General features: G+C 37.4%; 1 protein-coding gene and 1 pseudogene across 1 annotated transcript; one reads left to right on the forward strand and one right to left on the reverse strand.

Annotated features, from left to right (window-relative positions):
* Positions 1 to 2,528: 2,528 nt before the first annotated feature.
* On the reverse strand, positions 2,529 to 11,165 carry LOC140516911 (heat shock cognate 71 kDa protein pseudogene; annotated as a pseudogene).
* Positions 11,166 to 19,631: 8,466 nt separating this feature from the next.
* On the forward strand, positions 19,632 to 20,591 carry LOC140516900 (olfactory receptor class A-like protein 1). Its single transcript, XM_072627751.1, has one exon. The coding sequence runs from the start codon at positions 19,632 to 19,634 to the stop codon at positions 20,589 to 20,591; it is 960 nt and encodes a 319-aa protein (XP_072483852.1).
* The last annotated feature ends 51,498 nt before the right edge of the window (positions 20,592 to 72,089 follow it).

Here is a 72,089-nt window from a genome sequence, read left to right on the forward strand (position 1 = left end):
ATCTGGTAGATAGACTTTTCCTTTGTCCCCTAATTTCTTTATAATATCAGCCTTTATACTCATTCAGACTTTATTTTGGTACACGGTGTCAGATGTTGGTCTATGCACAATTTCCACCACACAATTTTCCAGTTTTCCTAGCAGTTTTTTGTCAAATAGCGAGTGTTTATCCCAGAAGCTGGGGTCTTTGGATTTTTCAAATAGTGTATTGCTATAATCATTGACGGCTGTGTCTTAGGTACCTAACCTATTCCACTGATCTACCTATCTTTTCCTTAGCGAGTTCCAAGTGTGTGTGTGTGTGTGTGTGTGTGTGTGTGTGTGTGTGTGTGTGTGTGTGTGTCTGTGTGTGTGTGTGTTTTATGTTTGCTGCTTAATAATACAATTTAAGATCTGTTATAGCTAGGCTACCTTCCTTAGCATTTCTTTTCATCAATCCCCTTGACATTCTGGAACTTTTATTCCTCCTGATGAATTTTGGTATTATTTTTACTAGCTTTATAAAATATTTTTGGTAGTTTGAATTTGGCCCTGAATAAATCAATTAATTTAGGTAGAATTTTCATTTTTATTATATTAATTTGATCTACCCATAAACAATTGATGTTTTTCCAATTATTTAGATCTGACTTTATTTGTGTGAAAAATATGTTTTAATTTTGTTCAAGTAGTTCCTGGGTTTGTTTTGGCAGGTAGACTCCCAAATATGTTACAATGTCTACAGTATGTTTAAATGCAATTTCTCTTTCTATCTCTTCCTACTGGGGATTGTGAGCAATACATAGAAATACAGACAATTTATATGGGTTTATTTTATATACTGTAACTTTCCTAAAGTTGTTTATTATTTCAAGCACTGTTTTACTTCATTCTCTAGAATTCTCTAAGCATATCATCATATCATCTGCAAAGAGTAATAGCAATGTCTTCTCTCCTTATTCTGATTCCTTCAATTTCTTTTTCTTCTCATTGCTAACACCAATATTTCAATAGTACCATACCGAATAGCAGTGGTGACAATGTTATCCTTATTTCACGTTCTATCTTATTAGAAATGCATCTAGCTAATGCCCATTATATGTAAGGCAAGCTGAAGGTTTTAGGTAGATGCTACTTATCATTTTAAGGCAGATTCCATATAACCCCATGTTCTTTAGTGTTTTTAAGGAGAATGGGTATTGTTTTTTTTCAAAAGATTATCCTGCATCTATTGACATAATCATATGGTTTCTGTTAGGTTTGTGGCTGATATGATAAATTATGCTGATGGTTTTCCTAATACTGAACGAGCCCTGCATTCCTGGTATAAATCCTACCTGATCAGAGTGTATTATTATCATGATAAGCTGCAGTAATCTTTTTACTAATATCTTATTTAAAATATTTGCATTTACATTCTTTAGGTAATTTGGTCTATAATTATCCTTCTCTGTTTTGGCTCTTTCTGGTTTAGGTATCAGCACCATATTTGTTTCATAAAAAGAATTTGGAAGGACTCCTCCAATTTTCCCAAATAGCTTATGTAGCATTGAAATTAATTGTTCTTTAAATATTTGATAGAATTTGCTTGTAAATCCATCTGACCCTGGAGATTGCTTTAGAGAGACCTCATTGATGTCTTGTTCAATTTCTTTTTCTGAGATGGGGTCACTTAGATATTTTTTCTTCCACTTCTGTTAATATGGGCAATTTATGTTTTTGTAAATATTCATCCTTTTCACTAACATTTTCAAATTTATGGGCATACAATTGGGTAAAAAAAGTTCCTAATTATTGTTTTAATTTCTTCTTCATTGGTGGTGAATTTATGCTTTTCATTTTTGATATTAGTAATTTGGTTTTCTTCTTTTTTTAACTCAAATTAAGCAAAGGTTTATTAATTTTATGAAAAAATGAATATGAAAAAATATGAAAAAATAAAACTATAAGTTTTATTTATTTGTTCAGTAGTTTTCTTAATTTCGACTTTATTAATCTCTCTTTTATTTTTCAGTATTTCTAATTTGATATTTAATTGGCAATTTTCAAATTTTTTCTAGATTTTTCAGTTGCATGCCCAATTTCTTGATCTCCTCTTTTTCAATTTTATTCATGGAAAAATTCAGATATATAAACCTTCTTCAAAGTACTGCTTTCGCTGTGTCCTATATATTTTGGTGTATTGTCTCATAATTGTAATTCTCTTGAATGAAGTTATTGATGGTTTATATGATTTGTTGTTTGACCCGCTCATTCTTTTGGATTAGTTTCTTTAGTTTCCAATTAAGCTTTGGTTTATTTTTCTTTTTTGTGGTGGCAATTTTAAATAGTTTTTATTCTCCAGGACAAGAATTGCATTTCCTCTTGTTTACAGTACTGATAATGTGCAATGTTGTTCACTTCTCTCCTTCTGCACACATGCAAGTATTCAGAATGGCCAGATTTACACAGTAGCTTAAATGTTACTTTTAAACTGCTACTGCCTTGTCTAAAAATTTTGAGTCCTTAAATTTTTGAAAAACTGTGTGGAATGCTCTTTCTTCTGTTGCTTAGTCTACCTCTTCAATTGTGCATCCAAAAGAAGCATCTCCAGATGGGGATGTTCCATCCCCTGGGAACTCACCAGGCATACCTCCTGGCATGCCCCCTGCACTCTGGTACAGCATAGTAATGATGGGGTTGCAGACCTTTTCCAATTCTTTCTGCTGATGCTCAAATTCTTTTTTCTCAGTAGTCTGGTTCTTATCCAGTCGGTTGATTATTTCGTTACATTTGTCAAGGATCTTCTGTTTGTTTTCGCCACCAATTTTGCCTTGCAGTTTTTCATCCTCCACGATAGCCTTCATGTTGAAAGCATAGTATTCAAGAGAATTCTTGGAAGACACTTTGTTTCTCTGCTTCCCATCCTAAGCCTTGTATTTCTCAGTCTTCTGGACCATATGCTCAATCTCTTCCTTGTTCAGACGTCCTTTATCATTAGTAATGGTGACCTTATTCTCCTACTCTGTGCTCTCATCCACAGCAGAAACATAGAAAATGCCATTTGCATCAATGTCAAATGTTACTTCAATCTGAGGAACATCTCTGGGTGCTGAGGGAATTATTGTGAGCTCAAATTTGCCAAGCAGGTTGTTATCCTTTGTCATTGCTCTCTTACCTTCATAAATCTGAATAAGAACAGGCTGGTTGCCCAAATACGTGGTAAAGGTCTGTGTCTGCTGGGTAGGGATGGTGGTATTACGTTTCATCAAAACAGTCATAACTACACCAACAATTTCAATTCCAAGGGAAAGAGGAATGACATCCAACAGCAACAAGTCCTGCAGATTCTCTGATTTAGCTCCATAAAAAATGACAGTCTGGACAGCTGCAACATAAACAACAGCCTCATCAAGATTGATAAGCTTGTTGGGCTCCTTGCCAGTGAAGAAGTCTTGCAGAAGCTACTGGTTTTTGAGGATTCAAGTGGAACCACCCACCAGGATGATGTCATGAATCTGTGATTTATCTAGCTTGGCATCTCTGAAGGTCTTTTCCACAGGGTCCAGTGTGCCATGGAAGAGATCAGCATTCAGCTCGTCAAAATGGACTAGGGTGACTGATGTATAGAAGTAGATACCTTCATAAGGGAGTCAATCTCAATACTGGCCTGCGTCCTAGAAGGGAAGGTGCATTTTCTATGTTCACAAGTGGTCTGAAGACAGAAAACTGCCCTCTTATTCTCACTGATGTCCTTTTTGTGCTTTTGCTTGACCTCAGCATGAAAAGGTTGACCATTCCATTGTCAAGGTCCTCCTCACTCAAGTGGGTATCTCTAGCAGTGGACTTAACCTCAAAGATGCCATCTTCATTGGTAAGAATGGAGACATTAATCAAAGTATAGGATCTTACTTTGATTACAAGGAAGACCAAAGTATAAAAACAGGAAAAGATATCAAAGTCAAAGGTCCTTAATCCAAAGCCTCCAAGAAAAATATGAATTGTTCTCAGGCCATGGAAGACCTAAAAAATGATTTTCAAAACCAAGTAAGAGAAGTGAAACAAAACTTGGGTAGACAAATGAGAGTGATGCAAGAACATCATGGAAAATGAGTCAACTACTTGCTAAAGAGGACCCACAAAAATGCTGAAGAAAATAACACCTTAAAAAGAGTAACCCAAATGGCAAAAGAGATCCAAAAAACCAATGAAGAGAAGAATTCCTTAAAAATCAGAAGTGATCAGATGAAAAAGGAGGTCCAAAAGATCACTGAAGAAAGTAATCCTTAGAGATTACAATGGACCAGATGGAAGCTAACTTTATGACTTTATGAAAAAAATCAAGAAATTTTAAAATTTTAAAATTTTCTCCAGAGGTCTACCATATCTACCTTTTTAAAAATTATATTCACTTCCTTATCTTACTTCTTGTTTGTTGTGAGGTTAGATTTATCAAGCTGTGAGAATGAGGAGATTGGGGTTTCCCACTACTATAGTTTTGCTATTTATTTCTTCCTGCAACATACATTATCTTGTATTTATTCATTCTTTTGCTTTTGTTTTGTAATTTCTTGGTTTCTCATAAAGTTATTAGCTTCCATCTCCTCCATTCTCATTTTTTTAAGAACTATTTCTTCAGTAAATTTTTGGACCTCCTTTTCCATTTCACCAGTGCTGTTTTTTAAGACATTCTTCTCCTCATTGGCTCTTTGAACCTCTTTTGCCATTGCAGAGAGTGTATTTTTAAGGCTGTTATTTTTCAGTGCTTTTTGGATTCTCCTCTAGCAAGCTGCTGACTTGTTTTTCATAGTTTTCTTGCATCACTCTTATTTCTCTTCCCAATTTTTGCTCCACCTCTCTCACTTGACTTTCTAAGTCCTTTTTGAGGTCTTCCATGGCCTGAGACTATTTTATACTTTTGGAGGAAGTCTTTGGATGTAGGATCCTTAACCATTCTATTTTCATCCAGTTGTATGCTTTGGTTTTTCTCACCTGAAAGGATGGAAGAAAATACTTTTTCACCAAGAAAGTAACCTTCTGTAGTCTCACTTTCCCCCTTTTGAGCATTTTCCCAACCAGTTACTTGAGTTTTGAGTCCTTTGTGAAGTAGAGGCTTTGCTATCTCAGGCTTCAGATGTTTTGTGCAACTGTTCTCTGAGATATCTGTAGAGACATGTAAGTTCTTAGTTCCTCCAAAGTGGTAGGTTCAAGGGAGAGATTTCCTCCTCTCTTGGTCTTTACTCTAGTCTGTGAGCAATCACAAGCATGCTTTCTGCCCTAGAACTCTAAGTAGGAATCTCTCGCAGCATTCACCACCAGGTCCACCATGCCAGGGTTCCTCCTCACCCCAGGACTGCCACTAAGGACTGAGATCCAGATCAACTACTTACTTCCCCCAGGGACTATAGGCAGAGAGCTCTAGCAGTGCCTGCTGAAAAAGAAGTGGCTGCAGTCACTCTGGGTCTGGGATTGGGGCTAGAATTGGGGCCAAACTTCATTCCCCTTTAAACTAGGTAAAAGAGCTTTCTCACGGACCTTTGAAGCTCTCTTTGGTGTTTGTGGGTTGAGAAATATGGGAACTCACAGCAGCTGCTCATGATTCAGTGCCCTGAATAATAAACTTTCTTATAGGCCTTTAAGAGTGTTTTGGGCTGAAAATCTGTTTCATTCTGTCATTTTGTGGCTTCTGCTGCTCTAGAATTTGTTATTTGTTTAGAGTCACTTTCACAAGTAATTTAAGGAGTTGAGGAGAATAGCTCGAGCAGGTCAAGATTATGGTTTTTAAACCATTCTCCTTTCTTTTTAAATGGGAAAATTCATCTCATTCATATTCACAGTTATAATTGCTCTCTTTGTCTTTCTCTCCATCTTATTTCCCTACACTCCTATGTATGCTTTATTTCTCCCTTATCCTCCTCAAAACAATTTTTCTTTTGACCATTGCTTCCCTCAGTCTTCCCTTCCTTCTCACCACCCCTCTCTTTTCTTTCCCCTTTGCCTTTCTGCTGCCTGTAGGGAAAGTTACATTTCTATACTAATTGAGTATGTTATTGCCTCATTGAATCAAATCCTACGAGAGTAAAGTCCAAGGAGTGCTAGTCTCTCTCCCCTCTTTCCCTCTACTATAATATGGTTTTGTGCCTGTTCATGTGATGTAATTTACCCTTTGACGTCTCCTGATTTTCTCTTCTCCCAGTATAATTCCTGTGCACCCTATAATTAGATTTTTTTATCATCACATCAGTTTATTTATACCTACATCCTCTGTACACACACACACACACACGCACACACACACACACACACACACACACACACACCAATGCAGACACATATATTCCTTTTAAATGTCATAATAAAAATGAAATTCTCAAGACTAACAAGTATCATTCTCCCATATAAGGGTGTAAACAGTTTGCCCTTATTGAACAACAAGTTTTTTTTTTTCCTTTTACCGTTTTATGCCTCTCTTGACTCATATTTGAAGATCAAATTTTCCATTGAACTCTGGCCTTTTCATCAGAAAGTTCTGGAACTCCCTTACTTCATTGAATGTCCATCTCCTTGCCTGAAAGATTGTGTTTAGTTTTGCTGGGTAATTGATCCTTGATTGTAGTCCAAGCTCCTTTGACTCATTCAATATCATATTCTAATCTCTTTGATCTTTAATGTAGAAGTTGCAATGTCCTATGTGATCCTTACTGTACTTTGATATTTGATTTGTTTCTTTCTGGTTGCTTTCAGTATTTTCTCCCTTGACCTGATAATTCTGGAATTTGGTTACAATATTCCTTGGCGTTTTCAATTTGGGATGTCTTTCAGGAAGTGATGGATGAATTCTTTAGATAAATATTTTATCTTCTCCTTCTAGGACCATGGCACAATTTTCCCTGTTGCTTTCTTGTAAGCTTCTGTCCAGCTCTTTTTTCTCATTATGGCTTTCTGGCAGAACAAGAATTCTTAGAATATCTCTCTTGGATCTATTTTCCAGGTCAGTTCTTTCTCCAATGACATATTTTGTTTACTTCTATTTATCATTTTTTAATATTTTGTTTGCCTGATTCTTGATGCCTCATAGTGTTATTAGCTTCTATTTGCTCATTTCTAATTTTCTTTTTTTATTTTTTATTTCATTTATTTATTTATTTATTTGTTTATTTATTTTTTAATTTTTTTATAATTAAATTAATTTATTTAACTTTTAACATTCATTTTCACAAAATTTTGGGTTACAAATTTTCTCCCCTTTTCTCCCCTCCCCCCCAAACACCAAGCATTCTAATTGCCGCTATGACCAATCTGCTCTCTCTTCTGACATCCCTCTCTGCCCTTGTCTCCGTCTTCTCTTTTGTCCTGTAGGGCCAGATAGCTTTCTATACACCTTTACCTGTATTTCTTATTTCTGTCTTCTCTTTTGTCCTGTAGGGCCAGATAGCTTTCTATACCCGTTTACCTGTATTTCTTATTTCCTAGTGGCAAGAACATTACTCGACAGTGTTCCTAACACTTTGAGTTCCAACTTCTTTGCCTCCCTCCCTCTCCACCCCTTCCCTTTGGAAGGCAAGCAATTCAATATAGGCCAAATCTGTGTAGTTTTGCAAACGACTTCCATAATAGTTGTGTTGTATAGGACTAACTATATTTCCTTCCATCCTATCCTGTCCCCCATTACTTCTATTCTCTTTTCATCCTATCCCTCCCCATGTGTGTTGACCTCAAATTGCACTCTCCTCCCCATGCCCTCCCTTCTATCATCCCCCCCACCCTGCTTGTCCCCTTATTCCCCACTTTCCTGTATTGTGAGATAGGTTTTCCTACCAAAATGAGTGTGCATTTTATTCTTTCCTTTAGTGGAATGTGATGAGAGTAGACTTCATGTTTTTCTCTCACCTCCCCTCTTTATCCCTCCACTAATGAGTCTTTTGCTTGCCTCTTTTATGAGAGATAATTTGCCCCATTCAATTTTTCCCTTTCTCCTCCCAATATATTTCTCTCTCACTGCTTGATTTCATTTTTCTTAAAGATATGATCCCATCCTCTTCAATTCACTCTGTGCACTCTGTCTCTATGTATGTGTGCGTCTGTGCATGTGTGTGTGTGTGTGTGTGTGTGTGTGTGTGTACTCACACCCAGTGCCCAGATACTGAAATGTTTCAAGAGTTACAAATATTGTCTTTCCATGTAGGAATGTAAACAGTTCAACTTTAGTAAGTCCCTTATGACTTCTCTTTGCTGTTCACCTTTTCATGGTTCTCTTCATTCTTGTGTTTGAAAGTCAAATTTTCTTTTCAGCTCTGGTCTTTTCATCAAGAATGCTTGAAAATCCTCTATTTCATTGAAAGACCAATTTTTCCCTTGAAGTATTATACTCAGTTTTGCTGGGTAGGTGATTCTTGGTTTTAGTCCTAGTTCCTTTGACTTCTGGAATATCCTATTCCATGCCCTTCGATCCCTTAATGTAGAGGCTGCAAGATCTTGTGTTATCCTGATTGTATTTCCACAATACTTGAATTGTTTCTTTCTAGCTGCTTGCAATATTTACTCCTTGACCTGGGAACTCTGGAATTTGGCCACAATGTTCCTAGGAGTTTCTCTTTTTGGATCTCTTTCAGGTGGTGTTCTGTGGATTCCTTGAATATTTATTTTGCCCTTTGGTTCTAGAGTCTCAGGGCAGTTTTCCTTGATAATTTCATAAAAGATGATGTCTAGGCTCTTCTTTTGATCATGGTTTTCAGGTAGTCCCATAATTTTTAAATTGTCTCTCCTGGATCTATTTTCCAGGTCAGTTGTTTTTCCAATGAGATATTTCACATTATCTTCCATTTTTCCATTCTTTTCGTTTTGTTCTGTGATTTCTTGCTTTCTCATAAAGTCCTTAGCCTCCATCTGTTCCATTCTAATTTTGAAAGAACTATTTCCTTCAGTGAGCTTTTGAATCTCCTTTTCCATTTCGGTAATTCTGCTTTTGAAAGCATTCTTCTCCTCATTGGCTTTTTGAACCTCTTTTGCCAATTGAGTTAGGCTAGTTTTCAAGGTGCTAATTTCTTCAACATTTTTTTGGGTCTCCTTTAGCAGGGAGCTGATCTGCTGTTCATGCTTTGACTTCATGTCTCTCATGTCTCTTCCCAGATTTTCCTCTACCTCTCTAACTTGATTTTCAAAATTCTTTTTGAGCTCTTCCATGGCCTGAGCCCATTGGGTGGGCTGGGACACAGAAGCCTTGATTTCTGTGTCTTTGCCTGATGGTAAGCATTGTTCTTCCTCATCAGAAAGGAAGGGAGGAAATGCCTGTTCACCAAGAAAGTAGCCTTCTATAGTCTTATTTCTTTTCCCTTTTCTGGGCATTTTCCCAGCCAGTGACTTGACCTCTGAATATTCTCCTCACACCCACCTCGCCTTCTGATCCTCCTAGCCAGCGTTTGGGGTCTGAGATTTAAATGTTTCTTCCAGCCTCAGCGCTTTTGGCGGGGGCAGGGCTGCTATTCAGTGTAAGATTAAGTTCAGGTGGTCAGGTCGGGGCAGGGCAGCCTCTCAGGCTCAGTTCCCTCAGGGGGATTATGCACAGACCTTCCACAATGGATTCAGGCTCCCGCCCACTTGGGGAGCCCCGGTCTGCAGCCGCCTCTCAGCTTCTACCTCCCGGGGGGGGGCTGAGTTATGGGGGCACCCCACTGCCCTCTCGACCCGCCAACGAGACTCTCTCACCAACCCCCGTCACCTGTGGGTGGAGGGACTTGTGCAGCCGCTGGAGATCCCGTCCCTGAAGCCTGCTCGGATCTGTTTCTCTCGGTGCCGTGGCTGCTGTGGCGGCAGGTCTGGGCTGGGCTCCGTGTCTGCAGCGCGACGGACCTTTTGCAAGAGGTTTGCAGGTCCCTCTGTGGGTGGAGGGATCCGCGTGGCCGCTGGAGATCCCATCCCTGAAACCAGCTCGGATCTTTTCCTCTTGGTGCCGTGGCCGCGGCAGGGCTGCACTCAGCTCCCAGTCCCTGCGCCCAGTCTGCAGTGTGAAGGACCCCCCGCGAGAGGTTTGCAGGTCTCTCTGGAACAGAAATCTCCCTCACTCCAATGTTCCGTGGCCTCTGGGTGCAGAATTCGCCGTGAGTTACTTCCCTGTAGCCCTTCTATGGGTTGTGGGTTAGGAGCTATGTGTATGTGAGTCTTTCTACTCCACTGTCTTGGCTCCGCCCCATTTCTAATTTTCAATCAATTGTGTTCTTCAGTTCGCTTTTGTAACTCCTTTCTCATTTTGCCAGTTTTACTTTTTAAGGAATTATTTTGTCCAGTTAATTTTTGTACCTCCTTTGCCATTTGGCCAATTATAGCTGCTTTCTTCCATTAATTTATTTTCATTTAGTCAATTAAAAAAAATTTAACAAATTTTTCTTCTACCTCTCTAATTTGACTTTCAAATTCCTACTTGAGTTCTTTCAAGAATACTTTTTGGGCTTGGGATCAGTTCATATTCCCTTTTGAGGTTTCAGATATGGGAATAATTTCAATGCTGCCCTCTTCTGAATTCATATTTTGCTCTTCCCTGTTTCCATAGTAAGAATCTATGGTCTCGATTTTTCTAATTTGTTTCTTGCTAATTGTGATTGCCTTTTTTCCTGGATTTTCAAGTGGACCTCTGCTTTCAAGGCACAGGGGCTTACTCCCACTCTTCCTGTGCTTGGAAGCTAGGGGCTGATGTCCTGACTTTGTGTTGTGAGGCCTCTGATTCTGGCAGCTGGAAGCTATATAAGGCTGTAGTTTACCTGGTGCTGAGCTGTAGCTGTCTGGTGCGTGTTAAAGTCAGGTGCAGTCTCTTTGTGTTTCCCTGGGGTTACATTGAAGCTCTCAATGTGAGATGTGAGGGAGGGGTGGTCTGGCTGCTGGAATTCCACTCCTCGCCTATTACTGTGCTAGAGCACAGATCGGCTTAGCCACTCTATACTGCTGTCTATTGATTCCCCTGGCTCTGCAAAGGCATGCCTGGCGTCCTGGTGTTGACTCTTGCCAGTTCCACCTCCCTGGGGCTCAGGCTCTCCCCTTGATCCACTGAGGTGGGGCTTTCGGCTGGCTTGTTGGAATGCCTGCCCTCCTATACTACTCCACTTCAGCCACAGGAACTGGACCTTTCCCACTATTATGCCTGGCCTCCCAAGCTTAAAAACTTCCTTACCCTTTCTGATGTCTCCACTATTCCAGGATTTTTCCTGAGGCAACATTCTCTAGGGTTTTAAAGGTCAAGAAGGGATGATGGGGGCATTTATGGTTTATTCCACCATCTTGGCTCCCAGAAATTTAAATAGGTGACTTTCAAACATTTAGTCTGTGGCTGATACCCCTAGTAGTTACTGTTGCCATTGCTGCAGACCCTGTGTAGGACTGTGCCTCTTTCTCATCCAGTTCTGGAGGACCTTCATCCTGGGCAGAGATATTGGAGAATTGTCACTGCCACTGGCAATTCAGTCTGCTGAGGTCTTCTCCTCCTCTGCTATGGCTGACTCACTCTATCTCCTTTACTAATTGGTTGACTTTCAGAGTCTTCTTGTCTTTCTTGGATTATTTTTTATTATTTCCCCTCCATTTCTGTTATTTGATTTTTAAAGTCTTTTTAGAGATCTTCCATGAATTCTTTTTGGGCAGATGACCATTTGATGCTACTCTGGGAATTTCTTTACTTCAATATCCTCCTCTGAAGATGAGCTGAGGTCTTCTCTATTCCTATAATAGAGAATAATAATTTCTATGTTTGGATTCTTTCTCCTTTGCCTGTACATTTTAATGGTTAGAGCTTAATTTTTGTTCTCACTTTTAGCCCTGAGGGATGGGGGATGGTGTCTCTTGTCCCATATCTTCAGTTCTCCCTTCTACCCTGGAACTTTCAAAGACAGACCTTCAACATCCTACAAGTGTCCACATCAAGAGGTTTTCTGTGCCACTACTTCTCACCAGGCATGTGCTGGTTCCACATTGTCCCTTTCTTCCCAGCATAGCTGGCTCTGGAGTTTGATTTCAGCAGTGGTTCCCTCAATATTCCTGGGCTCAGAGACCCAACTTGTCTCACTATCACTGGGGTAAAAGTTCCTGTGGTGGTGCCAAGGCAGCCTCTCAAATAACTAGCCCCAGGGCTTGCCACTTATTGTTTAAGTGGCTTGTGCCCTGTTAAAGCAGATCGTAGCCTGGAGATACTTACCGTTCACTGGGACCAAACCTCATTCTGAGATTTTTCTCCTGATCTCAAATTGTTCCAGGAAGACCCCTCATGTGCCCTTATTCTTATTTATTTCAACAATCAATTTGTTCACTCTTTGGTGCTATTTTATCTCTTTTCTTGGGTAAATCTTATGAGTTTGGAATTTTCTGGCCTACTTTTTATCTACTTGCAATATTTCAGTCTTCTCTATGCATGTTACTGTAGGTAGAACCAACTAGATAACATTTGAGGTACCCAAACGCCATGCAGAAAACACCAAACAGTATTGTCTGCATAAATTGTGTGAAATATATCTTTTCTAAGGATGAAGATGAAGGAAAAAAGTAGTAATTTGTTATACCAGGTACCCTTATTTAAACCCAAGTATTTTGTGTAAAAAGGTCAACGACACTTGATAATTTATGGTGACCTACTGGGAACTAAAATTCATCATCATCTTTATCAACATCATCAACAATAAGCATTTATACAGGGTTTATTATTTTTACTTATTTTATTGCAACTGCCCAGCTGATTTTTTTCATCATGAGAAAAGAGTCTGTGTGCGTTAAGTATCTAAGGAGTCTTCAAGAAGGAAAGAACCAAGGAAGGGAAAAGAAAAGAAAGTAGAAAGGAAAGAACAAGAATTATTAAGTATCTATTATGTTACAAGCACTGTACTAAGTGCTTTAAAATATTTTCTCATTTGATTATCTCAATCATCTTGGAAGGCAAGTGATATTATTATTTCTCTTTTATAACTGAGGAAATTGAGGTTAAAATGACTTCCTTAACGACACATATCTGGTGTCTAACACCAGATTGCAACTCAGGTCTTCTTGCCTCTAAGCCCAGTGCATTAGTCCCTGAACCACCTAGGTATGCTTAGGCCTGTATCTGTAACTATTCCTGACCTCATCAGTGTGGTAAAGTATCTAGCCCAGATTAAGGATAAGACTATAGTGGCAGAGGTCCTTTATCATAAGGTAGTACATATTAGTGACAAAAGATGGGGAATCACTCCTAAAATAATCCATGGTAAAGTTGGCTTAATCAAGTTTGTGAGAACAGACTGGGTTGACCAGGCACAGATCAGAAATAACTGTTGATACTCCACAAGTGTCTCAGGAGTATGAGAAGGTAGGCTCAAATATTGTCTCTGATACTTCTTACCAGTGTGATCACTTAACCTCATTCATACTCAGTTACTTGATCAAATGAAGTGATTTGATTTTCATAGTTTTGAGATATTTTTCAGTTTTATTTGTTTGGGATCTTAGGGATGATATTGTAGAAATGATAAAGGATATATGTTTAGCAGGAAGACCACAGTTAGAGATGTAGATTTGTTGAGTCATTCCAATTAGAAATAATGTTTTCTTTTTTGTTCTATTCAGTATTTCTCAAGAATAACAAACCTGACAGTTGATTGTGTTCCCTGCTTCATATGAACTCCATTTCCCCTAGTTAAAATCAAACTCCTTAGCAATAGTAATTAAGTTCCAAATAGCTTACCTCCCAGAGAGCCACTTTTCATTTGTAATTAGCTATTTCAGTGACTTGATGGTGTAGATTTTGTGCACATATTGCATGATGCTTACTATTAGAAACAGGCTGGAGAATCCCACCCCAGATAATGTCAAAGCCCTTGCAGGTGACATGATAATCACTGCCTTATCAAGAGATGAGCTCATATAGTTTGCTTCTTTATAATTTGGCTCCAGTCATTGTGCTCCAGAGGCAGGCTGTCAGGTACCTCATTATGACAGCACCTAGGTTCTTATAACTTATATAACTTAGTTCCTCTAAGCCCCATTGGATATTAGTCTTCACCACTACGGCAAGGAGACCTGGAGGATTCAGTAAGTCACTCTTAATTCTTCAGGTTTTGAGATAGGGAAAGGTGAGAGTAGAGATCTGTAAGAAGCTCTTTTTTGCCTCATATTTTATTGTTACACATATATATCAATATATAATATACATATTCTTTTTCTTTTATTCTGCTTTTTTGTCTTTTCTTCATATTTTCCCATGTAATATCCATGTGGGAGTGATTATTAACAATGGAAATATATTATCTAAACTCCATTTATTTATTTTTTATATGTAGCCTCCATTTCTCTATAATATACACACAGGTATATATGAATATATTCATGTTTCTCTGCGTGTCCTCTCACATACTATATATTTTTCTCCCTTTTTTGCTACATTGTTTTTCTTTCTTTTATCTTTCTCTGTGTATTTGGCTATACCTTATTTTTTTTCAGTTTTTTCTACCCAGTGACGTTTTTTTCAGTCTTTATTTCTCTTACAGGGAAACAAGAGTATTATTTTTTGTCCATTTTAACTGTTTCCTTTTACTATTTGTCATGGAGTACTTTATTTCCTTTTTCTTTCTGTTCATTTTTTGCTGCATTTTTGCTTTAGTTTCTTTGACTCTTCTCTTTCTTTTCTCTCATTTGCCTGATGTCTCCACTCCTCTTACTTATAGAGCCCCCAAATATTACCTCGACCATACCAAGCTTCCTCAACTAATTTTTCTCCTTTCCTATTTGTAGTTTCTGTTTAATATTTTTTTTCTTATCTCTATATTCAGGGATTGACTACTTGATAACCTTTCTTTCCCTCCCCCCATCTGTGAAAAACAGTGTCTTCACATTGATCATTTCCAGTATGAGTTCTGTTCCATTTAACATGCCTCTTAAGACCCTTCCTAGAAAAAAAGAGACATTATTTGTCTTTTGAAAAAAACTGTAATTGCCTTTTCTTTAGCACAGGTCAGACTTTGCTTTCTCTTTAGGCAGAATGTGTGAAGATAAAATGAAATGATTACTGCTTTTTCCCGTTTAGGTCAGGATCACAGAGCAAGTTTTCAGTAGTTATGAAAAGAATCCAAGTTCTTTTACTCTTAGTATAGTTGTTTTATTCTAACCCTTATTTATAGAAGTTTAGATTATTTTAAAACTAACTATACAGTTTATAATATCTAAGATATTCAGAAATGTCTTCTTCCATCTCTTCATGCTTCACACAAAGAAAATTGGATATAAATCAGAAATACAGTGTGCTCTGAATTTTCATTATGTTTCTTTCCCAATTTACTCCACCACTTTTCAGGCTGAATTAATGATTGCTTGAAACGGAATTTGGGAATCACATATTAACTTGTACAGCATCTCTTGTGGAATTTTAGCTGTCAAATGTTCTGCTTCTGATGAAATTTTCGTCTCCCTAATATTGCTCTTTTCTTCTCTGAAAGATAGTAGTTGTTCTTATAATTTTTCCTTACTATGGAAACCTGTTACAGGCTCCATATATTTTCGTTGTTCATCTTTGTTTTATTAATCCATCTAGTTTATTACTACACATTTTTTTTCCTTTTCCTTTCTCCCATGATTCTTTTTTCTTCCCAGATAGTGCTCTCAATATAGTAGATACTTTAATCAATTCAATTTATTAATCAATTTTTCTAATGTTACTGTCGTTCCTGTACTAATCTTAGATACTGTTAAAAATCTCATGAAACAATAATTAGCTGAATGATTAAAAGGTCATGTTTTAGCATTTCTCTACCTCATTTTCCTACTGTTTCCTTTACTTATTCTTCTCTCCATGATTATTTTGTGTATTTCCTTTCCCTCTTGACCAATTTGTCTTATATTTTCTTGAATGATTTCCCTCTTTTCATCATTAATCCCTCTTCACAACAATCCTCCATCATTCTCTTCCTTCCTTTTATTCCTGAATTGTGAGTTTCTCCTTTTATTTTCCCCTTCTTCCTGTTCTCTTTGTTTTATCCACTTCTCTCACAGAAGATGCTCTATCCATCTGTTTGTTTTCAAATTAACAATTTATTTTTCATTAAATAGTCTAAATCTTGTTTCATGCCTTGAAAAGGGTTTCATTTTCAGATTAAAGGATAAGGAGCTTAATTTGGAGACAAAGTTTTGGGAACAAGTCTTGCTACTGTCATATCCTAGTTATGTAACCTTCAACAAATCACTCAGCCTCCAAATGTGCTAAGCAATCCCTTTCAGTACATTAGATATTCTAATTTACAAGTATAGAAGCGGTGGCCTTCTCCATGAAATTGGCAGTTTATACCTATCCTTATTATAATGTACTTTGTAGGAAAGATATAGTTGCTCATCCACACCATGACTTCCATGCCCTTGACTTCTCAATTCTCTCCCAAGAAATCATTCCTCCTCTAGCAACACCATCATCTCTTTACCATCTTAACCCCTTGAAGAACCAACTTAACTCTCTTCTGTTCTTTTCTCTTGAGTGCCTTGTCCCTTAGGTGGTCTCTGATATTGCTATCCCATGCCTTTACTGTACATTGCTCCTGAAGTCTGCTGCCTTCCTTCCTACCTACACACTCCTGAAGAAAACTGTGAAAAACGAAAGAAAATATGAGGAAACTGTGTTGATTAGGTCCATCATAAATTTGTTCAATAGTCTTAATTGGTCAATAGCCTCAAGTAGGCTTTCAATGCTGCATGGAAATACTTTAATCCTCCCTAATTAATTAATTCACTACCTCACTCACAATAGCAGCTTTTCTAAATATTTTTGTTCCTTTTTAATCTCCTTGTGATGCACCTTTCCCCTCCCCTCTCAGCTGAGATTTTTTTATATTTTACTGAAAAATTTGAAGTGATCCCTTCATACATCCCTCTACTATCTTTCTAATTTGATATTGCTTATATTTCTGCTAGTTCTTCACCTTTACCTCTGTTAATGAGGTTGCTCTTTCCATTTTATTTGCTTCAGAGGATTTCTCTTAATCGTTATAGTTTCTCACTTAAGTCTCTCCCTATCCACTGGCTATTTCTCTACTGTCTATAAATATATTTATGTCTACCCAATGAAGAAAAAAATTTACTCAGTGCACCCAAAAACTCTCTCTATCGTTCCCTTTTGTGGGTAAATGTATATCTTTTCCTTTCCTTTACATCTCTTTTTAGTCACTACAATATGACTTCTTACTTCAGCATACAATGAAATGTGCTTTACCCAAATTTATTAACAATTTCTTATTTGCCAAAATGAGGAGTATTTTCTTAATTCTTATCTTTCTTGACCTCTCTGCGGCCTTTGAAACTGTCAGTCATTTTCTTGATACATTCTTCAGTCCAAGTTTTCCAGAACCTAGCTCTTTTCTCAACAACTAATGACTACTTCATGGCTTTCTTTTGATAGATCTTCACTGAAATAATTCCCACTCACTTTGAGCAGTCTATATGACTCTGGCACTGTACTATATTCTCTGCTTCCTCTATATTGTTTCACATGATTATCCCATCAGCCTCCAGTGAGTCAATTAGCATCTGTAAGCTAAAGATTCTCATACCTAGTTATCCAAACCAATCCTCTCTCCTGACCTACAGTCTTCTATCTCTAATTGCTTTTTAGTGATTTCTAATTGGTTGTTCCATAGAACTCAACATAAATCAAAGCTGAACTTATTAAGCTTACATAAAATGTACCACTTTTTGTAACTTCTCTCTGACTTTTGGAGATAACACCAGTCTTCTAGGCAACCATGCCAGTCTCCTAAGTGTCATCCTCAGTGTCACACTTATCCTCACACTATGTGTCTAATCCGTGGTGAAATCCTTTAGATTTTAACTCTATAACGTCAGTTGTATATATACATATATATATATATATGTATGTGTGTGTGTGTGTGTGTGTGTGTGTATATATATATATATATATATATATTTCCTCTTTATTGTGTTACTGTTAACGTTTCATTTGGGCTTTCATCACTAGATGCCTGGATTATTGCAGTAGCCTTCTGGTTTGCTTCCCTACTTCAAACATCTCCCAACTTCAGTCCACACTGTAATTGGCTGTCAAAATGAACTTCTAAAGTCCAGATATGACGTTGTCATTTCTTTCCCCCACACTCAACAAAATCCACTGGCTTTCTATCATAAGGTCATTTAGTGCTCTTTATAGCATAGCCCATCTCAACTTACCAGTTTCTTAAAACTTGTACTTAACTTCCCCAGGCACACCAGGCCTCATGTTGTTTCTTGAATAAGACGTTGCATGTTCCAACTCTAGGCATTATCTGGTATATACCTTGCTTGCACACTGTATTTCACATAGCATTTCCCATTAGATTCTAAAGTTCTTGAGAGCATGGACTAGGTTTTCTTTTTTTGGTCCCCAACCCTTAGCACGTGGACACACAGTATGAATTTGAAAAGGTGTATTGACACACTAACAAAAGAGAAAAGGAGAATTTCACAGGTTCTGTTATTCTTATGACCACCCAACATAATTAAGAAATTGAAAATCTGAAAGGAAGCAGCATCCTTACAGGACTATTTCAAATGTTCAGTGTAGCATAAAAACACATAAAATGTAAGCTAAGTACCAATATAGGGAGAAATTTTTGTATACTAATTAGGTAATGCACTTCAGACCATTCCTTTGATCCTGAACTTTTGCAAAAAAGACTCAGGAAATGGTTTAGAATAGAGCAGTTCATATACATATATGCATATAATATATATATATATATATATAGTAAAACATTAATTAGTTAATTAAAATTAATTAAAAATTAAAAAGGTAATTACTTAAATAAAATAAAATGAATCACAATAAATAAAATCCAACTTTTTCTGTGAAGTTTAGTAAACCTCCTATTTGATTCAATGCCATTAGAACCACCTTCCTCAACTTCTCCAAAAGAAAATTAGCGTGATAGGTGCAATCAATATCACCAAAAGCACATTACTGACATTGAATGTTTTCAGGAGAGTATGGTGAAAACAAAAATCCAGAAGCAAGCATTTACCACAGCAAATAATTTGTAAATAATTATTAACCCTACAAGAATAGATAAAGTCTGGTGAGGAGAGCCTCAGATAGAAAAATAGAGAGACAAGCATGAGCAAAATGAGTAATATAAGAGAAAGAAATCCAATAACCTATTTTTTTTTTCTGTGGTGAGCTCTAAGTGTTGTAAAATTTAGAAACTATTACTAAAGTGGTCTTTCACATATTTTTTCATCAAGAAAATCTGTGATCCATTTTCAACTCTAAAGTCAGTATCTAATTCTTAATGGATGAATTCAGTGAAGTTTAAATGGTATGAAATGTACTTTGCTAGAAATGAAAAGAGCAATAGAGGGTATTGTACAGACCATTTCACTACTCTTCATTTTTGGTGACAGTTGTCAACTCACTTTATTACCCCTTATCTCAGATTCTTCATCTACAAAATTATGGGATTGGAGTACATGCTCTCTATGGTAATTTCCACTTCTACATATATGATTGTGTGAACTTTTAACATAGGACTCTATTGATCCTAAATATTTCACAGGCTGGAAGAAATAGGATATTATTGTAATGTTTGTGGACATCATACAACTCTACCACTTTACTGCTCAGATTATCTACTGCTTCCTTTTTTTAGGCTCTTCCATTAATTTTGGCATCACATCTCCTGAATCGTTGAAGAAAAATGGTATCTACTGAGCTGATCTTTGGTGTGGCATTCTTTTTTCAATGTGCCATTGGTTTTGTAGGGAATTCATTGTTGCTCATGCTCTATGTTATTATCTCTTTCAAAAAACCTCAACAGAAGAAGCCAATGGATTTGATTCTTGCTCATTTGACTTTGGCCAATATAGTAACACTTTTAACCAGAGGAATCCCAGAAATTATGTTTTGTTTTGGGATGAGACATTTTCTAGATGATGCAGGGTGTAAGGCACTCATGTACATTTACAGAGTTTCCCGTGGACTTTCCGTCTGCACAACAAGTCTTCTTAGTATGTTCCAGGCCCTCATCATCAGTCCTCACAACTCTGTGTGGTCAAGTATCAAAACTAGAATCCCCAAATACATTTTACATTATTTCTTTTCTTTCTGGGTCATCAACGCATTGATCTACATTAGTGTCATCAAAGTGACTGAAGCTACCAAAAACGTCACAGTTTCTAGATATCGTTATGTTTCACATATTTTCATAGTAAGATCAACAAGAAATGATAGTCATTTTACTGCTGCATTCACGTTTGGTATGATTTTTCATGACCTTATCTTTCACTTCCTTATGGGCTTGTCCAGTATCCACATGGTACTACTCCTCTGCAGACATAGCAAGCAAGTGCAGCACATTTACAGTAGCAGTCATTCCCCTAGATCCTTCCCTGAAGTCAAGGCCACACAGACTATCCTCTTGCTTGTGTTCTCTTTTGTATTATTCTACTGGCTCAACAACTGTCTTGCTGTACATGAAACTTTTAGTTCAGAAAAAGATGTTGAGTTGGACACTATCTCAAGTTTTTTTGGTGGATGTTTCCCTGCCCTCGCTCCCTTATTGCTTATTGACAGTGAGAGTCGCATTCCAAAACTTCAATGCATACCTGGAAAAGCACAAAGGTCTCCTAAGAATTTTCGGAATGGATTAGTCAACTAATGAATTTAATCTTCCCTCAACCACTCTATGAACTTCAGTGCTCCAATTCTGGAAATAACGTATAGTTCAACAGCTAGGAATTTTAAAAATATCACATGAAAATTTAGCATCATATATTCAAAATTGAAGTAAATTCCTTTCTTTTTCACCCGCCAGTGTGAGAATGATCATCAGGAACACTCAGATCCTTTTCTGTACATTCATATTAGATAAGTTTTGTCTTGGGTAAGTCATGTCACCATTAGTGGCCACATTATCTTTTTTTGTTATAAAATGAAACGCTTGGATGAAATACACAATGTCACTTCTATGGAGGCCACATGAATATTGTCTTAAGTGCATAGGAATTAATGTCTCATTATTGAGTTTGTTTCCTTGCTCTCATGAACATCTCTGAAAATAAGATGTCGAATTGCTTAGTAAATGCCAGCACTGTGGTAAGTCCAAAGGATACAAAGAAAGGAAAAAATATCATTTCTTAAGTTAAGCCTGGAAGACATTTAATTAACTACTGCATTATATGAAATAAATATTCAATGTAAAGAGGTGCAATCTCAGATGGAATGTATTAACAGTATGGTAGACTTAGGATGGTCTCTTCTAGAGATGGTGGGATTGCAGCTGAGTCCTGAGGGAGACAGAGTAGCCAGGAAGTAGAAGTAACAGGGAAGAGAATTTAAGTATAGGGGAAGAACCAGGGAAAAGAAAAATCACCTGAAAATGCAGTGTTTTGAGAAGGGAACAACAAGATACTTAGTGTCACTTGTTAGGGCAAAAGAGTAAAGATTTTTACAGTATGGAAAGATAAGAAGGGCTTAGGTTTTTAAGAGCCTTGAATGTCAATCACAAAATAATGAAGCTGATCCTGAAGGTGGTAGGGATGTAATGGGATCTATGGAAAACAAGGATTACATGATCAAAACTAAATTTTTGGACAATAAATTTGATAGCTGAGTCGATAATGGTCTGTTGTAGGGACAGCCTTGGGATAAGGAAGAAGTCATAGCCAGTAACAAAACAGACAGTAGACAGGGTGAGTTTGAGGAAAGTGAAAGAGGATGATAGAGGGTACGCTACATTAGAGAAGCAATTTTGAATGAGATCACTTGTGCATGTAGAGGGGATTACCTTAGGAAGGAAAAGGATTATGTTATTATGTGAGTCTAGCTTGAAGGAAGAGATACTGGGAAAAGGCATTTGAGCGATTTGTACTGAAGAGGAGGGAATATCTCAAAAGAGCATTCAGTATGGGGAAGAGGAAGGTCCACATGAGAAAGGGTGAAATGGCAAAGACAAGTATTAAAACAGGGCGAGGAAAAGGTGAAATCTCTATTCAGTTGTGGAACAATGTCCCTATGAAAAAATATGTGCCTGTGGAAGGAGATTCTTTAATAGAAGATTGGGACCTTCACAGTAGCATAATCCAGAAATAGAATGCCTAATATGTACTACCTCCGTGGATGTCTTCCTGCCTAAGTAGTAGTGAATTTAGAGCACTGGCAGGCAATTGACACCCCTAAAAAGGTGAGTGGACCTGAACCAGTAAAGGAGCTTTCACAGCATATAAGGCAAAATGATTATGGAAAAGGTAAGGGATGATAATGAACTGCATTATCACACAGTGACTTTTTTTTTTTTTTTTTACTATGGGATAATATTTCTATATTCTGTTTTCGAAATGGCAGGAACTGTTTAGGAGAGAAAACTGAAAACGGACAGCTTACAACCGTTAATTGTATAAAGAATGTCGAATGAAAATAAGGAATAAATAAGATATTCATTCTTCAAAGAATTAAAAGTCAAGAGCAGAAAAAAGAATAAGAATTAAAGAACTGAAGAGATAAAATAAATCCTGTTTGGAAAAAAAGCAAAGGAAATTAAAAAAAAAACTAATAAAATATGTTTTAGAGCTTGGAAGGAAGAATTTTATCTGATTGCTTAACAGAGAAAAAAGTGCAAAAAAACTAGTTAAAAGGGAAAAAATGAATTAATAAATTAACCAATAGTGCCTTACTAGAGAAAAGGATAACAAGGTTGCTATTGTGATGGAGAGACAGTCCATAAGAATAAAATTGCCTTTACATAGAGTAGGGAATATTTTGTGAATAAACAAATTACTTTCTTCAGAAAAGGAGAAGAAATAAAAAGCCTAACTCAGAGAAAGACACATTATTAGAAACAAATGGGACAACATAATTCTTACTCTTACACCATTAAATGTGCTTTCATTGAACAATTCAATAAAATGAAAAATGACACTTATTTAGAAAAGAAAATCCCACAATCTGCTGCTTTTGTAAGAAATACATTTCATAACAGACACATGCAAATAATCATGTGGGGTTAGAAGAAAGTTTATTCTATTTCAGGTTAATACAAAGACGCAGGAGTTGAAAGTATTCTATCAGGCAAAGCCAAAGCAAAAATGTACACATGAAGTTTATTTTTAATATATGCAGATTAAAGCAGTTTCAGGGAGATGGTAGGAAAGCAAGTCAACTGTGGAGCCAAAATTGTAAGATGGACAATCAGATGAGTCCAAGTTAAACCAGTGGCTACTTTACAAAAATCAGCCATGATGGCAGTGATTGCAAGTATGTGATAGTAAAAAGGCAGGTTATTCACAAAATGGGTGCTAATCCCTTTTTTTTACTTTATTTATTTTTTTTTTATTTTGTTTTTAACATTCATTTCCACAAGATTTCAGTACAAAATTTTCTCCCCATCTCTCCTCTCCCCCACCCCAAGACACCGTGCATTTTGATTATCCCTTCTCTCAATCTGCCCCCCCCTTCAATCACACCTCTCCCTTCCCTTATTCCTACCTTCTCAGTTTTCTTGTATGGCAGGATAGATTTCTATACCTGAATTTATTTCCCAGTTGCATGCAAAAAACAATTCTCAACATTCCTTCCTAAAACTTTGAGTTCCAACTTCGTTCCCTTCCTCCTCCCCCACCCATCCCAACTGAGAAGGTAAGCAATGCAATATAGGCTATATATGTGTAGTTATGTAAACGACTTTCATAATAGTCGTGTTGTGAAAGACTAATTATATTTCCCTTCATTCTATCCTGCCCCTCCCTCTGTTCTATTCTCTTTTTTGACCTTGTCCTTTCCCAAAAGTGCCCACTTCTAATTACTCCTTTCTCCCATTTGATAGCCCTTCTATCACCCCCCACACACCTCATTTATCCCCTTCTTCCCTACATTACTGTAGTGTAAGATAGATTTTCATACCAAATTGAGTGTGCATGTTATTCCTTCCTTACGGCACATGTGATGAAAGTAAGCATCACTTTTTCCCTCTCACCTCCCCACTTTTCCCCTTCATTGAAAAAACTTTTTCTTGCCTCTTTGATGAGAGATAATTTCCCTATTCCATTACTTCCTTTCTCTTCCTAACATATTTTTCTCCCATCCCTTAATTTTACCTTTTTTTAGATATTATCCCTTCCTATTCCACTCACCCTGTGCGCTCTGTCTATATGTATATAATCCCTCCAACTACCCAAATACTAAGAAAAGTCTCAAGAATTACAAATATGATCTTTCCATGCAGGAATGTAAGCAGTTCAACTTTAGTAAGTCCCTTATGATTTTTCTTTCCTGTTTACCTTTCCCTGAATCTCTTCTTTCTTGTGTTTGAAGGTCAAATTTTCTATTCAGCTTTGCTCTTTTCATCAAGAGTGCTTAAAAGTCCTCTGTTTCACTGAATGATCATTTTCTTTCTGGTGAAGTGTTATACTTAGCTTTGCTGTGTAGGTAATTCGTGATTTTAATCCTAGTTCCTTTGACTTTTGGAATATCATATTGCAAGCCCTTCCATCCCTCATGGTATTAGCTGCTAGATCTTGTGTTATCCTGATTGTATTTCCACAATACTCGAATTGCTTCTTTGTGACTGCTTGCAATATTTTCTCCTTGACCTGGAAACTCTGGAATCTTGGTACAATATTTCTAGGAATTTTATTTTCATATCTCTTTCAGAAAGTGATAGGTGGGATTCTTTCAATATTTTACCCTCTGATACTAGAATATCAGGGAAGTTTTCCTTGATAATTTCATGGAAGATGATGTCTAGGCTCTTTTTTTCATCATGACTTTCAGGTACTTCAGCAATTTTTTTAAATTGTCTTTCCTGGATCTATTTTCTAGCTCAGTTGTTTTTCCAATGAGATATTTCATATTGTTTACTTTGTTTTTCATTCTTTTGGTTTGGTTTTGTAATTTCTTTGTTCCTCATAAAGTCATTAACTTCCATCTGTTCCATTCTGATTTTTAAGAACTATTTTCTTCAGTGAGCTTTTGAACTTCCTTTTATATTTAGCTAATTCTGCTTTTTAAACATTCTTCCCCTTATTGGCGTTTTGTACCTCTTTTGCCTTTTGGGTTAGTCTAATCTTAAAGGTGTTATTTTCTTCAGCACTTTTTTGGGTGTTCTTTAGCAAGGTGTTGATGTGCTTTTCATGATTTTTTGCTTCTCTCTCATTTTTCTTCCCAATTTTTCCTCCACTTTTCTTACGTGATTGTCAAAACCCTCGTGGAGCTGTTCCATAACCTATGATCATTGCATATTTATTTTGGAGTTTTTTGGTATTGAAGCCTTAGGTTTTAAGGCTTCCTCTGATAGTATGCTTAGTTCTTCCCCATCCAAAGAGATTGAGGTAAATACTTGTTCACCAACAAAGTAACCCTGTATAGTCTTATTTTTTTTTCCCTTTTGGTGCATTTTCCCAGCCACTTACTTGATTTGTGAGTCCTTTGTCAAGTGGAGGGTATGCTCTAGAGAAAATAATTCTCAGTTCCTCCAAAGCAGCACAATCAAGGGAGAGGAGTTTACTCCTCTCCCGTCCTGCACTCTGCTCTGGGACCTACCACAAACTTTTCTGCCCAGTATCTGTGTGTAGAATTCCCTCTCCAGTGTCTCCACCAGCTCTACCAGGCCAGTGCACCTCCTCACTCCACGGCTGCCACTCAGGCCTGAGATCCAGATGAGTTGCTTGATTCCTCCAAGGTCTTTAGGTGCAGGACTCCAAAAGAGACTGCCCCTACTCTGGGCCTGGGGCTAAGGGAGGACCCTGATCCCTTCTCACCTAGGTGAAAGAGCTTTCTCACTGTCCTTTGAAGTTGTCTTTGGCTTTTTTGGGTTGCGCAGTCTGGGAACCCTAGCTGCTACCTGGGATTCAGTGCCCTGAAGCCTTCTCTGGTCTTTCCTTTCAGTCTTCCAGGGTCTCTTGGGCTGGAAATCTCTTTCACTATGTCGTTTTGTGGCTTCTACTGCTCTAGAATTTGTATAGAGTCATTTTTACAGGTATTTTATGGGCTATGGGAGCAGTTACAGAAGGTCCGTCTTTTCTCTCTGTCATTTTGGCTCTGACCCCCAGGGGGTGCTAATCTCAAGGAACAGGGAGAAGATATTTGGCATTCAATTTATTTCTTAATCATGAATAATAGGGTACTATGGCTACCCTTTTTCACCAATTACTATTATGAATCTTTCCTGGGGATTATTACTTTAATGCCCCAGGAGGGAGATGTGAATGTAGTAGTATATTTAAGAGACATTTCCTGTAACAATTGCTTTTTCTATTTGTCATATGAGTCAACATAAGTTAGTTTTAAGTCCATATGCCTTGGTTCCTTAGAGATGAGAAATTGAATACTCATAAATTGGAGCAAGTATATCTTAAAATATTATGATCTCACAGAGAAATATGGGTAAGGGAAAATAAGACAAAGAATATTAATACTTCTAAAGCCATATAAAGTATACATTCATGTACAGCATGTGTAATAACACACCTCATTTATGTGTATTTGAGCCTTTGGTAATGGACAAATGGTTATTTATATCTGCCAGGGTGACATTCCTAAAGCATAAGTTTGATTTTCTCACTCACCTGCTAAAACAAACTCATGAATAAAAAAATATCCAGTGAATGCTTTTTACCTCTGAGATCAAATAGAAATTCAAACCAAATAAAAAACAAATACAAAGTTCCATTCATACATAGCTCCTACCTAACTCACTTTCAAACATTCTATAATCAATATAGTATACAACCATACGTATCAGGTATTCTTATGGATACAGAAAAGTCAAACAATTCCAGTTCTCAAGGAGCTTAAATTCTTTCTGAGAAGACAAGAAATACTTATAAGGTATGTACAAAAGAAACACACAGGGTGATTTGATGGGTTGGAGATGAGCAAAAGGAAGGGCTGGAGCATCAGGAAACCCTTTCAATGAAGATGATGTTTCAGGCATATCTTGAAGGGAATGAAGCATTCGAAAAGGTGGATTTGGAGGTGATCAACATAGGCTTAGTGGAGAGACTGTGTAAAAGATATGAAAATGGGAAGTGAAATTCAGGATATGAAAGAAAGTTTGTGTTCCACTCTGACTATACAGTAGAAAGCATGAAATTTTGTAAAATGTAGCTAGGCTAGAAAAATAGGTTAGTACAGTGTTGTGAAGAACTTCTAAATGTCAGACTGTGGAGTGAATTTGAACTCCTAGGAATGAGATAATTACTGGGATCTTTTTGCTGATTTTATTATGCAACCTTCAATCTTCTGTCACTATGTACAAAATACCCTTCTCCTCCTTGCATGCAGTGTACTTTTTTCTCAGCTAGGTTTCTTAGAATCTCTTACTACATTCTATTATAGGGGCCATACCTTTCACTCTGGAATTCCAATTCATTCTGGACCTCCTAGATTGGACACCAGGTCCCCACCCACCTAGCACAGAGTAAATGTAATTACTATATACTGTTTCTCTTTTACCCAGGAACCCTAAGGGTATTACCTTTCCACGTTGATTTTTTTGGTTTTTTTTTTTCCTTTTATTAAAAGGGGCCCTCCCTTGAGCAACTACTTAAAGAGGCCTATTTATTGAATGGGTGTATCTTGCTCAAAGTGAGGCTCTAATACCACCTTAGCCTAAAATGGCCAAGGTCCCTGGTGGCATAGTAGGCTGTCTTCGGTTGTTCTGATGAATATCAGGCCACTGAACCCAGATGGATGTGGAGGAGAAAGTGAGGCTAGTTACTTTGAACAGTCTTCCTTCACTGAAATCAAAGTCAAGTGCAAGTCATGTCATCATCTTGATGCCTTGGTCCTCTTTGAGAACAAAGGACAAACACAACTTTTTCTTCAATTATATTTCTCAGAATCTCTCATTATCTTCTAATGCTTTCTGTGACATGAATCTTTTATTACTGCACACACTTAAACATTCTTCCCCCTTTACCCTACATTCCCTAAAATGTATTTAATTTTGAGTAAATTTTTATTAGTCTTAATATCCCTTGTCTTAACTCTCTTATAGAGTCACCCATTCCAACAAATAGCACATTTTAAATATCAAATATAAAGGAAGAAAGAATCAGCATGTCTAATCAATACATTGGAAAAGTTGAAAAAATGCAATTGGCAACACTGAGGGCCTCCAGTGTTCACAAAGGAGTTGGTTAGGAGTGTCTTCTTTTACCCTTCACCTGATCTTCTGCCTTCTCAATTTGCTTTAAAATCTCATCCTTATGAGCATGACCTATTTACTAGGATTTCCAGTCTCATTCTGCACACTCCCAAGTAGGACAAGTGTTCTCATGTGCTCTTAAGTGTCTCATCACTAGATGGAGACAGACAAGAGTTCCAGCACAAGGTCCTCATCATCCTTCACAGAAAACCTCTCTTTAACCACAGGAGTATTCACTGATAGTATCCACCTCCCATTATCAAAACAACACAACCCATTTTCCTAATCCCTTTGCAATTCCTTCCCCTAACTCTTCACCTACTCCTATGGAGGTCTCTTTCTTCCTGAGAGATCATAGGAGTCATCTTCAGCTTATTGCTTTCCCCTGACTTGAACAGGGCACATTAAATATTCCCATCTATCACCTTCCTTCCCTACTCCCTTCCACATGCCCTCCCATTTTGCAATTTAGTCCCAAAAGAACATTGATCCAGTAGTAGGAGGGTGCTCTCAAGTTCTGCACACCACATCATAGGTGTGCCTATGCATTATCATTTAAAATTGGTTTTCACTTTCACCTGGTCTCATTTTGTAAAGCTATAAAAGTCTCTTAACTCTTCTCAATTGTCACTCTGTTTCAGTTGCTATGCTTGGCTTCTATTTTTTTTTTAAATTTATCCATTTTCAGTTTTCAACATTCACTTCGACAACACTTTGAATTTCAAATTTTCTCCCCGTCGACCGTTCCCCCACCCCAGAACAGGATGTATTCTAGTTATTCTTTCCTGCAGACCGTCTCCCTTCTATCATACCCACTTCCCCCTTATCCCCTTCCCTTCTATTTTTCTTTAGAGTAAGATAGATTTCTATACCCCATTGCCTACACGTCTTATTTCTTAGCTGCACATAAAATCAATGTTTAATATTTATTTTTAAAGCTTTGAGTTCCACATTCTTTCCCTCCCCCTCCCTCATCTACCCTCATTGAGAAGGCCAGCAATTTGCTGTATGTTATACATGTGTAGTCATGCAAAACAATTCCATAATAGTCCTGTTTTGAAAGACTAACTATATTTCCCTCTATCCTGTCCCTCCCTCCATTTATTTTATTCTGTCCTTTGACATGTCCCTCTACGAAAATGTGTGCTTCCAATTACCCCTTACCTTAACCTGCAGTCCCTTCTGTTATCTCCCCTCTCTTATTCCCTTACAACCTGTCTTTCTGCAAGGTAAGATAAGCTTCCATACACAGCTGAGTGTGAATTATTCCCTCCTGAAAACAAATCCAATGAAAGAAAGGCTCTCTTATTTCCTCTCATCTTCTCTTTCTTCCCCTCCATTGGTAAAACTCTTTCTTGCATCTTTTATGTGAGATGATTCTGGAAATATACAAGATTTTTTAGAGTCAAAAGGCTCGAGAGATTTAGCGACAGAATTTCTACAATGACCAAAGGAGATATTTTTACAAGACACGTAACACAGTGCCTGGCACATAATAATTGCTGTATAAACGCTTATTTCCTTTCCTTCCCTTCCTCAAACAGTGCCAACTGTAGCAGTGACATTGTTGTACTGGAAAGGGTGCGAAACTGTCTTGATTCACATCCTGTCTCAGGCACTTTTATTACCTAGTTAATCAACCTCTCTGAGCCTGTTTTCTTATCTGTAAAATTCAGCTAATCGTGCAGTAGCTTCTAACCTCCCAATTGTGATTGTGAGGAGCAGCTAGAGGCAGCTAGATGGTGCAGTGGATAGAGCACCAGTGCAGGAGTCAGGAGGACCCGAGTTCAAATCTCACCTCAGACATTTGACACTCATTAGCTATGTGACCTAGGCAAGTCACTTAACCCCAGTTGCCTAAACCTGAGTCATCTCTAGTAATCCTGATGAATATCTGATCACTGGATGCAGATGTCTCTGGAGGAGAAGTGAGAATGGTGACCTTGCACAGCCTGAGGGCTGTCCCTCCCTCACTCAAAACAAAGTCAAATGCAAGTCATGTCATTATTTCTCTGATGGCATGATCTTCTTCACAACAAAGAAAGAACACGCATACACATGAGATGGTTTGTTGCATTCTACCTCTCCCTTTCTTTTTCTCCTCGTATATACCTCTCAAACTTACTTTTCTTTTTTTAGACATCTTGTCATATTCAGCTCGCCCTGTGTCTTCTTTCTCTCTGCATACATACACATATACATATATATGTATATATGTATGCAGATATATACACACATATATATATATAAACACATACATACACATGTATACACACATATACAGACAAATATCTATATAGATACATAATGTGTATGTATATATACACATATATGCTTACATACATAAAAACACATATCTTCCCTCCAAATACCTTAATGCTGAGAAAGGTTTCATGAGTCACAAATATTATCTTTCAATGTAAGAATGTAAACAGTTCAATTTTAATAGGTCCTGATTCTGGATGATTCTGGAAATATTTAAGATATTTTAGAGTCAAGACTTGAGAGATTTAGCGACAGAATTTCTTGTGTTCTTATGGTTTCTCTTTCTTGTTTATCGTTTAATGCTTCTCTTGATTCTTGTACTTTAAAGTCAAATTTTCTATTCAGTTCTGATCTTTTCAACAAGAATGCTTGGAAGTTCTGTATTTCATTGAAGTTCCATTATTTTTCCTGAAGTATGATACTCAATTTTCGTGGGTAGATGATTATTGGTTTTAATCCTACCTCCTTTGAACTCTGCAATATCATGTCCCAAACTCTCTTCTCCCTTTATGTGGAAGATGGTGAACCCTACTTGATCCTGATTGTGTCTCCACAATACTTGAAAATTGTTTCTTTTTGACTGTTTGTAACATTTTCTCCCTGATCTGGGAACTCTGGAATTTGGATACAATGTTCCTAGGAGTTTTCCTTTTGGGACAGGTTTCAGGAGGTGATCAGTGAATTCTTTATATTTCCATTTTACCCTCTGGTTTTAGAATATATGGGCACTTTTCCTTGAAAATTGCTTTTTTTGTTTTTGTTTTTTATTTGTTTTCAATAGTCATTTCCATAAATTTTAAGTTCCAAATTTTGTCCCTATCTCTCTCCTCCCCATCCCAAAATTCCAAGCATTCTATTGACCTCTTCCAAAAATGTGACCTCCCTTCTAACACCCCTCCCTTCCTTTATCCCCATCTTCTCTTTTGTCCTGTAGGGCAAGGTAAATTTCTATGCCTCATTAACTGTAGTTTATTTCCTAGTTGTATGCAAAAACAATCATTTGCTCCTAAAACTTTGAATTCCAACTTCCCTTCGTTCCTCCCTCCCCACCCCACACCCCCACTGAGAAGGCAAACAATTCAGTACAGTCTATCTATCTGTAGATTTGCAGATGACTTCCATAGTAATCATGTTGTGTAAGAAGAACTTTATTTTCCTCCATCCTATTCTCCCCCCCCATTTGTTCTATTCTCTCTTTTGACCTTGTCCCTCCCTAAGAGTGTTTACTCTAATTGCTCCCTCCTTCCATTTGCCCTCCCTTCTATCATCCTCTCACCCTGCTTATCCCTTTCTCCCCTACTTTCCTGTAGTGTGAGATAGGTTTTCATACCAAATTGAGTGTGCGTGTTGCTCCTTCTTTGAGCCAGAAGTCAGGACAGTAAGCATCACTTTTCCCCTCTCAATTCTCCCTTTTTCCCCTCCATTGGAAAAGCTTTTTCTTGCCTCTTCTATGAGAGATAATTTGTCCCATTCCATTTCTCCCCTTCTCCTCCCAATCTATTCCTCTCTCACCCCTTAATTTTATTTTTTTAGATATGATTCCCCTCTATTCAACTCAACGTGTGCTCCCTGTCTCTCTTTGTGTCTCTGTGTACATATATATATACACACACACATATATACACACACATATGTATATATGTGTGTGTGTGTATGCATGTGTGTGTGTGAATAATCCCACCAACTATCCAGATACTAAGAAAAGTTTCAAGAGTTACAAATATTGTCTATCCATGTAGGAATGTAAACAGTTCAACTTTAGTAAGTCCCTCGTGATTTCTCTTTCCTGCTTACTTTTTCATGCTTCTCTTGCTTCTTGTGTTTGAAAGTCAAATTTTCTTTTCAGTTCTGGTCTTTTCATCAAGAATGCTTGAAAGTCCTCTGTTTCATTGAATGACCACTTTTTCCCCTGAAGTATGATACTCAGTTTTGCTGGGTAGGTGATTTTTGGTTTTAATCCTAGTTCCTTTGACTTCTGGAATATCATATTCCATGCCCTTTGATCCTTTAATATAGAAGATTCTAGATCTTGTAGTACCTTTATTGTATTTTCACAATGCTTCAATTGTTCCTTTCTAGCTGCTTTCAATATTTTCTCCTTGACCCGGGAACTCTGGAATTTGGCCACAATGTTCCTAGGAGTTTTTCTTTTTGGATCTCTTTCAGGAGATGACCAGTGGATTCATTCAATATTTATTTTTCCTTCTGGTTCTACAATGTCAGAGCAGTTTTCCTTGATAATTTCATGAAAGATGATGTCTAGGCTTCTGTTTTTGATCATGGCTTTCAGGGAGTCCCATAATTTTTAAATTGTCTCTCCTGGATATATTTTCCAAGTCAGTTGATTTTCCAATGAGATATTTCACATTATCTTCTATTTTTGATTCTTTTGGTTTTGTTTTGTAATTTCTTGGTTTCTCAAAAAGCAATTAGCTTCCATCTGTTCCATTCTAATTTTTAAAGAAGCATTTCCTTTGGTGAGATTTTGAACCTCCTTTTTCATTTGGCTTATTTTGCTTTTTAAAGCATTTTCTCCTCATTGGCCTTTTGCATCTCTTTTTCCAATTAAATTAGCCTCTTTTTAAAAGTGTTATTTTCTGGGGTGGAGTCAAGATGGTCGAGTAGAAAGACACAGGGACAATAGCTCTTACCCCACATCCCATAAAATACCTGTAAAGAAGAACTCTCAAGAAATTCTAGAGCAGCAGAAGCCACAGGACAATGGAGTGGAGCATATTTCTAGCCCAGAGTAACCTGAAAGACCAATGGGAAAGATTTGTCACGTAAGATGCGGAGGAGAACCCAGACCAGTGTTGGCCACGTGGGCACCAAGAGAAGCAGATCCGAGTAGGCTTCAGGGGCAAAATCTCCAGTGGCAGCACAGATCCTTCAACCCACAGACAGCAAAGGTCAGTGAGAGGGTCTTTTCAGCTGGCGAAGAAGGGAGCAAGGTGTCCCCATAACTCAGGCCTACATAGGTGTAGCAGTGGAGCAGCAGTGTATGAAGCTCCCAAAGCAGACAGTAGCCATATCCATTGTTGAAGGACTCATTGTAAACTCCTGAGGGAATTGAGGGAACCTGTGTGGCCACACTGTCCCCACCTGAGCAGCTGATCTTAATCTCACACTGAATAGCTGCCCTACCTCTGCCTAAAGCCCCTGAGGGTTTGGAGCAGTTCATCTGAATCTCAGACCCCAGTCCTTGCTTGGTGGAACTGGAGGCGAGGTGGTTGTGGAGAGAAAACTCAGAAGTCAAGTAACTGGCCAGGAAAATGCCCAAAAAAAGGGAAAAAAATAAGACCATGGAAGGTTACTTTCTTAAGGAACAGGTGTCTCCCCCCATCCTTTCAGATGAGGAAGAACAAGGCATACTGTCAGAGGAAGTGAAGGCCTCTGCTTCCAGGGCCCCCAAAGGGAACTTAAACTGGGCTCAGGGAATAGAAGACCTCAAAAAACAAGCTAGCAGCTTACTAAAGGAGAACCAAAAAGTGCTGAGGAATATAACAGCTTAAAAAAAGGCTAACTCAATTGGAAAAAGAGGTCCAAAAAGTCAATGAGGAGAAGGAGGTTTAAAAAAGCAGAATTAGCCAAATGGAGGAGAAGGTTCAAAAGCTCACTGAACAAAATAATTCGATGAAAGAGAGAATTGAGTTCAGGGAAATGAATGACTATGAGTTAAACCAAGCAATTAGTGAACAAAACCAAAAATCTGAAAAAAATGGAAGATAAGGCAAAACATCTCAGTGGAAAAACAACTGACCTGGAAAATAGATCCAGGAGAAACAATTTAAAAATTATAGGACTACCTGAAAGCCATGATCAAAAAAAGAGCCTAGACATTATCTTCCGTGAAATTATCAAGAAAATCTGCCCTGATGTTCTGGAAGCAGAGGGTATAATAAATATTGGAAGAACTCAACAATCACTCCCTGAAAGAGACCCGAACAGAGAAACTCCTAAGATTATTGTGGCCAAATTTCAGAGGAGAAAACACTACAAGCAGCTAGAAAGAGACACTTTGAGTATTGTGGAAATACAATCAAGATAACATAGGATCTGGCAGCTTCAACATTAAGAGATCAAAGGGTTTGGAATGGGATATTCCAGAGGTCAAAGGAACTGGGATTGAAACCGAAAATCACCTACCCAGAAAATCTGAGTATAATACTTCAAGGAAGTAAATGGTCATTCAATGATATAGAGGACTTTCAATCATTCATATTGAGGAAAAGACCAGATCTGTATTTACAAATTTGACTTCCCAAGACAAGAATCAAGAGAAGCATGAACAAGTAAACTGAAAAGAAAAGTCATTAAAGACTCTCTAAAGCTGAACTGTTTACATTACTTCATGGAAAGAAAACATTTGTAACTCTTGAATCTTTTCTCAGTATTTGGGTAGATGGAGAGATTGTACATACACACACATATACATATATAGACAGAGTTCAGAGTGCATTGAATCAGAAAAGATGATATCCACAAAAACATAAAATAAAATAAAAATTGGAGGTTGAGGGAGGAAAATACTGGGAAGAGAAAGGGAGAAATGGAACAGGGCAGGCTATAACTCACAAAAGAGATAAAAAAAATCTTGTTCAATGGAGGAGAAAAGGGAGAAGGGGAGGGGGAAAAATCAAGCTACCCTTTCCACATGTGGCTGAAGAAGGGAATAACATGCTTACTAAATTTGATATGAAAATTTATATCACACCACAGGAAAGTAGGGGAGAGGTGAGAAGTGGGGTGAGGGGAATGATAGAAGGGAGGGCAAATGGGAGGAGGGCGTTACTAGAAATAAATACTTTCGAAAAAGGACAAGGTCAATTATGGGGGGGGGGAAATAAAGGGGGATAAAGTAGGACAGAGTGCAATATAATTAGTATTACACAACATGATTATTATGGAAGTCTTTTGCAAAACAACACATATTTAGTCTGTATGGAATTGCTTGCCTTCTCAGTGGGGTCGGGGAGGGAGAGCAGGAGGGAGAAAAACTGGAATTCAAAGTATTAGCAATGAATTTTGAGAATTTTTATTGCATATAATCGGGACATAAGAAATACAGGGAATGGGGTATAGAAATTTATCTTGTCCTATAAGGAAAGAGAGAAGATGGGGATAAGGGAAGGGTGGGGTGGGATAGGAGGGTACATTGAGGGAAAGAGTAATCAGAATGAAAGGTATTAGGAAGAGGGGGGAGGGGAATGATGGGGAGAAATATTGGACATATTACAAAGTGAGGTAAGAGCAATTAGTATTAAAACAATTGACTGAATTAAATACTGAGAATAAATCAATGACATCTTTAGTTTGGTGAAAAGAATTTTAGTCTAAATTTTCTAGAAGAAGGAAACCTCAGGTAAAATTTGGCGTTGATGGAAAAGTTAAGGTTTTGGTGGTAAATTTGATTTTATGATTGCTATTTAATCAGGTATTAGAACATGTATAGAAAGGCATGTAAGCCACTTAAGACTTGCCTCAAAAGATGTTCCCTAGCCAAAGTGAAATTATAATCATATTTGAAACCTGGTTATTGGAACTTGCCATTTTTAGATGCTATGGAACTATTAAGTGACTGTTCTTCTGAGTCTAACTCCAGGTATGGATAGCAAGAAAGGTGGTCTGAGCCTCCAATCTATTATGCCAGTAAGCTGGTGAGACGCTGATAGGAACTGCAAAAGGTTATCTCATGGGAAGGGTGGGAGAGCGACTGTTCAACCTGGGCTGAGATAGAATTCTCCTGACTCAATTTCCCCACTGGCACCTGGCAGACTTTAAGCCTGACTGAATGCAACTGGGCAGTCTAATCCTGCCTGGAATTGATATTAAGTGGGGGAGACATCGTATCCCTGCAATGTCCCTACTCTTGGTGGCAATTTCCTATAGTCAAGAGATTTGTAAGCTTAATACTAGATCTATTAAATTATAGATTATTGGTGGGGGAACATCTGAGATTAAGTCCAAAATTAAATTATTAGGCATAGGACTTTAGACCAACAACAATAAGTTAGAGTCCTTTAATTCTTAGCAATACTGTGGAGACAATTAGGTCAAGAGCTTGTGAAGTTAGCAGCATAAATATTATTTGTGTCTCATTTGGTTAGTGTTTAAAAAAAATTCTCTTAAAGTCCATATAATGAATGCTTTAAAAAGAAGTATCACCTGACCAAAAGTTTGAATTGTTTTATCTGTTATAAACTGTGTTAAAAATGAAAACTAAAATTAAAGAAAAACTTATTTTCTTCAGCATTCTTTTGGTCTCCTTCAGCAAGCTGTTGACTGACTTTCCATGATTTTCTGACATCTCTCTCATTTCTCTTTCCAATTTTTCCTCCACCTCTCTTACTTGATTTTCAAGATCCTTTTTTTCAGATCTGCCATGGCCTGAGACCATTGCATATTTATTTTCGATGTTTGGGATAGAGAAACCATGACTTTTATGTCTTTCTCTGATGGTAAGCATTGTTCTTTCTCATCCGAAAGGATGGGAGAAAATACCTGTTCACCAAGAAATTAACCTCCTATAATCTTATTCCCCCCCCCCTTTTTTTTGCATTTTCCCACCCAATTACTTGACCTTTGGTTCCTTTGTCAAGAATAGGGTATACTCTGGGGAACTGTAAGATCTCAGTTCCTCCAGCGTGACACAATCAAGCCTGAACAGCGGTCTGGGGGCAACAAGAACCTTTTTCTGCCCAGAGTCTGTGAGTAATAGAATTCCTCTCCACAACTGCCTCCAGTCCCACCTACCACTCATAGCTGAGGTTCATATCAGCTGCTCAATTCCCCCAGGGGCTTTAAGCTAACAACTGACTCTGGCTGCTGCTTGCTGTGATCACTTGCAGGTGCTGCTCCTGCTGCTGCTGCCTCTGGAGCTTCTTGGGGCTGGGGCTAGTGGGGTACACTGCTCCTCTGTTGCCCAGTTGAAAAAGCCCTCTCAATCACCTTTGAAACTGCCTTTGGTGCCTGCAGGTTGAGGGATCTGAGAACCTCCACTGCTGCTGGGGATTTCACCCCCGAGGCCTGATATGGTCCTATTCTTCCTGGTGCCCACATGGCCAAGGCTGGGCTGTGCTCTTCTCCGCATCCAATGTGACAGACCTTTCTCATTGGCTTTCCAGGTCACCCTGGGCTGGAAATCTCCTTCACTCCATTGTTCTGTGGCTTCTGCTGCTTTAGACATTGTTGAGAGTGGCTCTTGCAGGTATTTTATGGGATGTGGGAGAATAGCTAGAATATGTGCCTCTCTGTACTCCATCATTTTGGCTCTGCCCCCGATAATTTCTTGAAAGATGATGCTTATTTTCTTTTTTTGATCATGGCTTTCAGGTAGTCCAATAATTTTTTTGAGTAAGGGTTCTACAATACATCCTTATTAAACACATTTTCTCATTAGCAAAATATAAATTACATATAAAAATATGTAGAAGAATTAAAACAAATGGGAGAATCCATGAGAAAAATCAAACCAAAACAATGCAATACAAGACAAAATAGTCTGCTTCATTCTGTATTCCAGTTCCATTGTTCTTTATCTGGATATTGATGACATTTTGATTCAAGAGTCCTGTGGGAATGTTTTAGGTCTTTGCATTGCTGTGAAGGGTTGAATCAACAAGAAACAGTCCTTACACACTGTGGCTGTTAGTGTGTGTAATGTTCTCTTTGTTCTGCTCATTTCACTCAACATCAGTTCATATAAGTCTTTCCCATTTTTTCTGACAGTCCAATAACTTTTAAATTATCTTTCCTGTATTTATTTTCCAAGTCACTTGTTTTTTTCAGATAGTTCACATTGTCTTCTTATTTTTTCATTCTTTTGGTTTTATCATTTTTTGATTTCTAAAAAAATCATTAGTAATCATTTTCTCCATTCTGATTTTTAAAGAATTATTTCCTTTAGTGAGTTTTTGGTCTCTTTTTTATTTGGCCTATTCTTCTGTTTAAGGCATTCTTCTCCTCATTGGCTCTTTGGACCTCTTTCACCACTTGTGTTAGTCTCATTTTAAAGTTGTTATTTTCTTCAGCATTTTGGGGAGTTTCCTTTAGCAAACTGTTGGCTCATTTTTCATGATTTTCTTGCATCATTCTCATTTGACTTCCCAATTTTTCCTTTATTTATCTTACTTGATTTTCAAAGTCCTACTTAGACTCTTCCATGGCCTGAGACTAACTCATGTTTTTCTTGGAGACTTTGGATGTAAGACCTTTGGCTTTGTTTGCTGCTGCTTGTATGTTTTCTTCTTCCTCATCACCAATGACATAAGAAAATACCTCTTCACTGAAAAAGTAAGAATCAAAAGTCTGTTTCTTTTCCCCCTATTTGTTCACTTCCCCTGCCAATCACTTGACTTTGGAGCTACGTGTTAAGGGTAGGGCTCGAGAAGCACCCACTGCTTCAGTGGCTGATGTCACTTTCGGACTGGGGTCAGTGCCAGACTATGCTCCCCTCTTAACCACTTGAGAGACCCTTCCCACTGAACACCAAAGCTGTCTTTGGCATTTGTGGGCAGAGAAATATAGAAACTGCTGCAGTTGTCAGTCATTTAGTCCCCAAAGCCTTATCCCAGCTCTGTCCACACCCAGCACAGCCCATGCTGAACTGCACTCTGTCCCCAGCCCTGTACAATATACCCTTCCTTTCACGCATCCAAATTGTCTTGGGCTGGAAATTTTCTTCAGTCTGTCCTTTTGTGGTTTATCCTTCTCTAGAATTTTTTTTAGCATCATTTTGACAAGTTTTTTGAGGAATTTAGCAGGAGAGTTGTAGCAGGTCTCTGCTTCTATGCCACCAACTTGGCTCTGATCACGCTGGTTTCTATTTTTGTTCACCCATTCTGTATTTCTGTTTTCTTTTTTCTGCATTGCTGTGAGGTTTGTAATCTCATCAGGTCTGTGATTTTTCATTAGAATACTTTTAATGCATTTTTGTTATTGAATATCCAACTTTTTTTTTGCATTTATAGTGAAGTTCAGATTTGCACAGCAGATTACTCTGAGTTTCATCCTGTGCTCCACTCGTCTTTGGAGCTCATTATTCTGTTGTCTCATTTACTCTATTCATTTTGCATCCTTATTCCTCTTTTATGCCAGGTGCAGAATAGACTTTTGTTACTCAAATTTCTTTTCCTTTGTATTTAAAAGTCTCTCTGCTATTTGCTTATAGAACTTGTTTCCTCAATCAAACTTAAATTTAACCACTTTGGTCTTAGAGTTTGCGGCCCTCCACCCGTTTTCCTGTTATCTTCCCGGAAGTGATTTATGGATTCTTTCAATTTGCCCTTTTTCCTGTGTTCAGAAGTTCCAGACTTCTTTCTCATATCATTTCTTGGTTTGTAGTATTCAGGGTTTGGGGCTTCTCATTTTCTTCTAGGACACCTCTAATTCTTAGTTTGACTCTACTCATCTTGTTTTCAAAACGAATGTTTTGATTGAACATGGATATTATTTTATTTTCATATCATGGTTTTTTATTGAATCTTACAGATTTTTTAACTTCTATTTACTTGCATTCACAATCCGTTGTCTTTTCTTTTCTAACATTCATAGAAAACTTTTCCATCACTTACTGAATTTTTTCTCTTCTGTTAATTATTTCTTCTCTGCAGTTTGAAAATTCTGCTACCAAATTCTTTTTCTCTTTTAAACAAAAACAATTTTTTGCAGTTCCCCCTCATCAAATGTTGAAACATTTCTTTTTGTTTTATAGTATTTGTGTTATGGCTAAATTTATTTATTAGATCATGCATCCTTTTGCTGTTGTCCTCCTTGTTTGTTTATCTGCTTCTGCACAAGGTCTTTGAGTTTTATTCCCCTTGAGGCCATTTCTACTTCCTTAGTTTCCCCTATTGCCCATTTCTAATTTCTTTCCTGGTCTGCATGTCTCTCTCCATGGTTCCCTGGAGACTGAATCTCAAGGTGTCTTGGCCACCAACACTGAGTAATTGATAGTTCAATGGCTTTGGTCTCTGCCTCAAGTGACCCTCAAGTATAAAGAACTGGCCCCATCTAGATGCCGAACTCTTTCCCTCAGGTTTAATGGAGTGCCATATAATTACTCCTTCCCTCTCTTTCCACAAGTTTTGTCTACTCCCATTCACTCAGTTCTCTGCTTCATCAGTACAAAGTGCGACCATACTTGGTGGTTCTGCATTCTGGGACTATGTTTGTCATTTGGAGTTTGGACATTTTGGCAGTGAGAGGTAATAAGGTGGTGTATGGGTTTGAGTTCTACTGCAAGCTAAGTCTCAAGGTCTGTCCTTTTCCTTCTGCTCCTCTGTTCTCTGTCGCAGCAAAAATCCAGCTGTCTCACTGGCTATTGAAATCTCAACATTTTGTTATTGTTGTTGTTTTAGAGCTTGTACCTTAATGGTACTGGAAAAAGGGAGAAAGAGTCAATGTATGGACTTGCATTTTCTTGCTAGTACAGTTTTTCTGCCAGTGAGTTGTGAAAGATGGGATGCTAACTTAGAGTAAGTTAGGAATTCATGAAATTTTTAATCTTCTTTTGAGCTCCAGGTGTCTTAGACCATAAAGAGAGTTGAAGTTATTTTATCTTAGGTGCATGACTGCTGTTCTGGAGAGGTTTGAAGGGTTCTGAAGATGAGAGAAAATTTCTAGTTCTCCATATTATTGATCACCTGATGAAGAGGCCATCTTATATTTATTTTGCAATTGTTAATGTATGATTTTTTAAATTATTTATTTATTTGTTTTTGGTTTTCAACATTCACTTCTCTAAGATGTTGAGGTCCAAATTTTTTCTCCCTTCCTCTTCTTCTACTCTTAAAGAAAACATACAATCTGATAAGGGCTACACATGTGCAATCATAATAAACATATTTCCACATTAGTCATATTATAAAGGAGAATTAAAACCAAAGGAAAAATCCACGAGTAAGAAGAAACAAACTGAAAGAGAAAATAATATAATTTTATCTGCATTCAAACTCCATGATTCTTTCTCTGGATGTGGATCCCATTTTCCATCATGAGTCTTTTGGAATTGTCTTAGATTCTTATCTTGCTGAGAAGAATTGAGTCTATGAAATTTAGTCAACACACAGTGTTGTTGTTACTGTTCTTCTTAGCCTTTCCAAGTTTTTCTGAGGTACACCTGCTCCTCACTTCATATGGAATAATTATATTCCAATACATTCATATACCACAACTTGTTCAGCCATTCCTCAATTGATGAACATCCATAAAATTTCCAATTCTTGGCCACTACCAAAATGGCTGCCCTAAATATTGTTGTATGTATAGGTCCTTTCCCTATTTTTATGGTCTCTTTGTTATGGAAACTCGCATACTTTTATAGCCCTTTGGGTATACTTCTAAATTGCTCTCCAGAATGTTTGGATCAGTTCACAATTGCACCAACAATGTGTTATCGTTCCAATTTTCCCACATCTTCTCCAACACTTACCATTTTCATGTTTTCTCATGTCAGTCAATCTGATAGGTGTGTTGTACCTCAGAATTATTTTTATTTCTGTTTCTCTAATCAACAGGGATTTAGAGCACTTTTTCCTATGACTATAGATAGCTTTGATTTCTTCAAGTGAAAACTGCCTATTCATAGTATTTGACCCTTTATCAATTTTGAAATGACTTGTATTTTGATACATTTGACTCAGTTCTCCACATATTTTAGAAATGGGGCCTTAGCAGAGACACTGAATTAAAAAAAATTCCTTCCCTGCTCTCCGCTTCCCTTCTAATCTTGCTTGTACTGGCTTTGTTCGTGCAAAACATTTTTAATTTAATGTAATCAAAATCACTCATTTTGCATTTTATAATGTTTTCTATCTCTTGTTTGGTCATAAATTATTCTGTTCTCCATAGATTTTACAGTTAAACTATTCCTTATTCTCTTAATTTGCTTATCCTCTTATCTTTTCTTTTTAAATCAGGACCTTATCTTGACCTTATCTTGGTAGACAGTATAATATATTGATGTATGACTAGTTTTTGCCATACAGTTTTCCAGTTTTCTCAACTGTTTTTGTTAAATAATGAATTCTTCTACCAGAAAGTGGAGTCCTTGCATTTATCAAATAATTGATTACTATAGTCATTGACTACTATGTCTTGTGTACCCAACATATTGCATTAATCTATCACTGTATTTCTTAGTGAATTTGCTAACTTGTTTTAATAATTACTTCTTTATACTATGATTTCAGATCTGGTACAGCTAGGCCACCTTCTCTAGCATTTCTTTTCATGATTTCCATTTATATGTTGGACCTTTTATTCCTCCAGAAGAATTTTGTTATTTTTTACTAGCTCTATAAAATAGGTTCTTGATTGTTTGATTCCCATGTCCCTAAACTAGTTTAAGTAGAATTGTTATATTTTAAAATTAAATTAGCTCTATTTTTCTCATTTTTAAATGTGTGGACATTGTCTTCCCCTTCTTCCCATAAAATGAAAGCTCTTTGTGTGCATCAAGTAATTCATATTGTCTCTGAACTTTATTTATTCCCTCTATTTTCAGTGTATCCTTACTTCTTTGCATACAATAGACAAGAGTGAATTTTGAAAGATTCCTGTTACCTGCCTTTTCCTTTTAACATCCTATTTCAAATCTTAACTCAAATATCATGTTCATCAAACTTTTCCTGATTCATCTTTCAGAGATACCTGTTTCCTTTGACTTTATAGTGTTTTGGAACCCTGTCTTGTGATTCTTACTGCTCAATTTATGGTTATTTATCTGACTGTTAATTGACGGCTTTATTGGGATATATTGCTAAAGGCATGTTAGTGAAAGTTTAAAAATAAAGGGAACATCTATCACCAAAGACCCTACAGAGACCAGAATTTGTATAGGTAACTGATGTATTCATGGAATAGGTAAGTCCATATACACACACGGTGAATACCTATGTCCAAGGAACATATGTGGCCAATATAATGCATATTTTCAAATTTGCACATTCACTTATTTCTTTGGGTAATATCTCTATGCTGTTCTCTGGTTTTAATCTTTAGTGTTATGCTGCTCTTTTTTTTTTATGAGCAAACCGTTGATCTTTACCTGCCTTGTGCCATTTTTGCTGAGTTTTAACTTTTCTCTGCAACTTTTAGGTGATCTTTTATTGTCAAGTCACAGCTACCACTAAAATAGCAAGGTCTTCTGCTTAATTACTTTTAAGTCATAGGAATTATCTTTAGTACTTTTTAATCAATTCTAATTCTTACTTGTGAAGAAGTTTGTGGGGCAAAATTTCCATAACTATATGTAAGAAAAATTAAGTAAAAAACACTGGAAAGGTAGTTTCAAGAATTTAGGTCTCCTAAAGAAGGCTACGTAATGAATGTGAGAAGGATGTGTGAAAAAATGATAAACAACTTAAAGATATTGAGTAAAGAATATTATATATTGATATTCTCTTCAAGGAAGAGAAGCAAAACCCAATCTATGGGACAGAAAAAAAATTGGAAAAAATCCAAGGAGGTAGAGAAAGTTGATCAGTAATATTAAGTAAGAAAATAGAGGATGTAAAGACAGAAAAGACATTATCATAATGGTGAGAAAATGGAGGTAATGATGTATGACTGCCAGTATGGTAATTTTCAAAGGATATCATTGATCACTTGTAAGGGATATGGTGGGATGAATTTTACAGTGGATTTGAGCATGACATTCTGTATCCTTCCTTGATCCATGACTATTCAACATTTTTTAAAGTGCAATCTATTCTCCCACTTAGGACAGAGAATAAAGGAGTTTGGACAACACATCTATTTACCCCAGGACTCCAATGACAATGAGATGTTTCAAAACTCTCTGTCTTTTTGTTCCTGTCTTTCTCACACTCACACGTCCATATTCACAAGCAGAGGTCTTCAATATAAAAACTTACTGGAAAAAATAGGAATCATTTAAGTCATAGGTGAATCCTACTAGTTTAAGACTTTAATGTAGTCTCATAGAATAAGAGAGTAAGAAAAAAAGTATCATGAAATCATTGCTAAGATACCTGTTTGAGGCAAATTTGTTAAAGTCAAGTTTAATGCTTTGATATGCAAATAGTGCTTATTTCTAATCAATTAATTACTCAAAAATCATTTATTAATGGACACATATGATCTTCCAGGCAATATATTTGTTATGGAGGATACAAAGATATGAATGAGACTATTTCTTTAAAGAGCATAAAACTAGTGAGAAACAAAAACATGGATATAAAAAAGACATTCGCAAATTATAAATAGATACAAGAGCATGTGGAAGGGAAGGTAGTATTTACCTGAGAGCACTAGGAAAGACTGTCATGGAAAAACAAAAACTATAGCTGAATTTTTGAGAAACTGAGAGATTTTACATTGCTTGAGAGAAGATATTGTACATCTTAAGTATGTGAGGAAGTCAGTACAAAGACAAAGAGGTTGGACATACTAGCATTTTTGAGGAATAATATGAATGTTAGATGACTGAACCATTGTGTGTGTGAAGGGAATCAGTATGAGATATTGTGAGAAAAGTAAGATGGTACCAGGTCCAAAAGCATTCTAATTTTATTGTTGTGGTTGTTTTAAATAGTATTTCCCCCCCAGTTTTATATAAAGACAGTTTTTAATATTCATTTTAAAAAATTGAATTCAAAATTTTCTCTCTTCCTCTCCCTAAGGAGATGAGATTTTAAATAGGTGGAAAATACAGAAAAATAGTATGCTTTGGTCTGCATTCAGACTCCATCAATAGTGTCTTTGAATGTAAAGAGCATTTTCATCATGAGTCCTTTGGAATGGTGGATCATTGTATTGCTCTGAGGAGCTAAGCTATTCCTAGTGGAACATTGCATAACATTGTAGTTACTGTGTGCTCTGCTCTGTTCTCATTCTACTCACTTGACTTTGCATCAGTTTATGGAAGGTTTTCTAGGTCCTAAAGCATTTTAAGTGTCAATCATAGGACAATCTCAACAAAATGACAGACTAAACATTTTCTTGGAGGTTTTTGATGTAGGAGTTTTGACTTTGTTGTCTTCTTCTGGTTGGATGTTTTGATCTTCTTTGTCACTAAAGTAACATTCTACAGTCTGAATATTTTTGCACTAGTTGTTTTTTTTCTAAGTCAAGTTTAGCTACTCAGTCCCCCACTGTCTGTGGGCCGAGAGATCTGGAAGCAGTTGCTGCCTCCAACATCACCTCCACACTGGCTAGGGCTAAATCCTAGCCAGAACATACTTCTCTTTCACCCAGGCCCCAAAGAGTTTTCCCACTGACCCTCTAAGGTGTCTTGGGCGTGTGTGGGTTGAGAAGTCTGAAAGTTGCACAGCTGCCAGGAATTCAGTCCCCTAAGGCCTGCTCTGGCCCTGTCTATGCTCATGCAGTCCACACCAGACTGCTGTGCTCTCCGTCCAGTGTGATATAGCCTTCTTGTCAGCCTTCCAGGCTGTCTTGGGCTGGGGATTTATTTCACTCTGTTATTTTGTGGGTTCTGTAGCTCTAGAACTTTAGAGTCATTTTTACAGGTATTTGGAAATGTTTGAGGGAGAACTCAAGCAAATCCTTGCTTTTGCTCTACCATATTGGCTCTGCCCCCTTACATTTTCTTTTAGAAGCATACTTAGTACCCCACCCCTACTAGCTTCTCTGCTTTGGCATACCTTACAAATCTACTCATTCTCTTGTTTTTTGGAAACGACATAGGGGTTTTTGTCTTCTTTCATTTACTCTGTCAATGAACACCACTTATGTCTACCTCTCACCCACTGCAACAAACCACAAACATTCTGCTAAGACCAATTAAATTCTGGTTAGGACATATATATATATATATATATATATATATATATATATATATATATATATATATACACACACACATATATATATATTATATATACACACACATATATATGTATATATACACACACACATATATATATGTATATATATACACACACACATATATATATATTATATATACACACACATATATATGTATATATACACACACACATATATATATGTATATATATACACACACACATATATATATGTATATATATATACACATACAAACATACTTACATATATATATACATCAGAGGATATATAGTTAATATATAGTTAATCAAAAGTAAAATCTCAAACTTCAGAAGTAAGTAAACGAATGAAAAGAGAATATAAAAGAAAAATCTGAAGAGAAAGATTTCAAGGGGAAAAGATAAATTAAAAACTTAGATCAAAGCCTATAAATAAATCCAGAACATACTAAAATTAGAATGGTGAGTCCTAACATATGAAAGTTACTAAAGACTGCTTTAGTAATATTACAAGACAAAGTAAAGTAGATCAGAACCACAACTGAATGCCCCTGAGTGGCTCAAAAGTAAAATGAAAACCATGAACAGTTTGAAGGAACAAATGTCAGAACTTACGATGGACAGAGAAAAAACTCGTAGAATAAAAATCATACCAAACAGTCATGCAAAATCCAAAATTCATGATGACTCAACAAAGAAGCAAAAGAAATGTCGACATATTTGGAACCTATATGATTCTGAAACGAAGGACAATGCAGACTAATTTTTAAAAAGGAAATGAAAAAATATAAATAAAGATCTGATATTTCTATAGGCAAAAGTCATTGATCTCAAAACCTAAGATGCAGAAAGATAAAATAAAATCACGTCTTCTAGACAAAAATGTGACAAATAGAAAAACCTGAATACCACATCATTGCAAATAATATAGTAAAAGGACTTGAAATTTCTGAATACAGAAAACACAGCATGAATTAAGAGAATCCAAGATTAGTTAACGAAAAACAAAGCAAAATATTGTTTTCTTCAAACTCCAAGACATTTGAATAATGAAGAATATTTAAATTTAATAATGCAATAGACAAAGATGAAATTCTTCAAATGATCAAGAGAAAGACCCCCAAATATATAGGGATGCATATGTTGGACAAATAAATAGAAAGAAATTCAAATAGTAAAACAATATTTTATACTATACACCTAACCTCACAGAAAGCAATGAAAGGAGATGTTATGATAATCAAAGGAGCTAAATAAAGAACAGAAAATGTCACACATACAATGCTAAGTGTAAATAACAGTGAAAAAAAAAGAAATCTATGTACAGGTAATTAAAAGTATCTAGAACTGGAGGGAAAGAAAATTCTTTTTGAAGAACAACCTTAAATTTGTAAATTTTTTAAAGAAAAGAAAAATAAGAAAGGTAAACAAATATCACTAAGAAGAGAAAGATAATGAGTCATATACATACTCCATCAGTATAGATTATTTTTAAGAGAGTAAAAATGTAAAGTGAAGGGAATAATAACGATGATTATAATCCAGAGGGAAAAGTAATAATTTTTATTTGAAGCACACAAGGAGAAAGAAATGAATGCAGAATTTACAGAAAAAGAGAGCAACGAAGGTGCAGTACTGAAATGCTACAGAAAACACCACAAGCGTTACTCCTAATGTTGTATCAGTGCATCCTGTTGGGCAAAGTTTTAGAACTGAAAGTGTATAAATAGCAAGAGGGGTGGCATAGGACAATTAGCCATGGGAAAAGTACCCTAATCAAGCCCTGGGTAAAATGACCAAAGGAATAAATACATACTTGCAAACATATATATCATCTTGGGAAGAAGAGGAATGATAACATAAAGGAGAGAAGTAGATAACTACATTGAAAGTATGAAATAAAAATTCAGTTGGGGAAAGGTAGGTTAAGTGAACAGCACTCATTAAGGGAATAAAAATATATTTTAATGGGAGAAAGAGACAATATGATAAGTCTAATAAAGAGAAAATCAGGGCACAGTGAATTTTGAGTTGTGGTGTTTCAGAAGACTTTTGAAAGTCCTTTGGACAGCAAGGAGATCAAACCAATCAACATTTAAATAATTACCTCTGACTATTCATTGGAAGGGTAAATACTGAAGTTGAAGCCTAAATACTTTGGCCACATAATGAGAAGACAAGAGTCACTGGAAAAGACTTAGATGCTGGGAAAAATTGAAGATAAAAGGAGAAAGGGATGGCAGGGGATGAGATGGACAGATAGCGTCATGGAAACAGTGAAAATGAACTTGGGCAGACTTCAGGAGATAGTGAAGGAAGCAAGACATGCTATGATCCAGGGGGGTCAGGAAGAGCTGGACATGACTGAATGACTGAACAACATCAACAGAAATGCAGAGGGAGGTTACTTGCTGAGAGAAAGCATTATTCTTCCATGCACATGTTGCTCCACGCTAAAGGAAATCAAAATTCCAGGGCCAACAAGAAAAATAAAGGTTGGGAGATCTATGCTCAGAGACAAGAATGGATAATAAAGGGAAAGAAAATTGAAAGTGGGGCGGGAAGGAAATTAAATTGGGCTGCATGAGTTGGAACGAAAGGTAATTTCTAGGTGCAATATTCATTGTTTTTCTTTCTCTTGTGAATGTATTTCATATTTCATATTTCATATTTTCAATTTATATTTTTATATGTTATATTTCTAAGACTGAGACGCATCAGGGGAGAAAAGGGGATAAAAGGGCAAGATGTACCAAGGCAGAAATGCAAATTGGTTAGATGATAGCGTTCAAATTTGGTACTTCAAAAGTTTTAGTTACATGAGACACACAAAGACATTAGAGAAGTAATAAATATATGTAATTAATGAATATGGTTTTTGAATATGCAGAATGGAAAGTTATGAAGGAAACAAGATGGAGAAATAGTCCTTAGAAAACAAAATACATAATATAAACAAGAGAAAAGATGACAAGACGTTTTGAAGGGAAAGAAAAATAGAAAGATAGTCATAAATTAACAAAAAACTTCCAAAACAAGGGGAAGAAAAGGATGACAAAATGGCAAGTGAGGATTGCAGTGGGGAAGAGAAGCCTGTAAGAATAGAGAGCCATCGTAGTAAGTTGAGCAAAATTTTAAAGGGACAAAGTGTTGATGTAGAAGAGAAACAAAATATTCCAATTGGAATCAATAATTGGAGCATCAATATAAAAAAAATGTGAGCCCAATTCTCATAATTTTAAATGGGAGTCAAATAAACTATCCAATAAAATGTAATAGAATAGATTGCATAAGAAAAAAATGATTATCTCCAACAGAAAATGCATTTTGAAAACAAAGAGATATGTGGAATAAAAATGAGAAGCTGGTACAAAATTGCATGAAGAGAATTAAAAGAAAAGTATAATCAACCTATGAGACACAGTAAAACTGCAACTTCATAAAGTAAACACAGAATCATGGAAATTACAGCGTATTTAAAGGAAATATAGACAACAAATCAACATCAACATTGCACTGATAGCCTCTAAACAGTATAATATCTAAGCTCATAAAGGAATGATCTAGTATGGCAAAATATAAACACCAATATAGTATAATAATTTACCATTCCTCTGTCAGAGTTGTAAATCCTAATCAATAACAATAAAAAAAGAAAAGGGAAAAACGACTTTAGGAAATTTGAGAATTTTGAGATCTCTCAGTGACATTATTGAAACAATTACATAAATTTCTAGCACAATATTGATATTTTAAATAAATTGATGATGTATCAGGGCACAGAGAAATAAAAACTAAAGGTAAAAAAGTAGAAATGCCAAGACTGAAGCACAATTAACAATATAACTCAAACAAAAGGCACTGTTCAAAAGAGAGAATTAATGAAATCCTAAATAACAAGAGCATAAAAGAAAAAACCACAGAATGAAGAATTATGTTGAAGAAAATAATGAGACAAGAGAAATTTTTTTTGATATGCCTACATGTATTTGTATCAAATGATTAAATCAAATTGCTACATCAAGTGCGTGTAGATATTTATATCCAACTACATGAAATATATCATTTATCTATATCTCAAAATTGGGTTAAAGTTGAACTAGTAATCAGAGACAATTTTCCCCAAAAAACACAAGTTCGAAAAATAGGAAAAGAAATGATTAATGATTTCAAAGTGATTTTAAACTAGAAATGCGTAAAATAAACAGAGTTTAAGGAAAAGGAAAAACATAAATCTTGAAAATCAAGAAAGAATTAAATAATTGAAAAAGATAAAGTATTAGAGGAACAAAAAATTAAGCTAGTTCTTTGAAAAAAAAGTAACAAAATTTATAAGATTTTATTTAACTAACCTGATTGAAAAGAGCTTAGAAAATGAAATAAACAAAATAAAAAAAATGAATGAGAACTTAAACCTAAAACAGAAGAAATAAGAAGAATTTTATCAGAACATTCTCTGTACAGTCATAGGACAAATAAAACAGGAAAAAACAAAGAAGATTAACAGATCAAAGGAAATACTTTAAATAATCCAGTCTCAGACAGTGAAATTCAACTACCTGCACAGGGACTACTAAAGGGGGGAGAAAAGGATAATTCCTCTTCTTGATGGTTTTAAACGATGTTTATCAAAGCAAAAAAAAAAATAACATCATTACTACAAAAGTTATTCTCAAAATACTGAAAAACAAAGCATTCAGCTAATTCCTTTTAGGAGTCACATACATTCCTATTATCCAAAGTAAAGAACGGAAAAGAAAAAAAAGAGAATTATAGATATCATTATTCCATATAAAGTAAAAAACTTACAAATAAAACTCGGCAAAAAGACTCCAGCAAAGAAAAAGAAAAATATTATAAACAAATTATATTTATATTAGGGATACAAGAATGGTCAAGCTTCAGGCAAGCTATCAGCATATTATAAATTTTGAAAAATAAGGATAACTGAAAACAGCTAAAACAAAATGATTAGTCCTACACAAACAGAAAAAGGTTTTTTTTTTAAATTTTACAAATTAATACTCCCAGTTACACTACATTTTTAAAGGCCTTATAAATGCAAAAGAGGGATCTTTTAAAGTTTGATGTAAAGATTTATCTAAAACCCAAAGCAAACATTATAAGCAACTGGAAAACACTAGAAATTTTCTCATTACATAAAAGAGTAAAGCAATGATGTCTGCCTTGTTTGCCAATCTTAATTATTGTTCTAGAACTAATACCACTCACTATAAGAGAAACACTAAAGAATCTATACATAGTCAAAGAGGAGAAAAACCTATCTATACTTTTTTGCTTAAGGCACGATGTTTCACTTAGAATATTATTGGGAATAAAACGATAAAAAAACTTTTAGGGGCAATGCATGGCTTTAGCAACAGTATGAGATAAGAAATAAACTCATTCAAATCATCACTTAGATGATAATGATAACAATAGAAAAGAACAAAACACAGTAGGCAAAAACAGAACGGCAGTTCCATTCAAAATAAGTGTAAAACACATTAACTATTTGGAAGTCAATCTATCAATGATGATTATTGTATTTCATACACACACACACACTATATATATATATATATATATATATATATATATATATATACACATACATACATACATACATACATACACAAATAGGGAAACTATATTCATATCCTTCTCTCATTTACTAGGTAATAATAGTTTTAAAAATATGAGTTTCTTGACATGACATAACTATGCCTCACTGAAGTCTTGCCTCTATTTCCTTCAGGAATCTTTTATGCTCACTAAGTATAGAGCTTCCCCCAAAAAGGTTGCCTGTCACTTCAGTAGTATCTGTGCTTCTCTCAGGGCAGACCATCAGTCTGGGAGGTCAAATCTTTCCAAATATCCCCCCAAACTGTCTTAGGTGAACAATTGCTTTACCCTGAATTTCAGTTATGTCTTTCCTCAAACTTCACTTTAGGGTGTTAGTATAAATTATTTGTGGGAGAATTTGGGAAAGCCTAGTAATTTCCTGCCATTATCCACCATCTTCCCAGAATCCAATCTCCCTAAATTATTAAAAATTGAAATTGTATTTACCCAAAATAACTGCAACACTTAACATTCTGTTGTCAGGTAACATTTTTTTTGTACCCTCTTCTTTATTTCAGACTTCCTGAAAAAAAGTTTGTTGGAGAAGGAGCAGAAGAAAGAAATACACACATTGGATAAGAAGAAGGAAATGAGGACATAAAGAAATTTGGACTAGTGAAGTGGGCCTAGAGGGTATTTGAGGAGAATAAATTTCAAAAAAATTGGGAGAAATTGTAAGTAATTTGAAAAACTAGCTCTGGACCTCGATAATGGTAATTGTTCCATACCTTTACTGTATAAGAAGCCAGCAATAAGACAATTTATGAGCATCAAAAATCAACAGAACCTGAAGAATTCTCAAGAAGGAGAATGGAGAAAGTAAGAAGAAATATAAATCATTACACAAAACCTGATAACAGAAGTCAACTTCAGATGCAAAAAATGGGAGAAGAATGTAGGAAAAGTAGAGTTTTTTTTCCAGAAAAACATCTGAGATTGAAATTTAGTGGACTAAAGGCTTAATATGAGTCATCAGTATGATGTGGCAGCCAAACACCCCTACCAAAAAAAAAGACAACCACAACACAAAACACTTTAATGTGGTATTGGGCACAATTATGATGGTCCTAGCTTTTGAGAATAGGGAGAAGACAGTCCCACCACATTGTGCTCTCATCAGACTTGGTATACCTACTTTGCCATAGAAAGTATCCTGGTATCATAGTTATCTCTATTATTTTTTTTTACTTTTACTATTACTGCTAACAGTTCTAATGAATATGAATCTATGATTGGAAGCCAGATTATGGGAAAGAAAAGAACACTGAATGAATAATTTTTATTTTTCTGTTTATTTACTTACTTTTAGTTTTCAACATTCATTTCCACAAAACTTTGAGTTCCAAATTTTCTCCCCATCTCCCCCCTCTCCCCACCCTAAAATGACATGTATTCTGATTATCCCTTCCCGCAATCTGCCCTCCCTTCTGTCACACCCCTCCCTTCCCTTATCCCCATCTTCTCTCTTGTCTTGTAGGGCAAGAAAAACTTCTATACACATTACCTGTATTTCTTATTTCCCACTTGTATGCAAAAATAATTCTCAACGTTTGTTCCTAAAACTGTGAGTTCCAAATTCTCTTCCTTCCTCCTTGGTTGTTCAGCTGAAAAGCTAGAAAAAGAACAAATTGAAAATCCCCAAGTAAATGCGAAATTAGAAATACTGAAAACCAAGGGAGGATTTATGTTTCCTTTTGCATTTGTCCGATTTTCCCAGTTAGGGTTTGTGCTTCCTTTGTCATTTCTTCAATTTTCATTTTTAAAGAGATGTTCTCTTCGTAGAATTCTTTTCACTTTTCACCCCCTCCTCCTGCAGCCTTCCCCGCCTTCTTATACCCCCCCCATCCCTTTTACTCCCCTTTACTCTTGTTGCTTCTTCCCTCCCTTTTAGCCTCCCTCCCCTTTCTTCTCCCTTCACCTCCTACTACCTATAGAGCTAGTTAGAATTATCTACTTAAGTTTATTCTTCCCTCCTTTAAACAAATCAGATGAGAGTACCTCTGAAACAATGCTCATCTCCCTCCCCTCCTTCCCTCTACTTTGTACTTCTTCCTGTGATGTAATTTGCCATTTTCTGCTTCCTCCTTTTCACACCTCCTATTACAATCCCTTCTCATACTTGTCATATTTTTTACATGACATCATTTACTTTATACCCGTTCCCTCTACGTATATCCCTTTTATCATAATAGCTGCACAATTCTCAAGATTAACAGGTATCATCTTCCCTTATAGGGAGGTAAACAGTTTGCTCTAATTGAGTAACAAGTTTTTGTCTTTGTTTTTTCTCCCCTATTTACCTTTTTATGATTCTCTTGAGACCTGCAGTTGAAGATCGAATTGTCTATTGAGTTCTGGCGTCTTGGTCAGGAAGCTCTGGAAATCCCTTATTTCGTTGAATGACTTTCTCCTTGCCTGAAATGTTATGCTGAACTTTGCTGGGTAGTTGATGCTTGGTTGAAGTCCCAACTCCTTTGCCTTACAGAATATTGGGTTCCAGTTCTTTCGATCTTTTAATGTAGAAGCTGCAAGGTCCTGTGTGATCCTGACTGTATGTCCTTGATATCTGAATTGCTTCTTTCTGGCTGCCTGTAGTATTTTCTCCTTCACTTGACAGCTCTGGAATTTGGCAACGATATTTCTTGGGGTTTTGAGTTTGGGATCCCTTTTGGGAGGGGAACGGTGGATTCTTTCGATGATTATTTTGCCCTCTGAATCTAGCACTTCTGGGCAGTTTTCCTTGATGATTTCCTGGAAGATATTGTCCACACTATTTTCTTCATCATGGGTTTCTGGCAGGCCAATAATTCTTAATTTTTCTCTCCTGGATCTACTTTCCAGGTCAGTTGTTTTTCCAGTTAAATATTTTACATTTTCTTCTATCTTTTCATTCTTTAGATTTTGTTTGACTGATTCTTGCTGCCTCATTGAGTCATTAGTTTCTACTTGCCCAGTTCTAATCTTTATCACATTGTTTTCTTCAGTTACCTTTTGCATCTCCTTTTCCATCTGACCAATTTTTCCCTTTAAGGAGTTATTTTCTCCAGTTAATTTTTGTGCTTCCTTTTCCATTTGCTCAATTTTCCTTTTCAGAGTGATATTCTAATCAGTGAATTCTTTTTTTATGATTTTAAAATCATTGGCCAGTTTTTCTCCTATTTCCTTCTTTAGCTGTTCCAGGAGAGCTGCTTGTACTTGCAAGAAGTTCACAGCCCCCCCTCCCCCCCAAAAAAGAAGAAGTTCATAGTCCCTTCTGAAGTTTCAGATGGAAGTACAGTCTCAGCTCTGACCTCTTTGGTGTTTGTGTTTTGGTCCTTATCCACATAGAAAGATTCTGTGGTTTTTTCACCCTTCGTCTGCCTTTTCCTGTTTATGATGTTGACTGATTGTTGTAGCTTCTGGTTTTTTCACTCAGAAGCTACAGAACTTTGTGTTGAGCTGATGTGTGAAAAAGCTAAAAGCATGTTTTTGTTTTTTGTTTCCCGGATTAACCCTGGGGTTGGCTTGTTAAGTGTGTGGGAGGAGTGGTCTGGTCACAGGAGATCTACTCAGCTGAACTGAGGCAAAGGCAAGGTCAGGGGATGGTGATCCCAGCTTCCCTATTGTCTTCCCTTTTCCCCTGGAGGGCTGAGGCACGCCTAGATGCTAATGCGTGTTCCCACCTCTCCTGGGGCTTCTCTCCTGGAACTAAGGCTTGCCTGGGTCTTAGTGCAAGTTTTCTCTACCTCTACCTCTGTTCTTCCGGATCGCCTCCGCCACTGTAGGAGGAATCCCTCTTAGCTATTTTCCTAGCCTCAGGTGTTAGGAGACTATTTGCCCCTTCTGCTGTTCCCGCTGATCCAGGATTTTTCTGGGGAAATATTTTATGGTTCTTTCACAGTCATGGGGGGGGGGGGAGGAGAGAGGATTTACTGATCACTCCACCATCCTGGCTCCCGGAAGTTCAAGTAGATAACTTACTGAAGTTTAATCTTCAGGCTGAAGGTCTCAGGAGCTGCTGCGCTGATATCTGGTGCTCAGCGGCTCTCACCGGCTCGGTTTGGCTTGTCTCCTGCTCCGCTGGTTCCACCCGCTGCTCTCAGGCTTCTCAGGTCCCTTCAGTCCCTCTGCACTGACCACGCTGGGCTGTGCACTGGAGGCTCACCCCCGTGGAACAGATCCTTCCCGTGGACCTTCCAGTCTAACCTGGGCTCCGAATCCTTCACAGTCTGTTTCCCACTGGATTCTGTACTTCCAAAATTTAGTCAGATTCTCCTTTCAGAGGTATCCAAAGGAGTTTGTCCAGGAGCTTAGGTGAGTCGTTGCTCTCACTCCGCCATCTTGGCTCTGCCAAATTCTTTTTTCATACCTTTAAAATAATTAGCCAGTTTTTCTTCTATTTCCTTCTTCAGCTGTTCCAGGAGAGCTGTTTGTGCATGCAAGCAGTTCATAGTCCCTTTTGAAGTTTCAGATGGGAGTACAATCTCAATACTGACCTCTTTGGAATTCGTGTTTTGGTCCTTGTCCCCATAGAAAGATTCAATGGTTGTTTCTCTCTTGCTTTGATTTTTTTTCGCCCATGATGGTGAGGCTTTATGTGTCGTGGCTTCTGGTTCTTTCAGTCAGAAGCTGCAGAACTTGGTATTGAGCTGCCTCATGTGAAAAAGCTAAGGGCAGGTGCCTTTTTATCTTTTTATTTTGTATTTTCTGGATCAGCCCTGAGGCTAGATTGTTAAGTGTAGGGGAGGGGTGGTCTGGTCATGGGAGATCTCCTCATGTGAACTGAGGCAAAGCCAAACTCAGGGGCTGGTGATCTTGGATGCCCTATTGTGTTCCCTTTTACCCTGGAGCACTTAGGCATGCCTCCTCTCCTAATGCTGAGGCACACCTGGATCCTAGTGCTAGTTTTCACCATGCTGAGCCCCCTCTCCTTCTGGTTTGCCTCTGCCACAGCAAGAGTAATCCCCCTTAGCTATTTTCCTAGCCTCAGGTGTTATGAGACTGTTTGCCCCTTCTGCAGATCCCACTGATCCAGGATTTTTCTGGGGAAATATTTTATGGTTCTTTTGAGGTCAAAATGGGGACAGGAGAGAGGATTTACCCATTACTCCGCCATTTTGGCTCCCAGAATTTCAATTAGGTGACTTGCAGATGTTTAATCTGTGGGCTGAAAGTCTCAGAAGCTGCTGCAGCTGATAATTGGGGCTTTGCGACTGTCACTCACTTAGTTCTACTCTTCTCCTGCCCTGGGCTGCCACTCCGCCTTTCTGCCTCAGGCCTCCCCAGGACTTTCCAGCCATGCTACTGTGGGACGCGCTGCGCTGTGTGCTGTGTGCTCACCTCTGTGGAACAGATCCTTCCTGTGGACCTTCCAGTCTGTCCTGGGCTCTTAATCTGCCACAATCTGTCTCCTATTGGATTCTGCACTTCCAAAATTTGGTCAGATTCTCTTTTTAGAGGTATCTGAAGGAGTTTGTCTAAGAATGTAGGTGAGTCATTGCTCTCACTCTGCCATCTTGCCTCTGCCCCCCTCAAAAACTGATTTTCTAAATCAAATAAGAGTGATAGAGGAAACAATTAAAGAAATGAAATCAAAGGAATAAAATTATGGAATGAAATTAACAGCTTCTCAAAAGAGGCATAAAAATATTGAACAAAATAAAAAAAATTGAAAAACAGAATACGTGCAATGGAAAAAGAAGTATAAAAGTTTGCTGAAGCAAATAATTCTTTAAAAATAAGAATTGGGCAATTGGTAGGTAATGACTCCATGAGAAATAAAATAAAATGAAAAGAAGGAAAAAATGAAGAAAATATGAAACATTTCATTGGATAAACAACTGAACTGGAAAATTCATTAAGGAGAGATAATTTGGCAGAGTGCATGGGCTGCAGCAGTACAGACTCAGCTATAGTGGAGTGAGAATGGCCAGAGTAAAGTGAATCACCAACAGCTGTGCAAGTTCCCCAAATGTCCAGTACAGAAGAGGAGTCTGGCAGAGCTGGATGAGAGTAGTGCAGTTCTGACTGTAGCAGCACTTACTTCTGGGACTATCAGCCTACAGCCTAAAGGTTTCAAAGTTACCTACTTGAAGTTCTGGGAGTCAAGATGATGGAGTAAACTATAAGGACTCTCACCCTCCCCTTGTTGAAATTGAAAACACCCTGAAAATATTGCCCTAGGAAAGTAATGGAAGAGTGGAGACAACAGAAGGGGTACAACAGTCTTTTAGCACTGAGGAGAGGTTAGGGAGATTGGTAGGATAGGTCCCTCTTGCTGTGGGTGAAGAGGACCAGTGAAGGTCTAGAAGTGTCCCAGCAAGCCCCACCTGAGTGGACGAAGAGAGATTTTGAGCCCCAAGGGGGTGGAGCAGGTAACACCAACACTGGGACCCCAGGTGTGTCTTAACACAGCCAGGGAAATTGGGAATTCTCCAGCATGGGCAGGGTTCCACCAGCCACTAAGCCTGTCAGGGCTCTAACACAGCCCTAAGGGATGAAGATGCCTCTAGGGGTCAGATAAGACCTCCCTCACATCTCAAGCTTTAAGCTTCAGTGAATCCCTGGGAAAACTCAGGGACTGGACCCAGCCTTGGCAAGCACTAGCCAGACCAGCACCAGGTAAGCAGCAGCATTACATAGCTTTTAGATGAAAGAACTAGAGTCCACAGTACACAAAGCCAGTAACCAGGACCCTAGTTCCCAGCAGAAGAAGCATGGAATAGAGTCCCAGTGCCCCAGAAGAAGAGATCCACCTTAAAAGCCAGGAAAAATTGCATCATCATGAGCAAGAAGCAAGTTAGAAAAGTAAGTGTCATAGAATCTTATTACAGGGACAGGGAATATCAAAATAAGAATTCAAAAGCGAACAGCATTAATATTATACCCACATCTGAAACTTCAAAAGGGAGTATGAACTGGTCTCAAGTCAAAAAGCATTCTTGGAAGAATGCAAGAAGGATTTTGAAACCAAATTGGAGAGGTAGAAGAAAAATTGATCCATGATTTTAAAATTACAATTGATAAAATGAAAAGAAGAATTCACTGAAGGAAAAAAGTTGCTTAAAAAGTAAAGTTTGGGGGTAAAGCCAAGATGGCTGAATAAAAGCAGGGACATCCCTGAGCTCTCCCCCAAAGCCCTCAAAATACCTGTAAAAGCGGCTCTAAAAAAATTCTTGAATTATAGACCCCACAAATGACAGAGTGAATGAAACAAATCCCTAACCAAGACAGTATGGAAAGTTGACATGATGGATTTATCCCACCAGCCAGGGAGCAGATTTCAGTCTGGCATGGTAAACACAGACATAGATGGACTGGAGCAGACCTCAGGGGACTGAATAATTGGCAGCTGTGGCAGTTTCCAAATTTCTGAACCCCCAAATGCCAGAAAGGTCAGTGGGAAAAGTCTATGAGACCTGGGTGAAAGGTGTGTGGGGTCTGGCTGGGTTTGAGCCAGGCTCAGGGTGTGGCAGCCACCTGCAGCAGCAGGAACACTAGCAGCAGCAGCAGTGGTGGTGGAAGAGGCAGAGGCATTTACAATTCTGGGCAAATGGGTGGTGGGGGAAACAAGCCGTTGATGAAAAAGCCCTGAACCCTGGGACATTACCCGAATCCAAACCCCCAACCACAATGGAAGCAGGGTCCTACTTTGACAAAGAGTTCAAATGGTTGGCTGGGAAAATTGAGTACACATTATAAAAGAACATAGATTGTAAAATCTTACTTTGGTGACAAGGAAGATCTGAGCTACAACCAGAATTGGACAGAAGAGTAAAAATTTCTGTGTCAAAAGACTGCAAGAGGAATATGAATGGGTCTCAGTTCATGGAAGAGCTCAAAAAGTATTTTGAGGTGAGAGCAACTACTCACCTAAGCTCTTAGACAAACTCCTTCAGATACCTCTAAGAAGAGAATCTGACCAAATTTTGGAGGAGCAGAATCCAACAGGAGACAGATAGTGGCAGATTCACAACCCAGGACAGACTGGAAGGTCAATGGAAAGGATCTGTTCCACGGGGCTGGAGGAGCACACAGAGCACAGCACACAGGCTGTACCAGTGCATCCCCACCACACCAGTGCCGAGCAGGAAGCCCTGGGTGATCTGAGGCAGTGGCTGCACTGAGGATTCTCAAGCATATCAGCCCAGGACGGGAGTCCAGAAGTACTGAATGAGTTGAGAGCTACAGAACCAAACGTATCTGCAGTAGCTACTCCTGAGACTATCAGCCCACAGATTAAATGTGTGTGGGTCCCTTACTTGAATTTCTGGGAACCAAAATGATGGAGCGATCCATAAATTCTCTCTCTCCCTCCCCTTGTTGATCTTGAAAGAACCATAAAATATTTCCCCAGAAAAATCCTGAAACAGTGGGTTCAGCAGAAGGGACAAACAGTCTCTTAGCACATGAGACTATGAAAAGTGCTAAGGAAGGTTCTTTTGCTGTGGCTGAAGAGGACCAGTGCAGGACTGGAGCTGCCTCAGACAGCCCCACCTCAGCAAACTAGGAGGAAATCCATAGCCTCAGGGTGGTGGAGACCTGCAACGAACAACATCAGAACCTCAGGACTGCCTCAGCACCCCAGGGAAGTCTTGAAGACACTAGGGCAGCTGGGATCAGCAACCTCTTGGTGAGCTTGCCTATGCCCTAGCTCATCAGAAAAGACATCCTGTGGCCAGACCACCCCTTCCCCACACTAAACAAGCTAGCTCCAGGGTAAATCAGGGGAAACACAAAAAGACTTCACCTGGCCTCTGCTTTCTCACACCAGTCAACTCAGTACCAGCTAAGGTGCAGCACTTTAGCTACTAGATAAAAAAAAAAAAAAAACCAGAGGTCACAATTCACAAAGCTTTAAGTTCAAGGCACAAGAACTCCTCATGCATTAGAAACAGAGATCTTCTTTAAGGGCCAGGAAAAGGGCAATTATCATCATCATGAGTAAGAAGTAAAGCAGGAAAAAAAAGACCATAGATTCTTTCTATGGGGACAAGGAACAAAACATGAATATCAAAAAGGTCAGCATTGAGCCTGCTTGGATCTGTTCCCCTTGGCACCACACGGCCAAGGCACGGCTGGGTTCAGCTCCGGGTCTGCAGCGTGACGGATCTTTTGGGAGAGGTTTTCAGGGCTCTCTGGAACAGAAATATCGTCTGCTCCGTTGTTCTGTGGCTTCTGCTCCTCCAGAATTTGTTGGGAGCTCTTTTTTTACAGATTTTTTTATGGGCTGTGGGCTCAGAGCCAGCGTATGTGTGTCCTTCTACTCTGCCATCTTGGATCCGCCCCCTCAGTATTTCTAATTTGGTATTTACTTGGACATTTCCAATTTGTTCTTTTTCTAGCTTAATCAACTACATGTCCCATTAATTCATCGCTTCTCGATTTTATTCATGTAAGCCTTCAAAGATGTAAAACTTACCCTAAGAACTGTTTTTGTAGTATCCCATAAGATTTGGTAGGTAGACCCATTATAGTCATTCTCTTCAATGAAGGTGTGAATTGTTTCTATAATTTGTTTTTCAACCCACTCATTCTTTGGGATTAGATTGTTTAGTTTCTTTTCAGTTTTTCCTTCATATTTCCATTGCCTTTGATTACACATAAGTTTTACTGCATTATGAAATGAGAAGGAGGCATCTCCACCTTTCTACACTGGATTGTGAGGTTTTTATGGCCTAGTTCCTTGTGAATTTTTGTTTATGTGCCATGAATCACTGAGACAAAGGCATAATCCTTTTTATCCCCATTTAATTTTCTCCAGAGATATAACATATAGACATTATCCAGCATTCCACTCACCTCCTTAACTTATTTCTTGTTTATTTTGAGATTAGAGTTATCAGGTTCACAGAGTAGAAGGATGAGATTCCCCCACTAGTATAGTTTTGCTCTATACTTCTTTCTCTAACTCCCTTAACTTCTCCTCTAAGAATTTGGATGCTATACCACTTGGAAGATGCTATTCCAGTTGGAGGTTGCTATATGACTTGGACAATGAGTTTAGAAGTGTGAAAAAAAGAATACATTGAAGAGAACAGCTCCTTATAAAGGAAACCTGGACAAATGGAAAAAGATGCAAAAAGCCTAACTGGGATAATTTGACTAATGGAAAAGTACAAAAACTAAATGGAGAAAATAACTCATTTAAAGTAATGATTAGACAGATGGAAAAGGAAGTGCAAAAGTTGACTGGAGAAAACAATTTGTTAAAAATTGTAATTGGGCAAGTAGAAGCTAATGATTCTATGAGACATGAAGAATCAGTCAAACAAAATCTAAATAATGAAAAGGTAGAAGAAAATATAAAATGTCTGATTGGAAAAACAACTGACCTGGAAAATAGATCCAGGAGAGCAAATCTAAAAATTATTGGCCTACCAGAAAGCCATGATGAAAAAAGATCCTGGACAATATCTTTCACGAAATCATCAATGAAAACTGCTCAGAAGTCCTAGATCCTAAGAGCAAAATAATCATCGAAAGAATTCGCGGTTCACCTCCTGAAAGGGATCCCAAACTAAAAACACCAAGGAATATCGTTGTCAAATTCCAGAACTATCAAGTGAAAGAAAATACTACAGGCAGCCAGAAAAAAACCATTAAAACATCGAGGAGCTACAGTCAGGATCACACGGGACCTTGCAGCTTCTTCATTAAAAGATGGATGGAATTGTAATACTGTATTCTATAAGGCAAAAGAACTGGGACTAGAACCAAGAATCAATTACTCAGCAAAGTTCAGCGTAACATTTCAGGCAAAGAGATGGACATTCAATGAAATAAGGGATTTCTAGACCTTCCTGACAGAAAGGCCGGTATTCAATAGAAAATTCTATCTTCAGACACAGATCTCAAGAGAGGTATAAAAATTTAAACAGGGAAAAAAAACCCAAAAAACTTGTTACTCAATAGGGGAAAAATATTTATTTTCCATTAAGGGAAGATGATACTTTATAATCTTGAAAACTGCATTTTTATTATGAAATATAAAAGGGGTATACATCAATGGAGGGAGTAGGTATAAAGTACATGATGTGATGGCAAAAAATGTGATTTAAAGGTACAAAGGTACTGCAACAGGAGATGTGAAAAGGAAGAGTCAGAAAGTGGTAAATTGCATCATAGAAAGAGGCACAAAATTATATTACAGTAGAAGGAAAGAGGGGAGGGAGATAAGTATTGTTTCAGAGATAGTCTCATCTGATTTGGTTCAAGGAGAGAACAACAAACATAATTAAGTATATAATCTAACTGGCTCTATAGGCAGCAGGAGGGGAAGCAGGAAAGAAAAAAGAGGTAAGACTAAAAGGTAGAGAGGACATAGTAAGTGTAAATGGGAGTAAAAGGGAGGGGGCTGAAGGAAGGAAGGGAACACTGTGGGAAGTGGTGGTCAAAAATTAAAACTCTGTTTTGTAGGGGAAGGGAGAAGGGAGAACTAAAAGCACAAATGGGGGGAAATAGTATGGAGGGAAAGACAGATAGTAATCATAACCATGAATGTGAATAGGATGAACTCTCCCATAAAACAGAGACAGATACCAGAATGGATTAACAACCATACATCAAAATAGGTTATATGTAAGAAGCATGTTTATTATGGGGGGACACACAGGGTAAAGGTAAAAGACTGTAGCAGAATACATTGTGCTTCATCTGATGTAAAAAAAAAAGGATAGCAATTCTAATCTCAGACAAATCAAAGCAGAAATAGATCTAATTAAAAGAGATAAGGAAGGAAAGCATATCCTGATGAAGGAAACCATAAACAAAGAAGCAATATCATTACTAAACATGTAAGTTCCAAGTGATAAAGCATCCAACTTCTTAGAGGAGAAGTTCAGGGACTTACAGGAAGAAATAGACCCCAAAACTCTGCGAATGGGGGACCTCAACTTCCCCCTATCTGAACTTGATAAATCTAACCTTGAAATAAACAAGAAAGAAGTTAAGGAGGTGAATGAAACTCTGGATAAGGCAGATATGATAGATCTGTTGAAAAAACTGAATGAGGATGGAAAGAAACATACTTTTTTTCTCAGCAAAACATGGCACATATGCAAAAATTGACCATGTACTAGGGCATAAAATTCTCACAGTCCTGTGCAGAAAGACAGAGATAGACAATGCATCCTTCTCAGATCATAATGCAAATAAAAATTACAAATAAAAAATGCAAAAAAAAACGGCCATGGAAAAATAGACCAAAAATTAATTGGAAACAAAATAATCTAATCCTAAAGAATGAGTGGGTTATATTTATTTTAACTCTTCTGTGCAACAGGACTAAGGTGAAAATATATTTAATAGGAGTGTATGTGTAGAACCTGTATAAAACTGTATACCATCTCAGGAAGGAAGTGGGGAAGGAGGAGAGAAGTAGGGGGAAGGAGGGGGAAATCTAAGTTATATGAAAGTGAGTGTAGAATACTGAAAAAAAATAAAGTAGAAATAAAAAACAATGAGCGAGTTAAACAACAAATCACAGAAATAATCAACAACTTCATTGAAGAGAATGACAATAATGAGATACACTCTTACGGGATACTGCAATAGTAGTTCTTATGGGTAGTTTTATATCCTTAAATGCCCTCGTGAATAAAATAGAGAAAGAGGAGGTCAGTGAATTGGGCATGTGTCTTTAAAAGCTAGAAAAGTACAAATTGAAAATCTCCAAGTAAATACCATATTTGAAATACTGAAAACCAAAGAGAGATTAATAAAATTGAAATTAAGAAAACTATTGAACTAATAAATAAAATTGAGTTGGTTTTATGAAAAACCAACAAAAATGACAAAGCTTTGGTAGATTTGATTTAAAAAAGAAAGAAGAAAAGCAAATTATCAGTATCAAAACTGAAAAGGGTAAAGTCACCTCCAATGAGGAGGAAATTAAAACAGCAATTAGAAATTACTTTTCCCAACTCTATGTCCATAAATTCGACAATCTAGAAGAAATGCATGCTTATTTTATAAAATATAAATTTCCCAAATTAACAGAAGAGGACAGTGAATACTTAAATAACCCCATCACAGACAAAGAAATTGAACAAGCCATTAATGAACTCCCTAGGAAAAAATCTCCAGGGTCAGATGGATTTACAAGTGAATTGTATCAAACATTTAAAGAACTGCTAATTTCAATACTATTTAGAATATTTGGGAAAATTGGTGAAGAAGGAGTCCTACCAAGTTTATTTTATCATACAAATATACTTCTGATACTTATATCAGGAAGAGCCAAAACAGAGAAAGGAAATTATAGACCAATTTCTCTAATGAATATAGGTGCAAAAATTTTAAATAAGATATTAGCAAAAAGAGTACAGTATCTTCTCCTGGGAATAATACATTATGATCAGGTAGGATTTATACCAGGAAGGCAAATCTGGTTCGATATTGTACAAACTTTAGCATTATTTATCATACCAGGAAGGAAACTAACACAAACCACATGCTTATCTGAATAGAGGGAGAAAACGTTTTGACAAAATACAACACCCATTCCTATTGAAAACACTGGAAATCATAGGAATATATGGAACTTTCCATTAAATATAATCTGGATGTATTCCCTATAAGAACAGGAGTGAAACAAGGATGTCCATTATCACTACTATTATTCAATATGGTACTACAAATATTAGCTGTAGCAGTAAGAGAAGAAAAAGAAATTGAAGGAATTAGAATAGGAAAAGAAGAAACTAAGTTATCACTCTTTGCTGATGATATGATGATATAGTTAAAGAATCCCAGAGATTAAAGTAAAAAACTACTTGAAATAAAAAACAACTTTGACAATATTGTGGGTTACAAAATAAAACCACACAGATATTCCTCATTTCTATATAATACTAACAAAGCCCAACAGCAAGAAGTAGACAGAGAAATCCCATTTAAATCTAGAGTAGACACTAAAAAATATTTGGAAATCTACCTGGGAAAGCAAATCCCAAGACTATATGATCACAATTACAAAACACTCTTTGCACAAATAAAGCCAGATCTAAGTAAGTGGAAAAACATCTGTTGCTTGTGAGTAGGCCAAGCCAATACCATAAAAATGACAATTCTACCTAAATTAATTTGTTTGTTCAGTGCCATACCAATCAAACAATCAGATAATTATTTTGTAGAGGTAGAAAAAATAATATCAAAATTCTTCTGGAAAGACAAAATGTTCAGAATATCAAGGGGAACAACGAAAAGAAATGCTAGGGAAGGTGGCCTAGCTCTACTAGATCTCAAATTTGTTTTTTATGTCTCTACTTCAGTATTTCTGGTGCCACCTTTCCCTTCCCATTGTTTCTTTTCTTATCAGTTTTTGCATTACTCTGATTTTTTTTTTAGTTTTTCCTCTCCCTCTTTTATTAGATTTTAAAAATCTTTTTTTAGGTCTTCCAGGAATTCTTTTAGTGTCTGAAACCAATTCAAATTTTCCTTTGTGTCTGGCTATAGCTCTTTTGACTTTATGATCTTCTTAGTTTTTGATTTGATCTTCCTTGTCAGTATAATAACTTTCTATTGCCAGGTTCTTTTTATTGTTTCTTCATTTTTTTTCCAGTCAATTTCTTTACTTTGAACTTTATGTTAAAGTTGGGTTTTTATCCTGGGATGCAGAGGCTCAGTCTAAAGCTTCAGGTATTTTATTTTTTGTACATTTGTTTGAAGAGCTAGTTTTGCATGTCTAGACGTTTTCGCTTCTTTCAGGGTTGGTGTGATCTAAGGCCAGGGATGCATACTGCTTTCATATTATCTGTTCTGCTCTCTGAGAAACCACACACATTCTTATCCCCTGTTGAACTATGACCAGGGCCTCTATACTCTGTGATCATACCTACCAGTGTGTTAGTGCTACTCCTCCTCCCCTGGGACTGTAACTCAGAATGCTGTATAGGCAATGAGATGGAGTACTGCACCCAGTGACAGCAAAATGTTCCTTATGATCTCTTTCTGACCACTTGTCTGATTCCATGACCATCTGTGACCTGAGAGCTCTGGAATACGTATGAATGATTCAGTTACCTCTAGCAATCCAAAGTCTCTGACTGACTTGATGTCCTGTGCCCTGCACTGGCACGGACTTGACTGGACTGTGTTCCACGCTCGCTCCAGAGGCGTTTTGAGGCATTACCTTAAATTTATTCGGAGGGAAATTAGGGAGAGATCATGTTTTTACTCTGACATCTTGGCTCTGCTCTTATGATCTTTATGTTTCAACCTATTTGTATCTTTTCCTTTGGCATCTTACCCATTTTCCTGTAAACTCTCAGTTATCCTAGTACCTACAAAAAATATTTTCCTTTCATCATTTACTTGTCAATTGATTAATGTGTTTAGCATTTTGTCTTATTTTTCATCTCTTCTCTCCTTCTGCATACCTTCAAATTCTGGAGTTTATTATCATAGTAAATATTGATTTGTTTATAGGCAAAGCATTGCGAGGTTCAGTTCATAATGTTTCAGGAGTGTTCCTCTACCATCACTTCTATGTGATTTCTATTTTCATCTATATGTCCATGTGTGCTTTCTGTATGATTATCTTTCTATTTTTAATTAATTAATAATTTTTAGTTTTCAACATTCAGTTCTAAAAGCTTTTGAATTTGAAATTTTCTTTGCCTTTCTTCCCTGTCCCCTCCTCCTATTGATAGTGTGTGATCTGATGTAGGCTATGCGTATGCATTCTTATTAAACATTTTCACATTATTCATATTGTAAAGAGGAATTGGAATGAAAGGGAGTAACCAAGAGAAAGAACAACAATCCAAAAAAAAAGGGAGAGAGCAAATACTATGCTTTGATCTGCATTCATACTCTATGTTTCTTTCATTGAATTTAGATAGCATTTTCCATATTGCTTAAAAGAGTTAATCTATCAAAATTAGTCATCGCACAATGTGGCTGTTACAATTCACAGTGTTGTCTTGGGTCTGCAAACTTCACTAAGCATCAGTTGATACAAATCTTTCAAGGTTTTTCTGAAGTATGCCTGCTCGTCATTTCTTATACTACAATAGTATTTTATCATATTCATACACCATAACTTGGAGCAGGTAAGTGGTACAGTGGATATAGCACCAGTGCTAGTCGAAATCTCACCTCGGACATCTGACACTCGCAAGCTATGTGACCTTGGTCAAGTAACTTAAGTCCAGTTGCCTCATCCTAGGTCATTTGCAGTCATCCTGATGAATATCTGGTCACTGGATTCAGATGGCTCCAGAGGAGAAGTGAGACTGGTGACCTACACAGTCCTCTCTCACTCAAAACAGTCAAGTGCAAGTCACGTCATTATTTCTCTGATGGCATGGTCCTCTTCAGCAATGAAGAGACACACAGACACACAGACAGAGACACACAGACACACACAGACACACACACACACACACACACACACACACACACACACACACACACACACCATAACTTGTTCAGCCATTCCCCAATTGATGGCTATCCCCTCAATTTCCAATTTTTGGCCACCACAAAAAGAGCTGCTGTAAGTATTTGGATACATGTGCACCCTTTTTCCATTTATCCTATATCTTTGGAATATAGACCTATGTAGAAATGGTATTGCTGGTTATTTTTATAACCCTTTCTATATAGTTAGAAAATGATCTCTAGAATGGTTGGATCAGTTCACAAGTCCTCCAGAACTGCATGAATGTTCCAATTTTCCTACAATTTCTCCATCATTTATCAGTTTTCTTTGTTTTGCCATGTTAGCAAACATGAATTGATATGAAGCGGTGCCTCAGAGTTCTTTTGGTTTACGTTTCTCTATTCAATAGTGATTTAGAGCATTATGTCACATGAGTGTAGGTCGCTTTAATTTATTGATCTGAAAACTGCGTATTCTTATCGTTTGCCACTTCTCAGTGGGGGAATGACTTCCATTCTTATTTGACCCAGTTTTCTTAATGTCATTTTTTTAAAATGAGACCTTTATCAGAGACACTGGTTGTGCAAATTCTTTCCCAATTTTTTGCTTCCCTCCCATTTTGGTTGCAATGACTTTGTGTAAAAAAAGTTTTAATTAAGTGCAATTGGACTTATCAATTTTGCATTTCATGAAGTTCTCTATCTCTTGTTTGGTCATAAATTCTTCCATTCTTCATAAATTTGACAGGGAAACTACTCGTTCCTCTCTCAGTTTGCTAAGGGTTTCAGCCTTTACATCTAAGTCATGCATCCATTTTGACTTTATTTTGGTGTAGAGCTTAATATGTTTGTCTATGCCAAGTTTCTGCCATACTATTTTCCAGTTTTCCCAGCAGTTTTTGTCAAAAAATACTTCCCAACCCAGAATCTCTGGTCTCTGGTTTCATCAAATTGTAGATTGCAGTAGTCATTGACGACTGCGTCTTTTTTGTTTGTTTGTTTTTTAATTTATTTATTTAACTTTTAACATTCATTTTCACAAAATTTTGGGTTTCAAATTTTCTCCCCATTTGTCCCCTCCCCCCACCCCAAAATACCAAGCATTCTAATTGCCCCTATCACCAATCTGCCCTCTCTTCTATCATCCCTCCCTTCCCTTGTCCCCATCTTCTCTTTTGTCCTGCAGAGCCAGATAACTTTCTATACCCCATTACCTGTATTTCTTATTTTTTAGTGGCAAGAGCAGTACTCGACAGTTGTTCCTAAAACTTTGAGTTCCAACTTCTCTTCATCACTCGCTTCCCACCCATTCCCTTTGGGAAGGAAAGCAATTCAATATAGGCCATATCCATGTAGTTTTGCAAATGACTTCCATAATAGGCGTGTTGTGTATGACTAATTATATTTCCTTCCATCCTATCCTGCCCCTCATTGCTTCTATTCTGTCTTTTGATCCTGTCCCTCCCCAAGAGTGTTGACCTCAAATTGCCCCCTCCTCCCATTGCCCTCCCTTCCATCATCCCCCCCACCTTTCTTATCCCCTTCTTCCCCACTTTCCTGTATTGTAAGATAGGTTTTCATGCCAAAATGAGTGTGCATTTTATTCCTTCCTTTAGTGGAATGTAATGAGAGTAAATTTCATGTTTTTCTCTCACCTCCCCTCTTTTTCACTCCACTGAAAAGTCTTTTACTTGTCTCTTTTATGAGAGATAATTTGCCCCATTCCATTTCTCCCTTTCTCCTCCCAATATATTTCTCTCTCACTGCTTGATTTCATTTTTTAAAGATATGATCCCATTCTCTTCAATTCACTGTGTGCACTCTGTCTGTGTGTGTGTGTGTGCATGTGTGTGTGTGTGTACTCCCACCCAGTACCCAGATACTGAATAGTTTCAAGAGTTACAGATATTGTCTTTCCATGTAGGAATGTAAACAGTTCAACTTTAATAAGACCCTTATGACTTCTCTTTCCTCTTTACCTTTTCATGTTTCTCTTCATTCTTGTGCTTGAAAGTCAAATTTTCTTTTCAGCTCTGGTCTTTTCATCAACAATGCTTGAAAGTCCTCAATTTCGTTGAAAGACCTTTTTTTCCCCTGAAGTATTATACTCAGTTTTGCTGGGTAGGTGATTCTTGGTTTTAGTCCTAGTTCCTTTGACTTCTGGAATATCCTATTCCACGCCCTTCGATCCCTTAATGTAGAAGCTGCTAGATCTTGTGTTATCCTGATTGTATTTCCACAATACTTGAATTGTTTCTTTCTTGCTGCTTGCAATATTTTCTCGTTGACCTGGGAACTCTGGAATTTGGCCACAATGTTCCTAGGAGTTTCTCTTTTTGGATCTCTTTCAGACTGTGATTGGTGGATTCCCTGAATACTTATTTGCCCTCTGGTTCTAGAATCTCAGGGCAGTTTTCCTTGACAATTTCATGAAAGATGATATCTAGGCTCTTTTTTTGATCATGGCTTTCAGGAAGTCCCATAATATTTAAATTGTGTCTCCTGGACCTATTTTCCATGTCAGTTGCTTTTCCAATGAGATGTTTCACATTATCTTCCATTTTTTCATTTTTTTGGTTTTGTTTTGTGATTTCTTGGTTTCTCATTAAGTCATTAGCCTCCATCTGTTCCATTCTAATTTTGAAAGAACTCTTTTCTTCAGTGAGCTTTTGGACTTCCTTTTCCATTTGGCTAATTCTGCTTTTTAAAGCATTCTTGTCATTGGCTTTTTTAACCTCTTTTGCCAATTGAGCTAGCCTATTTTTCAAGGTGTTATTTTCTTCAGCATTTTTTTGGGTCTCCTTTAGCAACGTGTTGACCTGCTTTGCATGCTTTTCTTGCATCTCTCTCATTTCTCTTCCCAGTTGTTCCTCCACCTCTCTAACTTGATTTTCAAAATTCTTTTTGAGCTCTTCCATGGCCTGAGTCCATTGAATATTTATTTTGGATGTTAGGCATACAGAAGCCTTGATTTCTATGTCTTCCCCTGATGGTAAGCATTGTTCTTCCTCATCTGAAAGGAAGGGAGGAGATATTTGTTCACCAAGAAAGTAACCTTCTGTGGTCTTATTTTTCCCCCCTTTTCTGGGCATTTTCCCAGCAGTTACTTGACTTCTGAGTTTCCTCTCCACACCCTCCTTGTCTCCAGACCTGCCCAGACAGCAATTGGGGTCTGAGATTCAAATGCTGCTTCCCAGACTCAGGGCTTTTGGTGGGGACGGGGCTGCTCTTCAGTGTGAGATTAAGCTGCTCGGGTGGGGGCAGGGCCGCCACAGGAGACTCATTTCCCTCAGCGGGTTTATGTGGAGACCTTCAAAAATGGATCCGAGCTCCTCCCTGCTTTCAGAGCCCCTGTCTCCTGCTGCCTATGCTGCTGCCTCCAGAGGGGGCCTAAATTATGGGCACACCCGCTCCCCTGTCAGCAAGCTGAAAAGACCCTCCCACTCACCCCTGGTGCCCTTGGATGGGGGGACCTGGGCAGTTGCTGGAGATTCTGTCCCTGAATCCTGCTTGGATCTGCTCCTCTCGGTGCTGCACAGCCAAGGCAAGGCTGAGTTATGCTCTGCGTCCAGTGCACAACAGACCCTTGGTGCTGGTTTTTCAGATATCTCTGGAACAGAAATCTCCTCCGCTCAGTTGTTCTGTGGCTTCTGTTGCTCCAGAATTTATTGGGAGTTCTCTTTACAGGTATTTTATGGGCTGTGGATTTGGAGGTAGCATATGTGTATCTTTCTACTCCACCATCTTGGCTCCTCCTCCTGGACTACTGTGTCTTGTGTACCTAACCTATTTCAGTGATCCACCACTCTATTTCTTAGCCAGTGCCAAGTAGTTTTGATGATTGCTGCCTTGTTATACAATTTAAGATCTGCTATGGTTAGGCCACTTTCCCTAGCATTTTTTTTCATTAATTTCCTTCATATTCTGGATCTTTCATTCTCCCAGATGAATTTTGCTATTACATTTTCTA

This window comes from Notamacropus eugenii (genome assembly GCF_028372415.1).
Source record: "Notamacropus eugenii isolate mMacEug1 chromosome 2 unlocalized genomic scaffold, mMacEug1.pri_v2 SUPER_2_unloc_1, whole genome shotgun sequence".
NCBI lineage: Eukaryota > Metazoa > Chordata > Mammalia > Diprotodontia > Macropodidae > Notamacropus > Notamacropus eugenii.

Coding starts and splice junctions, on each gene's coding strand:
- LOC140516900 (XM_072627751.1), top strand. CDS start 19,632: ATGGTATCTACTGAGCTGATCTTTGGTGTGGCATTCTTTTTTCAATGT.